The 72,089-nt window shown below is 38.8% G+C and overlaps 1 pseudogene; it reads left to right on the top strand.

The window, feature by feature from the left end:
• The first annotated feature begins 44,682 nt into the window (after positions 1–44,682).
• LOC119004176 (glycogenin-1-like) lies at positions 44,683–51,257 on the top strand (annotated as a pseudogene).
• The last annotated feature ends 20,832 nt before the right edge of the window (positions 51,258–72,089 follow it).

Genomic DNA, 72,089 nt, shown 5'->3' with positions numbered 1-72,089 from the left:
CCAGTATCAGGCTGTTTTGATTACAGTGGCCTTGTAATACACTTTGATATCAGGTATTGTGATCCCTCCTACTTTGTTCTTGTTTCTCAAAATTGCAGCTGTTATTCGGGGTCTTTTATGGTTCCATATAAAATTTTGAAGTGTTTGTTCTGTGAAATATGCCATTGGTACTTTAATAGGTATTGCATTCAATCTGTAAATTGCTTTGGGTAGTATGGACCTATTGATGATGTTAATTTTTCTAATCCATGAACACGGTATATGTTTCCATTTGTTTGTGCCTTCCTTGATTTCTTTCTTCAGTGTTGTGCAGTTTTCTGCATACAGGTCTTTTACCTCCTTGGATAGGTTTATTCCCAGATATTTTATTTCTGTTTTTGCTATATCGAATGGGATTTTTTCTTGATTCCTGCTTCTACAGATTCAGTGTTAGTATATAAAAATGTCTTTGATTTCTGGATATTGACTTTGTTTACTGCTGTTTTGCCAAATTCATTTATTAGTTTGATCAGTTTTTTGGTAGAGGCTATAGGATTTTCCATGTACACTATCATGTCATCTGCAAACAATGATAGTTTTGTTTCATCCTTTCCAACTTGGATGCCTTCTATTTCCTTTTCTTGTCTGATTGCTGTGGCTAAAACTTCCAATACTATATTAAATAGAAGTGGTGAAAGTGGACAACCTTGTATTGTTCCTGATCTTAGTGGAAAAGCTTTTAGTTTTTGCCTATTGAGTATGATGTTGGCTGTAGGTCTTTTGTATATGGCCTTTATTATATTGAGGAATGCTCCCTCTATTCCCATTTTTCTGAGTACCTTTATCATAAATGGGTGTAGTATCTTATCAAAAGTTTTTTGCATTTATTGTTATGATCATGTGGTTTTTGTCTTTGCTTTTGTTTATGTGATGTATTACATTTACTGATTTATGCATATTGAACCATCCTTGCATCCCTGGGATGAATCCCACTTGGTCATGGTGTATGATCTCTTTGATGTATTGTTAAATGCAATTTGCCAATATTTTATTGAGGATTTTAGCATCCATGTTCACCAGTGATACGGCCTGAAGTTTTCTTTCTTTGTTGTGTTTCTATCTGGCTTTGGAATTAGGATGATGCTGGCTTCATAAAAAGAGTTGGGGTGTTTTCCCTCCTCTTGGATTTTTTGGAATAGTCTGTGAAGAATAGGGGTTAGCTCTTCCTTAAAAGCTTTGTAGAATTCTCCTGTGAAACCATCTGGTTCAGGGATTTTGTGTGACGGGAGTTTTTTGATTACTGCTTGAATTTCATGTGCTGTTATTGGCTTGTTCAGGTTTTCTGCTTCTTTTTCATTGGGTTTTGGAAGATTTTATTTTTCTAGAAATTTGTCCATTTCACATAGGTTTTCAAATTTCTTGGCATACAGTTCCGCATAGTAATTTCTTACAATCCTTTCTATTTCTGTGGTATGAGTTGTAATCTCTCCTCTTTCATTTCTGATTGTGTTTGTTTGGGTCCTCTCTCTTCTTTTCTTGATGAGGCTTCTTAAAGGTTTGTCTATTTTGTTTATCTTTTCAAAAAACCAACTCCTCGATTCATTGATCCTTAGAATTGTGGTTTTAGTGTCCATGTCATTTAATTCTGCTCTGATCTTTGTTATTTCTTTCCTTCTACTTGCTCTGGGCTGTCTTTGTTGGTGTTCCTTGAGTTCTTGCAGGTGTCGGGTTAGGTTGTTTGTTTGAAATGTTTCTGTCTTCTTTAGGTAAGCCTATATTGCTATGAGGTTCCCTCTCAGGACTGCCTTCACTCTGTCCCATAAGTTTTGGATTGTCATGAGTTCATTTTCATTTTTTTCCAGAAACCTTTTGATTTCTTCCCTAATTTCATTCTTGATCCATTTGTTGTTTAATAGCATACCATTCAGCCTCCATGATTTTGGGTGTTTTAGGTTTTTTTCCTGTGGGGTTAGTTTCCAATTTCAGTTCCTTGTGATCAGAGAAAATGCTTGGTATGATTTCTATTTTCCTGAATTTGTTGAGGCTCGTTTGTTGTCCTATCGTGTGGTCTATCTTTGAAGATGTTCCATGTGCATTTGTAAGGAATGTGTATTTAGCTTCTTTCGGATGAAGGACTGTATATACATCAATTAGATCCATTTTATCTAGGGTGTCGTTTAATGCTGCTATATCTTTGTTGATATTTTGTTTGGAAGATCTGTCCATTTTAGACAGTGGGGTGTTAAAATCCCCTAATATAATTTTGTTGCTGTCAATATCTTTGTTGAGGTCCTGTAGGATTTTCTTAATATATTTGGGTGCTCTTATGTTGGTTGCATATATATTTACGATGTTAATGTCTTCTTGGTGGATTCTTCTCTTGAGTATTATGAAGTGACCTTCTGGGTCTCTGTTTATGGCCCTTTTTTTGAAGTCTATTTTGTCTGATATGAGAATTGCTGCCCTGGCTTTTTTTTCTTGTCCATTTGCTTGGAAAATTCGTTTCCCTCCTTTCACTTTTAGTCTGTGATGGTCTTTTGACCTGAGGTGGGTCTCTTGTAGGCAGCATATGTATGGGTCCTTCTTTTCCATTCAGCTATTCTATGTCTTTTAATTGGTGCATTTAATCCATTTACATTTAAGGTTATTATTGAAAGGTACTTATTCATTGTCATTTATGTACCTGTGTTCCTCTCTCTTTTCCTTCCTTTCCTTAAAGCAGCCCTTTTAGTAATTCTTGTAGAGCTGGTTTGGGGGAGGCATATTCTTTTAGACTTCTTTTTTCTTGGAAGCTCTTTATTTGGCCTACTACCTTGATTGAGAGCCTGGCTGGGTAAAGTAGCCTCGGTTGTAGGCCTCTGTTTCTCATTACTTGGAATATTTCTTGCCATTCTCTTTTTGCTTGGAATGTTTCTATTGAGAATTCAGTAGCCAAACTTATTGGGACCCCCTTGTGTGTTACTTCCTTTTTCTCCTTTGCTGCTTTTAGGATTTTCTCTTTATCTTGGAGGTTTGCCATTTTAATGATGATGTATCTTGCAGTTGTCCTCTTTGGGTTGTACCTGTTTGGGACTCTCTGTGATTCCTGGATTCATATGACTTTTTCTCTCATCAAATTAGGAAAATTTTCCATCATTACTCTTTCAAATAGGTTTTCTATCCCTTGTTCTTCTTCTTCTCCTGGTATTCCTATTATTTGGACATATTACGTTTTATGTTGTCTTGCATTTCTCTTATACCCTGCTCATTCTTTCTGATTCTCTTTTCTTTCACTTGCTCCATCTGGGAGATTCTTTCTACTCTGTCATCTAGCTCACTTATGCGGTCTTCTGCCTTATCAGTCCTACTATTCTTACCTTCTACTGTGTTCTTCAGTTCAGAATTGTATTCTTTATTTCCTTGTTGCTTTTGCTGATGATTTCTATTTCCTTTTTCCTGTTGATATAGTTTTTGGAGAGTTCATTGTAGCTCCCCAGTTGTTTCTGGTAGCTTGTTGTAAGCTCTTTGAATTTCCTGATAACAAGTGCTTTGAATTCAATATCTGATAGTTGACTTGCCTCTATTTCATGTAACATTCTTTCTGAGACTTCCTCCTTTTCTTTCATTTGGGAATTGTTTCTTTGTCTTCCCATCTTTTTTGATACTGTTCTTGTTGGCCTCAGCTTCTTATATTGATCTGTTCTGGTTCCCTGGGTTTATGGTGCGAACTTCTGTGGCAGGATACCTGTGAAATTCAGTGGTGTAGTCTCCTGCAGGTATCTTATTATTCTCCACTTCCACCTACTCCTCTTGTTGGTTTCTAGCTGGTCAAATGTTTTCTTCTGGTCTCAGTAGCTGCAGCAGCTTAAGGGGCTATTAGTGTGGCCTTTCTCGAGTCTTGACGAACTAAACTGGTCTCACCAGTGCCCTCCCAAGATCCAGTCTAGTGCTCCTCTTCAGCGTCCCACTGAGAGCAGAATTTCCCCCAGGATTTCCTGGCCTGGCGTGAAGGCATGCACTCCCAGCCAGGCTTTCTTTGTCTCACAGGCTTGGGCGTGGACCTTTCCCAGTGCTATGGCAGAATGTACAGGGCAACTCACTATTCTCCCAAGGAGGCAACCATGGCCTGACTCCTCGCTTTTTTTAGTCTGCGCCCAGCTGGGTAGGGAGGGAGCTGATGACTGTCTCTCTTCCAGGGGCCTTGCTAGCAGTCCCAGGCTCCCTGAGACTGTGGCAGACCTGGCTCAGGCCTTGTGCTACAGGGAACTCATGGGTGACTCTTAGTTCTCCCAAGCTGGCAATCACAGCTTGACTCCACAGGTTATCAGAGCTCTCTGGTTTGCTTCCTAATCCCCACTCCTCTCTCTGCCACTACAGGCTAACCAATCTGTCCTGTTGTTTTTCAATCTGTGCCCTGCCAGATAGGGAGGGTGCTGATGACTGGCCCTCTCCCAGGGTCGTTGTTGCCCGCCCTCGGCTCCCAGAAACCAAGGTGGACCAGCTGGGGCCCTTGCGAGTCCTGGCAGAGGGCCTGAAGCTTCGGTGGTCTTCCCTCGTACCTTGTTGACTTTCGGTGGTCTCCTCTCCTCAACCTCTGGTCATTCAGTGTCCGCTACACTTTCTGGAGTCCTACCTTCCTATATGCTGGGTCCCTGTTTGCTACCCGCTGTGCTCCTCCACAGATCAGTCTGGTTTTTCTACGATGCATGGAGGGAAGTGAAATCCTTTGTCCTACTCTGCCACCATCTTCCCAGCAACCCCCCTATCCTAGGCATTTTTTGATGCAAATGTAAATGGAATTGTTTTCTTAGTTCCCCTTTGTGTTAATTTATTATTGGTGTATAAAATGCAATTTATTTCTGGATATTTATATCCTACTACTTCAGTGAGTTCGTGTATTGGTTCTACTAGTTTTCTGGTGGAATCTTTTGGGTTCTCTATACATGGTAATGTCATCTACAAATAATGGCAGTTTGGCTTCTTCCTTTCTAATTTGAATACCTTTTATTTTTCCTTCCTCTTATTGTTGTAGCTAGGACTTTCAGTACTATGTTGAATAAAAGTGGTAAAAATGGACATCCCTGTCTTGTTCCTGATTGTAAGGGAAATATTTAATTTTTGCCCATTGAGTATGATATTGGCTGTGGGTTTCTCACATACAGCTTTTATTATACTGAAGTATTATTCCTCTATTCCCACTTTGCTGAGAGTTTTTATCATAAATGGCTGCTGGATTTCATCAAATGCTTTTTCTGCATCTATTGACATAGCCAGGTTTTTTAATTCTGTTAATGTGCCAGACTACTTTAATTGATTTTCAAATGTTGAATAAACTTCCCATACCTTGGATAAATATCATATGGTTATAGTGTATACTTTGTTTTACATGTTGTTAGATTTAAATTGATAATATTTTGTTTAGGATTTTCACATTTATGTCCTGAGAAATATTGTTCTACAGCTTTCTTTTCTTGTGATGTCTTTGTTTCACGTAAATGAGCTAGGGAATATTCATCTTTTTTCCCCAATTTTTTTATTTAATTATTTTCAAGTACAGTTTCCTGTCTATTACTCCCATCCGATCCCACCCCCGTGCTCCCCCCTTTCTCCCATTTCCACCTTTCTCAGTTGTTGTCCATGTATCCTTTACATATGTTCTTCTAAATCCCTCCCATATTTCCCCTGAAATTCCCTCCCCACTCCTCCCTGGTCACTGTCAACCTGTTCTCCATTTCAGTGTCTTTGGTTATATTTTGCTTGCTTGTTTGTTTTGTTGTTTAGCTTCCTGTTAAAGGTGAGATCATATGGTATTTGTCATTCAACACCTGTCTTATTTCACTCAGCATGATGCTTTCCAGTTCCATCCATGATGTTGCAAAAGGTGGGAGCTCCTGCTTTCTTTCTGCAGCATAGAATTCCATTGTGTATATGCACCATAATTTTTTGATCCATTCATTTAGTGATGGGCACCTAGGTTGCTTCTAACTCTTGGCTATTGTAAATTGTGCTGTTATGAACATTGGGGTGCATAGCTTCTCTGGGATCGGTGTTTTAGGGTTCTTAGGATATGATCCCAGCAGTGGAATTGCTGGGTCAAAAGGGAAGTCCAATTTTAGTTTTCTGAGAAAATTCCATACTGTTTTCCATAATGGTTGTACCAATCTGCAATCCCACCAACAGTGGATCAGAGTCCCCTTTTTCCCACACCCTCTCCAACATTTGGTGTTTATTGCTTTGTTTATGATAGCCATTCTCACGGGTGTAAAGTGGTATCTCATTGTGGTTTTAATTTGCATCTCTCTGATAGCGATATTGAGCATCTCTTCATGTGTCTCTGGATGCTCTCTGTATGTCCTCCTTGCAGAATTGTCTGTTCAAGTCCTTTCCCCATTTTTTAATTCTGTTAGTTGTCGTCTTAGAGTGAAGTCATGTGAGTTCTTTGTATATTTTGGAGATTAAACCTTTGTCTGAGGTATCATTGGCAAATATGTTATCCCATACAGTTGGTTGTCTTTTTATTTTAATGCTGTTTTCTTTAGCTGCTCGGAAACTTTTAATTTTGATGAGATCCCATCTGTTTATTCCTTCCTTTATATTCCTTGCTCTAGGGGACATATCAGTAAAAATGTCGCTGCATGAAATATCTGATATTTTCCTGCCAATGTTCTCCTCTAGGACTTTAATGGTTTCCCAGCTTATATTTAAGTCTTTTATCCACCTTGAATTTATTTCGGTGTATGGTGTAAGTTGGTGCTGGAGTTTCATTTCTTTGCACATAGCTGTCCAGTTCTCCCAACACCATTTGTTGAAGAGGCTATCTTTACCCCATTTTATGTTACTGCCCCATTTGTCGAATACTAATTGCCTGTAGAGAGTTGGGTTTATTTCTGGGTTCTCTGTTCTGTTCCATTGGTCTATGTGCCTGTTTTTATGCCAGTACCAGGCTGTTTTGATTACAGTGGCCTTGTAATACACTTTGATATCAGGTATTGTGATCCCTCCTACTTTGTTCTTGTTTCTCAAAATTGCAGCTGTTATTCGGGGTCTTTTATGGTTCCATATAAAATTTTGAAGTGTTTGTTCTATGTCTGTGAAATATGCCATTGGTACTTTAATAGGTATTGCATTCAATCTGTAAATTGCTTTGGGTAGTATGGACTTATTGATGATGTTAATTCTTCTAATCCATGAACACGGTATATGTTTCCATTTGTTTGTGTCTTCCTTGATTTCTTTCTTCAGTGTTGTGCAGTTTTCTGCATACAGGTCTTTTACCTCCTTGGATACGTTTATTCCCAGATATTTTATTTTTGTTTTTGCTATATTGAATGGGATTTTTTTTCTTGATTTCTGCTTCTGCTGATTCATTGTTGGTATACAAAAATGTCTTTGATTTCTGGATATTGACTTTGTAACCCTCTGTTCTGCCAAATTCATTTATTAGTTTGATCAGTTTTTTGGTAGAGGCTATAGGATTTTCCATGTACACTATCATGTCATCTGCAAACAATGATAGTTTTGTTTCATCCTTTCCAACTTGGATGCCTTCTATTTCCTTTTCTTGTCTGATTGCTGTGGCTAAAACTTCCAATACTATATTAAATAGAAGTGGTGAAAGTGGACAACCTTGTATTGTTCCTGATCTTAGTGGAAAAGCTTTTAGTTTTTGCCTATTGAGTATGATGTTGGCTGTAGGTCTTTTGTATATGGCCTTTATTATATTGAGGAATGCTCCCTCTATTCCCACTTTGCTGAGTACCTTCATCATAAATGGGTGTTGTACCTTATGAAAAGGTTTTTCTGCATCTATTGATATGACCATGTGGTTCTTGTCTTTTCTTTTGTTTATGTTGTGTATTACATTTACTGATTTGCGGATGTTGAACCATCCATGCATCCCTGGTATGAATCCCACTTAGTCATGGTGTATGATCTTTTTGATGTATTGTTAAATGCAATTTGCCAATATTTTGTTGAGGATTTTAGCATTTGTGTTCACCAGTGATATTGGCCTGAAGTTTTCTTTCTTTGTTGTTTTTCTATCTGGCTTTGGAATTAGGATGATGCTGGCTTCATAAAAAGAGTTGGGGTGTTTTCCCTCATTTTGGATTTTTTGGAATAGTCTGTGAAGAATAGGGGTTAGCTCTTCCTTAAAAGCTTTGTGGAATTCTACTGTGAAACCATCTGGTCCAGGGCTTTTGTGTGATGGGAGTTTTTTGATTACTTCTTCAATTTCATGTGCTGTTATTGGTCTGTTCAGGCTTTCTACTTCTTCATTGAGTTTTCGAAGATCATACTTTTCTAGAAATTTGTCCACTTCACCTAGGTTTTCAAATTCATTGGCATACAGTTCTTCATAGTAATTCCTTACAATCCCTTCTATTTCTGTGGTATCAGTTGTCATCTCTCCTCTTTCATTTCTGATTGTGTTTATTTGGTCCTCTCTCTTCCTTTCTTGATGAGGCTTCTTAAAGGTTTGTCTATTTTGTTTATCTTTTCAAAAAACCAACTCCTCGATTCATTGATCCTTAGAATTGCGCTTTTAGTCTCTATGTCATTTAATTCTGCTCTGATCTTGGTTATTTCCTTCCTTGTACTTGCTCTAGGCTGTCTTTGTTGTTGGGAATATTCATCTTGATTCTAACTTCTAAAAAAGCTTATAGAGAATTGGTATAATTCTCTCACTAATTTATCATGGAATTCACCAGTGTACCCAAAGGGACATGCTTCTTTCTGTTTTAAAAGGTTATTAATTATTGTTTCAACTTCTTTAATGAATATAGGTCTATTCAAATTTTCTATTTCTTCACGTGTAAGGTTTCATAAATTATATTTTTCAAGTAATTATTTGGTCATTTCCATCTAGATTATCAGATTTGAGAGCATAGAATTGTACATAATACTTCTTTAGCATATTTTTAAAAATTTTAAATGTGTTTGTTGACTTGAGAGAGAAAAAGAGAGAGAGAGAGAAACATTGATTGGTTGCCTCTCATAGGCCCTAACTCGGGGGGTCTAACCTGCAACACTGACAGGAGAAAACTACTTAAACTTTTGGGGTATGGGCTGATATTTCAACCAACTGAGCCACATGAATGTGGGCTCTTTATTATTTTTAAATGACCTTAGGTTCTGTAGTGATGTTCCATCTTTTATTTCTGAGATTAATAATTTGTGCCTCTTTTTTCAGAGTTGCCCTGGCTAGAGGCTTATCATTTTTAATGATCTTTTCAGAGAACCAGCTTTTGGTTTTGTTGATTTTCTCCACTGACTTATAATGTTTAATTTCACTAATTTCAGTTATAACTTTTATTTCTCTACTTCTACTTTGGAGTTAATTTGCTCTTCCTTTTCCAGTTTTCTTTAAAATTAATTATTGTTCAAGTACAGTTTTCTGTCTTTTAGTTCCATCCAAGCCCAACGCCCAGAGGGAGCCTACCTCCCTCCAATTTCCACCCCCCTTAGTTTTTGTCCAAGTGTCCTTTATACTTGTTCCTGTAAATCCTCCTCCTTTTCCCCTGAAATTGCCTCCCCTCTCCCCTCTGGTCCATGTCAGCCTGTTCTGTATTTCACTGTCTTTGGTTATATTTTGCTTGTTTGTTTGGTTTATTGTTTAGCTTCCTGTTAAAGGTGAGATCATATGGTAGTTGTCTTTCACCGCCTGGCTTATTTCACTCAGCATAATGCTTTCCAGTTCCACCCATGTTATTGCAATGGGTAGCAGCTCCTTCTTTCTTCCTACTGTGTAGAATTCCATTGTGTAAATGTACCATAGTTTTTGGAACCATTTATTTACTGCTGGGCGTGTAGGTTGCTTTCAACTCTTGGCTATTATAAATTGTGGTGCTATGAACATTGGGGTGCATAGGTTCTTTTGGATTGGTGTCTCAGTGTTGTTAGGATATAGTTCTAGCAGTGGAACTGCTGGGTCAAAAGGCAGACCCAGTTTTAGATTTCTTAGAAAATTTCATCCTGTTTTTCATAGTGGTTGTACCAGTGTGCAAACCCACCAACAGTGAACTAGATTTCCCTTTTCCCCACAACCTCTCCAACACTGGTTGTTTGTAGCTTTGTTTATCATGGCCATCCTGACTGCTGCAAAGTGGTATCTCATTGTGATTTTAAGTTGCATCTCTCTGATACCTATTGATATTGTACATGTTTTCATGTGTCTCTTGATCCTCTGTATGTCCTCCTTGGAGAAGTGTCTGTTCAAGTCTTTCACCCACTTCTTAATAGTGTTGCTTGTTTTAGAGTGGAGTCATGTAAGTGCTTTGTGTATTTTGGAGATTAAACCTTTGTCTGAGGTTTCATTGGCAAATATGTTGTCCCATACAGTTGGTTGTATTTTTATTTTAATACTTTTTTCTTTAGCCATGCAGAAGCTTTTTATTTTGATGAGATTACATTTGTTTATTCTTTCTTTTATGTTCCTCGCTCTAGGGGACATATCAGTTAAAATGTTGCTGCATGAAATATCTGATATTTTCTTGCCTATGTTCTCCTCTAGGACTTTAATGATGTCATGGCTTATATTTAAGTCTTTTATCCACCTTGGATTTATTTTGGTGTATGGCGTAAATTGGTGCTAGAATTTCATGTTTTTGCACGTAGCTGTCCAGTTCCCCAGATACCATTTGTTTAAGAGGCTATTTTCAGTCTATTTTATGTTACTGCTCCCTTTATTGAATATTAATTGCCCATAGAGATTTGGGTATATTTTGGGCTCTCTGTTCTGTTCCATTGGGTTATGTGCCTGTTTTTATGCCAGTACAAAGCTGTTTTGATTATAGTAGCCTTGTAATACTGTTTGATATCAGGTATTGTGATCCCTACTACTTTGTTCTTCTTTCTCAAAATTTTAGCTGCTATTCAGGGTCTTTTATGGTTCCATATAAAATTTTGAAGTGTTTGTTCTATGTCTGTGAAATATGCCATTGGTACTTTAATAGGTATTGCATTCAATCTGTAAATGGCTTTGAGTAGTATGGACATTTTGATGATGTTAATTCTTCCAATCCATGAACACGGTATATGTTTCTATTTGTTTTTTCCTCCTTGATTTCTTCAGTGTTGTGCAGTTTTCTGCATACAGGTCTTTTACCTCCTTGGTTAGGTTTATTCCCAGATATTTTATTTTTGTTTTTGCTACATCAAATGGGCTCCCCCCCCGCCCTGATTTCTGCTTCTGCCGTTTCATTGTTGGTATAAAAATTCTTTTGGTTTCTAGATATTGACTTTGTTTACCGCTGTTTTTCCAAATTCATTTATTAGTTTGAGCAGTTTTTGGGTAGAGTCAATAGGATTTTCTACATACACTATCATGTCATCTGCAAACAATGACAATTTTTTCTCCTTTCCAATTTGGATGCCTTTTATTTCCTTTTCTTGTCTGATCTCTGTGGCTAAAACTTCCAATACTATATTGAATAAAAGTGGTGACAGTGGACCACCTTGTCTTGATCCTGGTCTTAGTGAAAAAGCTATTAGTATTTGCCCATTGAGTATGGTGTTGGTGTAGGTCTCTCATATATGGCCTTTATTATACTGAGGAATGCTCCCTCTACTAACACTTTGCTGAATGTTTTTATCATGAATGTTTGTGGTACCTTATCAAAAGCTTTTTCTGCATCTATTGATATGATCATGTGATTTTTGTCTTTGGTTTTGTTTCTGGGATGTATTACATTTACTGATTTGTGAATATTTAACCATCGTTGCATCTCTGGAATGAATCCACTTGGTCATGGTGTAAGATATTTTTAATATATTGTTGGGTGAGATTTGCCAATATTTTGTTGAGGATTTTAGCATCTATGTTCATGAGTGATCTTGGCCTGAAGTTTTATCTCTTTGCTCTGTCTTCATTTGGTTTTAGAATTAGGATGATGCTGGCTTCATAAAAAAGAGTTCGGGAGTCATCCATCACTTGGGATTTTTTTGAATAATCTGTGAAGTATAGGGGTTCACTGTTCCTTAAATGCTTTGTAGAATTCTCCTGTGAAACCATTTGATCCAGGGCTCTTGTGTGTCGGGAGTTTTTTGACTACTGCTTCAATTTCATCTGCTGTTTTTGGTCTATTCAAGCTTTATTCTCCTTCTTCCTTAAGTTTTGTAAGATTATGTTTTTCTAGAAATGTGTCCATTTCGCCTAGGTTTTCAAATTTCTTGACATACAGTTCTTCATAGTAATTTCCTACAATGTTTTGTATTTCTGTGGTGTTGGTTGTAATCTCTCCTCTTTCATTTCTGATTGTGTTTATTTGGGTCCTCTCTCTTCTTTTCTTGATGACCCTCCTTAAAGGCTTGTAGGTTTTGTTCATTTTTTTTTTTAAAAAAAATCACCTCCTGGATTCATCGATCCTTAGAATTGTGCTTTTAGTCTCTCTGTCATTTAATTCTGCTCTGATCTTGGTTACTTCCTTCCTTCTACTTGCTCTGGGCTGTCTTTGTTGTTGTTCCTTGAGTTCTTGCAGGTGTCAGGTTAGGTTGTTTGTTTGAAATGTTTCTGTCTTCTTTAGGTGAGCCTGTATTGCTATGAAGTTCCCTCTCAGGACTGCCTTCACTGTGTCCCATAAGTTTTGATTTGTCATGAGTTCATTTTCATTTTTTTTCAGAAACTTTTTGATTTCTTCTCTAATTTCATTCTTGAACCATTCGTTGTTTAATAGCATGCTATTCAATCTCCATGATTTTGGGTGCTTTGGGTCTTTTCCATTGGGGTTGGTTTCCAGTTTCAGTTCCTTATGGTTGGAGAAAATGCTTGGGATGATTTCAACTTTCTTGAATATGTTGAGGCTTTTTTGTGTCTTATTTTGTGGTCTATGTTTGAAAATGTTTCATGCGCATTTGAAAAGAATCTGTATTTAGCTTCTTTGGGATTAAGAGCTCTATATATATCAGTTAAGTCCATTTTCTCGAGGGCGTTGTTTAATGCCACAATATATTTCTTGATATTTTGTTTGGAAGATCCGTCCATTTTTGACATTGAGGTGTTAAAATCTCCAACTATAATTGTGCTTCTGTCAATATCTTTCTTGAAGTCCTCTAAGATTTTCTTTATATATTTGGGTGCTCTTATGTTGGGTGCACATATATTTATGATGTTAATGTCTTCTTGGTGGATTCTTCCTTTGAGTATTATGAAGTGACCTTCTGGGTCTCTGTTTATGGCTTTTTTTGAAGTAAATTTTGTGTAATATGAGTGTTGGTACCATGGATTTTTTCCCGTTCGTTTGCTTGGAAATTTTTTTTTCAGCCCTTCACTTTTAGTCTGTGTAGGTGTTTTGTCCTGAGGTGGGTCTCTTCTAGGCAGCATATATGTGGGTCATGGTTTCTTATCCATTCATCTATTCTATGTCTTTTGATTGGAGCATTTAACCCATTTGTATTAAAGTTATTATTGATAGGTACCTATTCATTGTCATTTTTGTACCTGTGTTCCTCTCTGTCTCTCTCTTTTCCTTCCTTTCCTTAAAGCAGTCCTTTTTAGCATGTCCTGTAGAGCTTGGTTGGTGGACACATATTCTTTTAGCCTTCTTATGTCTTGGAAGCTCTTTATTTGACCCTCTATCTTGATTGAGTGTTTTCCTGGGTAAAGTATCCTTGGTTGCAGGCGTCTGGTTCTCATTACTTGGAATATTTCTTGCCATGATCTTCTGGCTGGAGCGTTTCCATTAAGAAGTCAGCTGCTAACGTTATCAGATTTCCCTTGTATGTTACTTCCTGTTCCTCCCTTGCTGCTGTAAGATTCTGTCTTTGTCTTGCAATTTTGCCATTTTAATGATGATGTGTCTTGAAATGGGCCTCTTTGGGTTCCTCTTGATTGGGACTCACTGTGTTTCCTGGACTTGTGTGACTTTTTCTCTCATCAAATTAGGAAATGTTTTCATCATTACTTTTTCAAAAAAGGTTTTCTATCCCTTGCTCTTTTTCCTCTCCTTCTGGTATTTGTATTAATTGGATATTATTTGGATATTATTTGTTTCATATTATCTTGTATTTCTCTTAACTTCCCTTCATTCTTTCTGAGCCTCTTTTCCTTTTCTTCCTCTTTCTGGGTGTTTTTTTTCTACTTTCTCCTCCAACTCGCTGATCCAATCTTCTGTTTCATCGATCGTGTGTTTGATTCTTTCCACTGTGTTCTTCATTCAGAAATTGTATTCTTCATTGTCTCCTGGCTTTTCTTGATAGTTTCTATTTCCTTTTTTATGTTGATATAGCTTGCAGTGAGTTCATTGTAGTTCCCCTTCATTTTCTGGTAGCTCATTCTTAGCTCTTTGAACTTCCTGATAACCAGCGCTTTGAATTTAATATTTGTTAACTGACTTGACTTTATTTCATCTAGCATTCTTTCTGAGGCTTCCTCCTCTCCTTTCATGTGGGTATTGTTTCTTTGTCTTCCCACTGTTTGTGAGACTCTTCCTGTTAGCTTCAGCTTCTTATATTCATTTTTTCTGGCTTCTTGGGTTTCTGGTGTGAACCTCCGTGGTATCATATATGTGAGATTCAGTGGTGTAGTCTTCTTGATCTCTCAAGCTCACTGGTCTTGGGCTGTCCTTTTAGTTGGCTCTGTGTTTGTCTTTGTGTTAAGTTGTTTTGGGGTCTTTTTTGTGGGTTCTTCCCACCAGCTGGTTAACTGATTGTCTGTCCACTACCTGTTTTAATTTGTTGTACTGGTGAGGGTAGGTTGTGGTGCAGGTAGTTCTTTTGTGTGTAGAAGGTTTCAAGGATTCTCTTTTGGTCTTGTTCAGTTGTTTGCACTGGGTCATTTCTCCATAGTTTAGTTGTATTTCCAGTTAGGTCTTGGATTGAGGTTTGTGTGGTTCCTATTCTCTCTTTCACCTTCTTCTGTTATCATCTGTTGGTGGTTCATTTGTTGTTGGGTTTCTTCTTGCAGTGGGTATCCTTGTGTTCTCTGCTTTGACCTCCTCCTGTTTTTGTGTGTGATCAGTTGGAGAGGGAGGCAAAATTGTTTATAACAGCAAGAGGGTATTTTATGATATTTGCAGTAGCACCTGGTAGAGTAGAGATAGGAGATCTCTAGGCTATGTATAGTGTTAACCATAATATTCAACCCAATTAGCCACTTTTAAGAAAGGATGGACAGAAAACAAGACTCTTGTTGGGGAGGGTAGGATTGTGAGTTGGATCTAGAAAGCAGTGAGGTTGTGGGAGGTCAGATTCTGAGGTAAGTTGAGAGTAAAGGATAGTATATAGGTGCAGTGTGTGAGCAAATATATTTAAACACTACATTAATAGAGTTCAGGAAACTGTGAAGTGGGCTAAGATCTGGAAAGGTGTTGTGAAGTATTTACAGTTGTATAGAACAGCTATTATTTACAATAATATTAAAGCAACAATCATATGACAGAATCTAAGTGATCTACATAACATGCATTGGGGGTATAGAACTTTGAGTAGTGTGCTAAAGGAATATAAGTGACATGAAGTGTAGAAAATTAGGAATGTACTGTGGAGGAGAGAACAGGATAAACCTCTCATATGATACAATATAGCCAGTCAAGGCAAAAAAGCCTATAGAGAAAAAGGAGTAATACAAAAATACTATTAAAATAGAAAAGATGTGAGAATAATGAAAAATAATACTAATACAAATACGCAGCAACTTTTGGCTTCTCTGCTATAGCAAAGTGAAATTTGACTCTCTGTCTCTACTGTTGGGATGCCCCTCTTTGGGTCCAACTCTGGTCTTTTTGCAGTTCCAAGTGTTTGTCTCACTTGTGGGTGAAAGAAAAAAAAAGACAGGAGAAGGGAGGAAGAAGCAATAAATTTGGAAAGAAAGAAAGAAGGAATAAAACAAGAAAGAAGGAGAGAGACGAAAAAGGTATTGAAAGATAAAACAATAATAAAGTTAAAAAGTAAAAGATTACTTTAAAAAGAAACAGAAAAAAAAACCCCATCTCTTGTTGGTTTCAAATTGGCCAAACCGTTTTTTCTGGTTTTGCTGACCTCAGCAGGCTGAGGGGTGATTGGTGTGGCCTTTCTTTGAGCGCTCTCCCAAGAGCTAACCTGGCGCTTCTCCCCAGTGCCCCACCAAGGGGATCTAGGCCCTCTTCAGAGCACTCTTTCCCTGGGTGTCTTTGCCGTGGGCTGGGGTGTGGGCATGCACCTGTACACATCAGCATGCATCAGTCTCTTTTTTTTGTATCTACGAGTCTGTTTTTATTTTGTTTGTTTATATTGTTCATTAGATTCCACATATAGGTGTAATATATGATATTTGTCTCTCCTCTTGACGGTACAAGTCAGACAGCTACAATTTATCAAAGGATTTCCTCCTCAACAAACAAACATATCTGAGAGTCCTGTGCATTGAGACCTCTGAAGTGGGGCACATATCAGCAACAGCAGAGATCAGAGAGTAGAGGCAGGGAAAGTATAGAGATGGAAGGCATGGAGAGTCTAGCTCTTGTGGCAGGACCGATGGATTCAATAGCAGTGAAGAATAAAGATGTAGCTCCCATTGGGCAAAGCAGGGGCATAGACAGCAATGAGGTGTCTTTGGTAATCACACACTGAGGGTAGGCCTAGGATTAGTGACAGAGAAGAGGTGCAAAAGGTCGCGACATTCCACAGCCCACCATTACTAGACAATAAATTGTGCAGTCGCAGGAAACCACTCACCCCATGCATTGGTAGCAGTAAAATTCTCAGTTGGCAAATTGTGAAAAGACTGAAAAAAACTTTACAACATAATTGGTCTGTATTCATTGCAGCTCAGCATAAGGAGAGAACAGAGATACAGACTTACAAACTTACTTTATCTGGCCCACCCCACCCCTACCCATTGCACTGTAGCCTGGTAGAGGCAGCTGAGTCAATCCAGACCAAGCAACTCTACCTGTGGCTTCTAGCTACAGGAAGGTGGCTCCAGGAAATGAAGGAGACCCATATCCTACCACTTTTAAAGCACAAGACTGAGATTACTGGGCCAAAAAGGGAATTCCCCACACAGGGACTATATGGCATTTTCCATGGTTGAGGGAACAGTTTCACAGACATCCTGAAAGCCCTAGTAGCCCCGGTAAAAGAAAACAAAAACTTGAGCTTCACCACCACCTACTGGAAAGGAAAAGAAAGACCTCTTCTTAACCTGCTAAACAGTTGGAGTCAAATATTGGGGAAAAAAAAGAGAAAAAGTTTTTATTCTTACAAATGCCCAGGCAGAGAAATAATCCATCAAACATGATTAATAACTGAAGTAACAGCAAAATCAGAATTTTTAATTTTATTAAAAATATTTTTGTCTTTTTAAACATATTTTAGAATATATTTTATTGATTATGCCATTACAGTTGTCCCATTTCCCCCCTTCATTCACTTCCACCCTGCACACCCCTCCCCCACCACTCCCCCCTTTAGTTTATGTTCATGGGTCACACGTTCTTTAGATTCTATATTTCCCCCACTATTCTTGCCCTCCCCCCTGTCTATTTTCTACCTACCATCTATGCTACATATTCTCTGTAACTTCTCCCCCCTTCTCCTCCTCCCACTCCCCTGTTGCTAACCCTCCATGTGGTCTCCATTTCTATGGTTCTGCTCCTGATCTAGCTGTCTATTTAGTTTGCTTTTGTTTTAGGTGTGGTTGTTAATAACTGAGTTTACTGTTCTTTCACTGTTCATATTGTTTATCTTCTTTTTCTTAGATAAGTCCCTTTAACATTTTATATAATAAGGGCTTGGTGATGATGAACTCCTTGAACTTGACCTTATCTGAGAAGAACTTTATCTTCCCTTCCATTGTAAATGAAAGCTTTGCTGGATAGAGTAGTCTTGGATGTAGGTCCTTGCCTTTCGTGACTTGGAAAATTTCTTTCTAGCCCCTTCTTTCCTGTAAGGTCTCTTTGGAGAAATCATCTGACAGTCTGATGGGAACTCCTTTGTAGGTGACTGTCCCCTTATCTCTTGCTGCTTTTAGGGTTCTCTCCTTCATTTTAATCTTGGGTAATGTAATTATGATGTGCCTTGGTGTGTTCTTTCTTGGGTCCAACTTCTTTGGCACTCTCTGAGCTTCCTGGATTTCCTGGAAGTCTATTTCTTTTGCCAGACTGGGGAAGTTCTCCTTAATTATTTGTTCAAATAAGTTTTCCACTCGTGGCTGTTCCTCTTCCCCTTCTGGTACCCCTATAATTCAGATGTTGGAATGTTTAAAGATGTTCTGGAGGTTCCTAAGCCCGTCCTCATTTTTTTGAATTCTTGTTTCTTTATTCTTTTCTCTTTGGTCATTTTTTTCTTCCTTCTGGACCACTTTACTGATTTGAGTCCCAGTTTCCTTTTCATCACTATTGGTTTCCTCTGCATTTCCCTTCATTTCATTTAGTTTATTAGCCTTCACTTGTTCCTCTAATTTGTTACCAAAATCAACCAGTTCTGTGAACATCCTGACCACCAGTATTTTGAACTGTGCATCTGATAGGTTGGCTATCTCTTTGTTGCTTAGAAATATTGGCTCTGGGGCTTTGAGCTGTTCTTCTTGAGCCATAATGTTTTGTTCTGTTCAAGCCTGTTAGGTATGAGGGGCGGAGCCTTAGGTGTTTACCAGTGCAGGGCGCCCTCTTTGCTGGGTTTTGATGCTGCATGTTGGGGCTGGGTCAAAAAGGGCAATGGCGTTTGTTGTGCTCTCTCTCAGATTTTGGTCCCCTCTGCTGCTTCCCGAAAGCAAATTGGGCCCTTCTGGTGCTGGTTTCCTGGTGTGTGGGCTTGTGCACCCTGCAGGACCCTTTGGGTCTCTCCAACAATCTCTCTGTGAGCCTGGGAGCTTCTCCCGGTACCTTGACTCCAAAAGTTTTTCCAATTGGTGTTTTTAGGCTTTAATTCCCGGTGCTGGGGCCCTGGGTTGCACTGTCTGTCTCACTGGTCACTCCTCTGCCTGGTTTATCTATGCGCAAATGTGTGACCTGGGTCAGCCAGCCGACCCGTGCCCTCACTGGGTCTGCCCATTGCCACCTCACACCTGGGATCCACCAACCGCCAGCAGCCTGGGTCAGTCTGGCCACTTTTTTCTGTACAACCCTGCTCCACCAGCTGCTGACTCTGCCCCTCTCACTGGTCTGGCTGAATGGTTCCTTGTTGTCAGACTTCCATATAGTTCAATTTTCTGTGTTTTGGTTGCCTTTTTGTTACTAAAACTTTGTTGTCTTTAAATTTGGTTGTGTGAGAAGGCGCAGTAGTTCCACCTACACCTCCATCTTGGCTGGAGGTCTATTTTTAAAAATATTTTTTTATTTATTTTTAGAGAGAAGGGGAGGAAAGGAGAACGAGAGGCTGAAAAATATCAGTATGTGGTTGCCTCTCAAGTGGCCCCCACTGGAGACCTGGCCTCTGACATAGACATGTGCCCTGATTGGAAATTGAACAGGTGACCTTTTGGTTCACAGCCCGTGGTCGAACCATTAAGCTATACTAGCCAAGGGAGAAATAAAATGTTAAATTTCTTTTAAAAAATGTATTTATCTATTTATCTTTAGAGGGGAAGGGAAGGAGAGAGGGAGAGAAATAGCAATGTATGGTTGCCTCTTGTGTGTCCCCTGCTGAGAACTGGCCTGCAACCCAGGCATGTGCCCTGACTGGGATTGAACCACGATCGTGTGGTTCACAGGCCTGTGCTCAGTCCACTGAGCTACACCAGCCAGGGCAAAATTTTTAACTTTTCATAAAATAAATCTAAAGAATCAAAGACAGAAATTTGTAATTCAAATGACAGAAAATTCAAGATGGCAGTTCTAAAAAAACTCAACAAGGTACGAGAAAAATGACAGAAACAGGTCAATGAATTCAGAAATAAAATCAAGGAACAAAAACTTCACCTAAGAGATTAAAATTATAAAATACCCATACGGAAATTCTGGAGTTTAAGGACTCGATAAAAAGGATGAATAATAAACTAGTGAGCTTAGAAAATAAAGCTGGCTCGATGGAGAAGTGAGTGAAATACAGACATTTTTAATATACAGAAATATAGACATGACTCAAGTGGAAGAAGAGACTTTCTCAAGAGTAAAAAAATATATAAAAATAAAAAAATACTCAGGGAGAATTATCTGAAAAATAAATAGAAGAATAATGGGCATACCTGAAAGGGAAAAATGGGAGAAGGAAAGAATAAATCCATTCAAACAAATAATTAATGAGAATTTCCAAAAATTATGGAAAGAAATAGATCTTGATATTCCAAAATCTAATTATTTGAATCCAAAGAGGACTTCTCCAAGGTTGAGTATGTTAAAATTTCCAAAAATTACTAAGAAAAAAAATTTCAAGGCAGCTATGGAAAAGAAGACAGTAACCTATAAAGGAAACACCATTAGATTATTGTTGTATTTTTCAGCAGATAGCACAAACCTGGAGAGAGTGGAGTCAAATATTCAAAGTACTGAAAGAGAGAAATGAGCAGCAAATAATAATATACCCAGAAATGTTATGCTTCTAGATATGAAAGAAAAATAAAGGCTTTTCCAGACATACAGAAGTTGAAGGAATTTACTACCACAAGATCTACATTGCAATAAATGTAGAAAGGCACTCCTCTAACTAAAATAGAGATATAAGGATAAAAACTATGAGTAAGATAATTAATAGACAAAAATTGCAACCCTTGTTCAGGATAGGGTTTTATTTTTTATTTTATTGAATATACTATTAAAGTTGCTCTATTTTTCCTCCTTTGCCCCTCTCCACCAAGCATCCCCACTCCCTCTGGTGATCCCCTCTCCTCTGTTCATGGCCATGGGCCATGCATATAAGTTCTTTGGTAACTCCATTTTCTATACTTGCTCTTAACATTCCCCTACCTATTCTTTTGTACTTCTTAACTCCTTCACCTTTTTCCCTGTTCCACAGATCCCTCACCCAACTGACCACCATCAAAATGTTCTCCATATCTATAATTCTGTTTCTGTTCTTCTTGTTTGCTTAGTTTGTTTTTTGGATTCATTTGTTAATAGTTAGGTATTTATTGCCATTTTAATGTTCATATTACTGGTCTTCTTTTAAAAAATAATTTCTTTTAACATTTCATGCAATGTGATTTGGTGATGATAAACTCCTGTAGTTTTTTCTTATCTTGGAAGCACTTTACCTACCCTTCAATTCTAAATGATAGCTTTACTGGATAGAGTAATACAGGTTGTATGTCTTTGCCAGTCTATGCTGGCTTGCAAAGTTTCCTTTGAGAAATCAGCTGACAGACTTAAGGGAGCTCCTTTGTAGGTAATTATCTATTTTTCTCTTGTTGCTTTTAATATTCTCTGTCATTAACCTTTGGCACTTTAGTTATGATGTGTCTTGGTGATGTCCTCCTTGCATCCATCTTGTTTGGGACTCTGTGCTTCCTGGATTTGTATGTCTATTTCCTTCACCAAATTAAGAAAGTTTTATTTTATTATTTTTCAAAGAAGTTTCCAATTTATTGTTTTTCCTTCTCTCCTTCTGGCACAACTATAATGAGAGTGTTGGAATGCTTGAAATTGTGCCAGAGGCTCCTTACACTGTTCTCAATGTTTGATTTTTTTTTCTTCTTGCTGTACTGATTGGATGTCTTTTTCTTCCTTATGTTCTGAGTCATTGATTTGATTTTTGGTGTCATTCACTCTGCTGTTGATGCCCTGTAAATTGTTCTTTATTTCTATTAGTGTCTACTTTATTTATTTTTTATTTTATTTTTTAAATTATATTTTATTGATTATGCTATCACAGTTGTCCCACATTTTCCCTTTCTGTCCCCCTCCACACAGTAAAGCCCACTCCCCCAGGCAATTCCCACACCTTTGTTCATGTCCACTGTTTATACACATAAGTTCTTTAGCTACTCCATTTCCAATACTGTACTTTATATCCCCATAGCTATTCTGGAACTAACAATTTGTACTTCTTAATTCCCTCATTTCTTCACACATTCCCTCATTTCTTGGTTTCATCCATTCTACTGTTGTTTTCTTGTATATTGTTCTTTATTTCAATAAGTGTACCCTTCATTTCTTACTAGATCTTTTGTATGCCATTGAGTTCCTCACTAAGTTCCTTGAGAATCTTTATAACCAGTGTTTTGAACTCTGCTTCTGACAGATGGCTTCTTCCCATTTTGTTTAGTTCTTTTTCTGGAGTATTGATCTGTTATTTTACTTGGGACATGTTTCTTTGTCTCTTCATTTTGGCAGCCTCCCTGTGTTTGTTTATGCACATTAGATAGAGCTTCTGTGACTCCCTGTTTTGGTAGCATGGCCTAATGTAGTAGATGTACTATAGGGTCCAGTGACACAACCTCTCCTATCACTCAAGATGTGTGTTCAAGGTGCACCCTCAGGGTGGGCTGAGAACCCCCTCCTCTTCTAGTTGATCCTTGATTGTTGTTGGTAGGACAATAGGAGTGATTTACCCAGGCCAGTCAGCAGCTAGGTCCACTGACCACTACCTTTATCCCCTATGGAGGATCAGCTCTGCAAGGGGAAGGGTGATTATGCTCTGAAGTGATCTATAGTTGCCCACTGGGTATATAGGCTCTGGGGTTATCGGGTGGTGTAGGCCACAGTCAGCCCCCACCTGTGTTCTGCAGAGCCACCCTGCATGTGCTACAAAGTAATCTACAGATGGATGCTATTTGTGCTGGACTGGAGGTTCCCAGGTAAAGCCAAGCTGTGAACCTAGGCTGGCTGTTGCTACTGTTGGGCCTGGGGCCACTTAGACAGAGGTATGGGGTTGGGAGCTGGGAGCTATTTGTTTGAGAGAATTTAGGAATTTGTGAAGCATGAACCAAGACTAGCTATTGATGGAAACGCCACTGTTAACAGCTTGAGTGGGCCCAAACATTGGGTGGGGCAGAGACTCAGTGGATCTCCAGGGTGGGACAAACAGTGTTAGGCAGGTTGATAGAGTCTCAGATATGGTGTCTGCCATGCTCTTTGTCTCTGTGGGCAGAGGATTAGAAAAGGGATTATGGCTTCTGCCCACTTTCCTGCTGGGAGATAGTTGCCCACCAGCTCTCACTTTGATGCCAGACACTTCAGTTCCTCCCCATAAGCCACTGGTGCTTTTCAAGCTGCTACTCTCATGTTGGAACTCAGATGGAGTCAGTTTGAATAAGTCTGTGTGCAGGTTCTTTAAGAGGAAGTGGCTGAGGTTCCAGAATTTTCTTCTGCTGTCTAAATCCTGCTAGGCTTTGCAGCCAGAAGTTATGGGGACTTATCTTCCTAACACTAGAACCATGGGCTGGTGGGCGTGGTATGGGGCTGGGACTTCTCACTTCCAATATATTTCTCCTGAATTTTTAACCACCTCATGTGGGTGTGGGACCAGCCCATTCAATGTCTCCACCCTGCTAACAGTCTGGATGGATGTGGTTTCTTTCATTCTGTTGTTTACAGACTTCCACTCAACTCACTTTCTGATGTTTCTGAGTGATGTTTTTTCTATAGTTTAGTTGAAATTTTGACATGGTTGTGTGAGGAGGTGAGCCATGTTTATTTATGCCTCATTTTGACCAGAGCTGTGATTCTTCTTCATTTCTGATTGGATCATTTTATGCTGTTGAAGTACTGACTGAGTTCCTTGAGCATCCTTATAACCAATATTTTGAACTCTGCATCTGATAGATTGTTTCCCTCTATTTTTTTAAGTTACTTTTTTTCTGGAGTTTTGTTCTGTTCTTTCATTTGAGCTGTATTTATTTGTCTTCTCATTTTGGTAGTCTCCCTGTATTTGCTTCCATGTATTAGGTAGAGCTGCTTTGACTCCGTGACTGGGTAATATGGCCTAATGTAGTAAATGTTCTATAGGTTCTAGTGACACAGTCTCTTCTATCCACCAAGCTGGGTACTTGAGGTGAATCCTTTATGTGGGGTAAGTACTCCCTCCTCTTGTAGTTAGCAGGTCAATGGGAGAGATTTATCCAGGCCAGACAGCTAGTAGGACCGGCTGTGACCTCAGGCCAGCCACCACCTCTCTTTGTGGCTTGCGGAGATGGTTGGGTGGTGGTACTCTGATGTAGTCTATAATTGTCCATTGGGTGCAGAGGCTCTGAGGTTTCCCAGGTGATGCAGGCCAACATCAGCCACCATCTTTGTTCTGTCTTGGGCCCCTTGGTGGGAGCTATAAAGCAAACTGCAGATGGTTCCTTCTAGTACCAGGCCCAGGGCCAGTCATTGAGAGGTACAAGAGATATGGGGATTGGCTCAGCTCTTGCTTGTTTGAATGGATTTAGAAAGTCGGAAGCCTGAGCCTAGCCCAGCCATTCATATAGAAAAGCCACTGTCACCAGGTGGGGTGGACCCATAATTTGGATGGGGCAGAGCCTTAGGTAATCATCAGGGCAGGGCTAACCATGTGAGTCAGTTTGTTGGAGACTCAAGATATGGTGCCACTGCACTGTACTGTGGCTGTATGTGGGAGAAGGGTAAGAAAAGGTACAATGGCCACTGTGTGCAGCTCTTCTTGGGAGGAAGCTGTCCCCCAGCTCTCACGCTGATGTCAGACACTTCAATTACTCCCCATATGCCACTGGTATTCTTCAAGGTGCTGTCCTAGTGGTAGGGCCCAGAAGGAGTGAGTCTAAGGAAGTCCACATACAGGGCCCTCCAAGAAGAGAGGCCTGAGAATTCAACAATTTCTTCTGCTGACCCATGCCCACTTGTTTTTACAGCCTAATGATATGGAGACTTTTCTTCCTGGCACGGGAACACTGGGCTGGGTGGTCTGGTGTGACGCTGGGATCCCTCACTCCCAAGATATTCTTCCATTTTATATTCACCACTTATGGGTTTGGGACAAGCTGGTTCCATGTCTCCCGTCTCTACTCTTCTGCCCCTCCTACTAATTTGGATGAATGTGATCTCTAATTCCTTAGTGGTTGGACTTCCATACGGCTCAATTTTTGGATGATTTTGATGACAGTTGTTCTGTAATTTAGTTGTAGTCTTGCTGTGGTTGTGCAAGGAGGTAAGCCACACTTACCTGTTCCTCCATCTTGACCAGAATCCAGGATAGGGTGTTAAACAGTCAAATACAATCTAAGGTTAAAGGAGGTAAAAACATTTAAAAAAAAGACAATAGTTACTGCAATTGGAAATGAAAGCATAGCATAAAAAGGGATTTTTTTTCATTGAAAAAGGTGGAGAGGGTACTCTCCTTCAGAGGTACTATTTGATGGAGTACTGATACAATTTACCTACACCAACCCAGGGGGACCACAAAAAGGGATAACTTGTGACAATAAAAGGAGTCAGGGGAAAGAAGTAAATTTGTGAAGTGAGTGGAGATAAGGTGTAATGAGAAGAAAAAGAACTACTGTATATATAAACTTTCTCTTATATGAACCTAATGGTAACAAAAAAAATAAATCTAGAAATGAGACAGACAACAATAACAACAACAACAAAGAAAATGGAAGAAAATCATGGAATACCACCAAATTAAAGTAACAGACAGAAAGATAAGGGAAAAAAACAATGGGGACACAGAGTTACCAGAAAACAGAAGAAAAAATGGCTACAGGAAATTCTCATATATCGGTAAACATTTTAAATATAGACACACTGAACTCACCAATTAAAACATACAAAGTAGCAATGTATCAAAAACCAAAACCAATTTTATTCTGCATTTAGGAGACACATCTTAGCTGCAAAGACAAACATAGACACAAAGTGAAGGGGTAAAAAGTGACACTTCAAGCAAGTGACATTCAAAGAAAAGTGAATGTAGCTGTACTTATATCAGACAAAATAGATTTTAAGACAAAAATTGTAACAAGAAACAAAGATAAACATTTTATAATGATAATGGGGACAATCAAGAAGACATAATACATTAGTATATATGCACTTGACTTTGGAGTACCAAAATATGTAAAGCAACTACTAATAGAACTAAAGGGAGAAATTGACAAAAACACAATTACAGTAGGGGACATAAGTACTCCACTGACAGCAGTGGATAAATAATACTAACAAAAAATCAATAAGGACATATCAGCCTTAAATTACATATCAGATCAACCGGACATGGTTGATACTTACAGATATTTCCCCCTTGATCCCCAGAATATATATTCTTCTCTGGTGCACATGGGACAATTTCAAGGAGCATAAAATTAGCCTCAACAAACTTAAGAAGAGTAACATCATATAAAACATATTCTCTGACCACAATGCTTTGAAATTAGTAATCAAGTGCGAAATGAAAGTGGGAAAAACCACAAATACATGGAGGTTAAACAACATGCTACTGAAAAATGACTGGGTCAAAAAAGAAATGAGAGAAAAGATTTAAAAATATGCATGGACAAATGAGAATGACAATTCAATAAATTTTTTCAGGCTATAGCCAAAATGATAATAAGAGGAAAGTTTATACCATTACAGTCCTACCTCAGGAAACATGAAAATCTCCAATAAACAACCTGACATTTCACCTCAAAGAATTAAAAAAGAATAATCAAAGCCCAAATTCATTAGAAGGAAAGAAATGATGAAAATTAGAGCACAGTTAAATAAAATAGAAAACAAAAGGGGAATACAAAAATTAATGCAACAAAGTTACTTCTTTGAGAAGAATAATAAAATTGACAGATCTTTGGCTAGACTCACTAAGGAAAAAAGACATAAGACTTCAGTAAATAAAATTGGAAATGAAAGACGAAAAGCTACAATGGGCACCACAGTTATTACTACAAAAGACTATACAAGATTATAAAAGAATACTAAGAAAGGCTATATTTTTTAATTTAATTCTTATTCAAGTACAGTTTTCTGTTTTATATTCCCTGCCCTGCCCCACCAGTGCTCCCCACCTCCTTCCCATTTCCGCCCTCCACCTTAATTATTGTCCATGTGTCCTTTATACTTATTCATGTGAGTCCCTCCCCTTTTCCTCTATGATTCTCTCCCCTCTCCTCTCTGGACCCTGTCAGCCTGCTCCGTATTTGAGTGTCATTGGTAATATTTTGCTTGCTTATTTGTTTTGTTGTTTAGATTCCTGTTAAAGGTGAGATCATATGGTATTTGTCTTTCACCACCTGGCTTATTTCGCTCAACATAATGTTCTCCAGCTCCATCCATGATGTTGCAAAAAGTAGGAGCTCCTTCTTCCTTTCTGCAGCATAGAATTCCATTGTGTAAATGTACCATAGCTTTTTGATCCAGTCATTTACTGATGGGCATCTAGGTTGCCTCCAACTCTTGGCTATCGTGAATTGTGCTGCTATGAACATCGGGGTGCATAGGTTCTTTTGGATTAGAGTTTCAGGGTTCGTAGGATATACTCCTAACAGTGGAATTGCTGGGTCAAAAGGCACGTTCATTTTTAGTTCTCTTAGAAAATTCCATACTGTTTTCCATAGTGGTTGTACCAGTCTGCAATCCCACCAACAGTGAACTAGGGTCCCCTTTTCCCTACAACCTCTCCAGCACTTGTCGTTTGTTTCTTTGTTTATGATAGCCATTCTGACTGGTGTTAAGTGGTATCTCATTGTGGTTTTGATTTGCATCTCTCTGATAGCTAGTGATATAGAGCATCTTTTCATGTGTCTCTGGATCCTCTGTATGTCCTCCTTGGAGAAATGTCTGTTCAAGTCCTTTGCCCATTTTTTAATCAGGTTGCTTGTCTTCTTTGAGTGGAGTCAAGTGAGTTCTTTGTATATTTTGGAGATTAAACCTTTGTCTGAAGTATCATTGGCGAATATGTTTTCCCAAACAGTTGCTTCTCTTTTAATCTTGATACTGTTTTCCTTAGTTATGCAGAAGCTTTTAATTTTGATGAGATCCCATTTGTTTATTCTTTCTTTTATGTCTCTTGCTCTAGGGGATGTATCAGTAAAAATCTTGCTGTGTGGAATATCTGAGATTTTCCTGCCAATCTTCTCCTCTAGGGCTTTAATGGTTTCACGGCTTATATTTAAGTCTTTTATCCACCTTGAATTAATTTTGGTGTATGGTGTAAGTTGGTGCTCGAGTTTCACTTTTTTGCAGATAGCTGTCCAGTTCTCCCAACACCATTTGTTGAAGAGGCTATCTTTACTCCAATTTATGTTATTGCCCCCTTTGTCGAATATTAATCTCTACAGATTTGGGTTTATTTCTGGGCTCTCTGTTCTATTCCATTGGTCTATGTGCCTATTTTTGTGCCAGTACCAGGCTGTTTTGATTACAGTGGCCTTGTAATACAGTTTGATATGAGGTATTGTGATCCCTCCTACTTCGTTCTTCTTTCTCAAAATTCCAGCTGCTATTCATGGTCTTTTATGGTTGCATATAAATTTTTGAAGTGTTCTATGTCTGTGAAATATGCCATTGGAACTTTAATAGGTATTGCATTGAATCTATAAATTGCTTTGGGTAGTATGGACATTTTGATGATGTTAATTCTTCCAATCCATGAGCATGGTATATGTTTCCATTTGTTCGTGTCTTCCTTAATTTCTAAGAAAGGTTATATTCACCAAATTGGATAACTGAGAAGCTATGGACAAGTTCTTATACATATATAACTTTCCTAGTCTAAGTCATGAAGAATTGGAAAATGTAAATAGACTAATTAACAATAAGAAAATTGAAACAACCATCAAGAACTTCCCCCAAAAGTGGAAGTTCAGTATCAGATGCCTTCACTAGTGAATTCTACTACACATCCAAAGAGTTAATACCTATCTTCTCAAATTCTACCATAAAATTTAAAAAGAGGCAATACTTCTAACTCATTTTATGAGGCCAACAATACTTTGATACTGAAACCAGGTTAAAAAAAACACAGGCAAAATGAAAAGTACAGGTCAATATCTTTGGTGAATATAGATACAAAAGTCCTAAACAAAATACTAGCAAAGTGAACATAAAAATACATTAAAAAGATAAAAACATCACAACCAAGTAGAGGGTTTAGTCCGGGGCATGAAGATGTTTTAACATGTGCAAATTGATAAATGCTCTACAGCACATTAACAAAATAAAAAATTCAAGTCATATGATTATATCAATGGATGCAGAAAAGAAATTTGGCACTATTCATTGTATACATAATCTATTTATGACCAATAAAACACTTGGTAAAATTGGTATAACAAAAAGTACTTCGAGAGAATAAAGTCCATATATAATAAAGCCTTAGCTAATATCAAATTCAGTGGTGAAGAATGAAAGCTTTTCCTCTAAGATCAGGAACACAACAAGGATATCCACTCTCACCACTCTTATTCAACATAGTATTGAAAGTCCTAGCCAGGGAACAAATAAAAGTATTCAAATTGGCTATGAAGTAAAATTTCACTTTTTGCAGATGAGATGACTCTTTATATAGGAAACTAAAGATCCCACCAAAAAACTATTAAAAACAATGAACAAGTTCAGTAAAGTTGCAGGATGCAGAATCAATGTACAAAAATCCATTGCATTCCTACACAAGGTAGGGCAAAAGTAGGTTTACAGTTGTTTGTATGAAAAATGATACAATAATAAATAAATAATAATATAAGAATAAACTCTGTGCTTCACCTACTCACAACTGTAAAACTACTTTTGGCCACCCTGTATCCTAACAAAAACATTTTAGAAAAAGAAATAAGGAAGGCAGTCTCATTTGCAATTTCAACAAAGAGAATAAAACACCTAGGAATAAGCTCTAGCTATAACCAAATCAAAACTGCAATGATGTAGTATACACCTCTTAGAATAGTTATTATCAATAAAATAAGAAGTACGTGTTGCAGAGGATGTGGAAGAAAAAGTACCCTCATACATTGTTAATAGGAATGTAAAATGGTACAGCCACAATGGAAAACAATGTGGAGTTTCCTAAAAAAAAATTAAGAATAGAGCTACCAATTTGACCCAAACATTCCTTTTCTGAGTATCTACCCACAAGATTTGAAACATTTATCTGTAATTACACCTACAGATAATTATATATCTATCTATCTCTATCTATCTATCTATCTATCTATCATCTATCTATCGAAATCTCTATGTTCATTGCAACATTATAGATGTTAGCCAAAGGCATGGCTAACCTAAATATCCTTTGATATGTGAATGGATAAAGACAATGTGATTCATACTTATAATAAATTACTACTGAGCCATGAGAAAGGATGGAATACTGCCATTTGTGACAACATAAATGATCCTGAGATTCAAGCAAACCAACTCATAGACATAGGCAACAGAATACTGGTTACCACAAGGGAAGGGCATCGAGGAGAGGTTGAAGGGCAAATAGGGTCAAATACATGGTAATGGAAAGAAACTAGACTTTGGGTGTTGAGCATGCAATGCAATAGATAATGTGTTATAGAGTTGTACCCTTGAAACTTATGTAATACTATAAGCCAATAAATTTAATAAAAAATAAGACCATAGTATGAACTACAGCCTTACACATTTTGGCTTGCCAAGTTCTACAATTATGTGAACTAATGTCTTCAAATAAATCCTACTGTTTCTATTATCTATCTGTCATCTATCTATCTATCTATCTATCATCTATCTAATTTATCATCTATCATCTGTCACTGCTATTGATTAATTCTGCATCTCTACAGAATCTTGTCTATACAGATTTTGGTACTGAAAAGTAGGGTTATACTGTAGAAAATATCTAAAAATTTGGAAGTGGCTTTTGCATTGTGTAGTGGTTAGAGGCTGGAAGAATTCTGAGATTTATGTTAGAAAAAGCCCAGATTGCTTTAAAGAGCATGCTGATAGAAATATGGACATTAAAGGTGATTCTGATGGGGTCTCAGAAGGAAGTGAATAGGATGATAGAGGTATTACCTATTCTCTTAGAGAACACAATTTTGTCATAACCAGAATGTTGCTAGAGATGTAAATATTAAAGGTGCTTCTGCTGAGACCATATAAGGAAATGAGAAAAAGTTATGGTCTCTGGAGGAAAGGGGATGTTTGTTACAAAATGGCAGAAAATTTTGCCAAATTATGTTCTACCATTGGTTGGGAAATAGAGCTTTGAAAGTGATGAACTTAGATATTTAGCTAGTAGATTTTCAAGTAAAGTTTGAAAGTTGTGGTCTTTTTTGTTTGTTTATAGTAAAATGTAGAAGGAAAGAGATAAGCTGAGGAAAGAACTGGTAAACAAAATAGAACCAGCATTTGATAATTTAGAAAACTTTCATCCTGCCTATATCACTAAAAATGCCAAGATATGCTCTGGAGAAAGTGCCAAGGGTGAGGCTGGATAATTTTGATTGAAGAGATTAAGTATATGACTTATGGATCCACCAACCATTTCAACAGAAGATAGGAATAAGGATCAAGTTATCTAGGAAGATCTATGGAGGATCCTCAAGTATAATGGCATGAATATCTGTGATATCTATGGAAGACCAAAAAGGGTTTTGAGCATGTCATACCAGCAGAAAGACAGCGAGCTTGAACTGGAGAAGACAAAAAAGAGCTTGGACTGGAGGAGACAAAGACAGGATAAAATTAAGGAAGGCTGTCAGGCTTCTCAGATGCCATTAACAGGAAACAGACAACCCAGAGATCAGGGATGACTGGATATTTCCTAGGGCCACCATGGCCTGGAAGACAGAGCATGGAGACACCAAGGATTATTCCCAGGCCTTGAAACCTAATGAAATTAGCTCCGTTGGTTTTCAAACTTGCTTGGGAAAAGTCATCCCTTTATTTCTTCCATTTCTTGCATTTGGGAATGGGAATGATTATTCTATGCCTGTCCCACCTTGCATTTTAGAAGCAACTAACCTATTTTCTAGTTTCACAAATTCACAAATGGATAGGTATTTTGTCTTGGAATAGCTCATACACAACATCTAATCTATATCTGATTTGATAATTCAAGTAATAATATTTGGAACTTTTTAAGTTGATAATATATTTTTGAGACTGGACTTTTGAGGAAGTTGGGGAAAGGTGAATGTATTTTGTTTATGTGATAGATGTGTATTTTGGGGTGGGCAACAAGTAGACTCTACAGAGTTGAGTAGTGTCCACCCCAAATCACATTCTGAGATTCTGGAATCACATCTCTTTAAGATGTGGTCATACTTAAATAGGTGAGCCCTACATACAAAATGACTTGTGTCAGAAGAATACAGAGAGAAGAGGCAGACATGATCACAGAGGAAGAAATTTGAGTGATATATCTACAAGACCAGAAACACCAAGGATTGCTAGCAAACACCAGACACTAGAAGAGGCAAGGAAGGATCTTTCCTTGGAGCCTTTAGAGGGACCACAACCCTGCTTACACCATGATTTCAGGCATTTAGCTTTCAGAATTGTGAAAGAATAAATTGCTGTTGCCTTAAGTTACCCATTTTGTAGTAGTTTATTATGGCTGCTCTAATACAGAGTGGTTAGTTATGTGTTTTATTAAGTCCATATGTTGATGAACAGAGAGGAAGCAGCAAGAAGAAGAAAAAAAGCTCAATTTGCTTTCTCTAGCCTGGATGGCCTATTTCCCCTCATATACATAACCTCTACATGTTAGATAGCTTCTTCTTCAGTCACTGCAGTGCCAATTCAAAGTGAAATAAAATATTAAGAAAGTCTTGTTAGTATGTGGTAGCCTCATGCTGTATGGACTCATGCTCTGAACCTGAGAACTCTCTAGATTTTGAGACACACATCTTCTCCAATAGTTTATACTTTTTGACCCAGAAGAAAAAGTTTTTGGTGGTATTTAAGCCTCTAATTTTCTTTTTATTCCTTTCTAATTCAAATTGCATTGACCAAATTTTTACTCTTATGTATTGTTATATGTGAGCTACAAGGTAGCACACTTGGGCACTCATAGAACCCAGTCATTCCTCACTCTGGTCAGAGTGTGTTTACTTTTGGCAAAATGCTGCATCCTCTTTTAGAGAAAAAGTATTTAAAAAAGAATTTTAAGCAAGATCCCCAGGCTACTTGAGTAGCAAATAGCTTTTCAAACACAGCACTTTAATGGACTATGACTAACTATTTCAAAAACAAAAGCATTGAAGATCCCTTTAAATGTATTTGGGTTTAAAAAACAAGAAAAGAATAGAGTTAACAAAGTTTCTTCTGGATTTTACAGAATTGAAAATGCTTGAACAATTTCTACATTTGTGCCCATACACAATGGCAAGAAAATTGCAAATGACCTGGAAGGATAACAAAAATGATAGGTGGAAATCCAAACAGTATGCAGATTGTGCAAGACTGCACCTGATGGAAATGGTTCTCCTTTATAAGCTTCTCTCTGAAAAAGGAAAACAGAACAATGGGCATATAGTGTAAGGAGAGAAAGAAGGCTGAAGAGAACCATATATCTGCTCTAAATACAGGAACTATTTGCTATGCACTTTGAATTGCTAACATTTGAGAGAATACTGGACAATAGAGATTCATGTAAACTATAAATTTTATAACAGTGAGTTAGCATGTGCATTTAAGAGAAAATAAAGAAAACAGTGCAAACTGATTTAGTGTATAACCTCACTCTTCTACTGCTTAATGCAGTGATGGTGATAGAGCCAAAAAAGTAGATTTATGCTTTTTAAAGCATAAGAAAATACTTCTGTGTTTAATTGCTGTGTGGTTCCTACCTAGACCACAGGTTTCTAAGTTTGTAGCAACTACTCCTTAGCAACTTGGGTGCTGAACTAAACATCACTACACTGGCTTTAGAACAAAGAAGAAAAACAATAATTGCAATTAGTTCTGACTAACCCCCAACATTTGCCAAGCATCTACTGTGTATCAGGTATGAGCTTATGCCACAGTGATAATTAGATGGAGGCACTTGAATTGTCCAGAACCCTGGGGAGTGTGGGAAAATATAGGGTGTGGTTATCTTGGTTTGGGTTTCCCCAGAAATAAACACTGAGACAAGGATTCGAGGACTACTATTTTATTTAGGAGTGATCCCAGGAACCATGAATAGGAAAGTAAAAGAAGTGAGACTGGAAAGGGAAGGAAGACAACTGAAGTAAGAAACTGATAATTCTACTAAGAAATCAGAACACAACCCAACATTAGCATACTTAAAAGTCAGAGGTGAGTAGGTCTCTAATTCCAACCCATCATTGACATGACATAAGCAGGTGATTCCTGGGAGCATTTACTTCCCAGTACTTCTGGCTTTTTGTTTGAAGATCAAGAGAAAGCCTCCAGAAAAGATTGGGCATGTCCAGGATGGTATGGCCAGACTAAACATTAACGTATGTGAGAGATACATTGATCAGTTGCCTGGCACATGCCCCCAGCTGGGGACCTGGACCACAACCCAGGCATGTGCCCTAGCCAGGAATTGTACTGGTGACCTGTCAGTTCACCACAATAGTGAATCTCACAAGAGAGTCTGTTGGAGGTGCCCACGGAGACATACAACGTACACAAGCCCACCCACCCAGGACTCAGCACCAGGGAAGCACCTCAAAGGCCACAATTCATTTGTGGGTAGCAGGGGCAGCGACTAAAAGTGGGGTGAGAGCTGAGAAAACAGCACTGTTCTCTCTCTGACCCCTCTCCAACATATAGCACCAGAGTGCAGCAAAATGGGTTGCTCCACTCTGGTGAACACCTAGGCTTCTACCTCTTACACTATAACAGGTGCACTATGACAAAGAAATATGGCAGAAATAAAAAAAAACAGATCAAAACTCCAGAAAAGAACTAAGTGACAAGGAGATAGACAACCTATCAGATGCAGAGTTTAAAACACTGGTAATCAGGATGCTCAGAGAAATGACTGAGTATGGCCACAAATAAAGGAAGAAGCGAATGCTATACAAAGTGAAATAAAACAAAGTATACTGGCAACCAATGGTGAAGAGAAGGAAACTGGAACTCAAAATCAATGATTTGGAACAAAAGGAAGAAATAAACATCCAACTGGAACATAATGAAGAAACAAGAGTTAAAAAAATGAGGAGAAGCTTAGGAACCTCTGGAGCAACTTGAAATATTCCAACATCCAGATCATAGGGATTTCAGAAGGAGAAAAAGAAGAGCAAGAAATTGAAAACTTATTTGAAAAAGTAATGAAAGAGAACTTCTCCCATCTGGCAAAGGAAATAGACATACAAGTCCAAGTCCAGGAAGCTCCAAACAAGTTGGAGCCCAAAGAGGAACACACCAAGACACATCATAATTAAAGTGCCAAAGATTAAAGATAAGGAGAGAATCTTAAAAGCAGCAAGAAAGGAGAGAGTTACCTACAAAGGAGTTCCCATCAGACTGTCAGCTGATTTCTCAAAAAAGAAAACAAAAACCCAAAAAACCCCTGCAGGCAAGAAGTGACTGAAAAGAAGTATTCCAAGTCATGAAAGGCAAGGACCTACATCCAAAATTAGTCTACTGAGCAAAGCTATCATTTAGAGTGGAAGGGCAGATAACATGCTTCCCAGTTAAAGTCAAGTTAAAGGAGCTCATCATCACCAAGATCTTATTATATGAAATGTAAAAGGGATTTATCTAAGAAAAAGAAGATCAAAAGTATGAATAGTAAAATGACAACAAACTCACAACTATCAACAACTGAACCTAAAAAACAAAAAAAAAAAATACAAAAAGAAACTAAGTAAACAACTAGACCAGGAACAGAATCAGAGAAATGGAGATCACATGGAGGGTTACCTGCAGGAAGGTGTGAGGAGAGAATGGGGGAAAAAGTACAGGGAATAAGAAGCATAATTGGTGGGTACAAAATAGACAGGGGAGGTTAAGAAGAGTGTAGGAAATGGAGAAGCCAAAGAACTTACATGTTACTCCCCATGGACATGAACTAAGGGAGGGGGGAGTGCTGGGGGGCATGGGGGTACTGGGTGGAAAGGGATAAAGGGGAGAAAAATAGGATAACTGTAATAGCATAACCAATAAAATATACTAAACAGAAAGAGAAAGGCTTTAGTTGGATAGTTACAGTTTCTTATAGTGGGATGGCCTCGGCAGGTACCAGGATGAGACATCCAAAGCATCTGCTATAATATATCAGTAGGTAAAGAATGAGAGACCTGACAACAAATGCAAAATGAGTTTAGAGGAGGAAGAGAGTATTATGGGATGTAGCAAGAAGGGAGAAATTTATGGAAAGGTTTGGGAGCTGATCCAGGCACTGAAAGATGGAAGGGGGCAAAGTGAGCCAGGATGGTAGTGAGCCTAATTTCAAGGGCTTTCTGACAGCCTCAGCTGGTAATAAAAGACTGATGAAGTAGTATCTGCTCAGGAATCCCCTGAAATGCAGGCTGAATAGTCCATAATGTACTATATGTATAGGAATATAGATTTTTGAGATTTTGAGCAGAGAAATATGAAGAAGTATTTTGATATGCCAGAGCCTGTCACTTGTCCAACAATATCCATTGTTTAATCTTTTATAGCAGTGAAATTTCCAGTTGGGTATAGCTGGCCGAACAAAATGCAGATTTCATTCCCAGCCTCTTTGGGAGGTATGTGAGGCCATGTAGGTAAGTTCTGGCTAGGGAGCATTAACAGAAATTGCATAAACAACATCCATGCTTTGGTCTTACTGGACATGCTCTCCCTTTCCACTTCCTGTCTTTCTAGTGCCTGAAATGTGAACTCAGTGGAGAGGGTCGTGTAGATGAAGGCAGCACTTTGGGGAGAGCAGAAGATCAAGGCAGATAAAGCCAGAACCCCTAGAAACTTTATGCAGTAGAAGCACAAACCATTATTTAGGGTGTTTGTCAACAAGGATAACCCTATATTTAGCCTTGTATAAGGCTAAACTAAAGATTAGAGAAATTACTAAAAATGAACTTTGGAGGGAAGGACAGATTACACCTGTTTTACATTTGCTATAACTCTGTGGTTGGTGTTCTCTGTTACGTTGAGCTTTTTCATGGTTCTGATGCTTAATTCTCAAATTGTTACTCCTTTTAAACCTCAACTTTTGTATTTACAAACTAATATTATGATGATAAGATTTTCTGTGATACTGGAAGGAGCATAAGGACTGACAGACTAACAAAGTGGAGGCAATATTAACAGAGGGTCTCGGGCAGATTTGTCTTGATCAAGCAAAAGACATTTGATATAACATCCTGAGCAAATATTGAAAGAGAAATTTCAATTGGGTAGGACTCTAAGTTAATACATTTCTAGATATGTGTGATTATATCACATGTCAGTGTCAGTGTCTAATAAGGGAGAGACGTCTGTTTGCTGAGGAAATGAATTGGGTTGGAGTGTTTTCGTAGGAGTTGCAGAAGCCATCATCTTATACCAGTAAAGCTTATATTTGGTAATTAGTAAACTTCAATATCATTTGTTTATAATCTAGTCAGATAGAACAATCCGGATCTGTGTAATATACTCAGAGATTAGAATGTGTACATTTACTCTGGTTGCTTTGTGATGCTTGTGCTAATGCAAATTTAGAATTGAAGAGTAGGGATACCCACTGTGCTTAAAGCTCACTTCTTGGCCAGAGGCAACAAAACGGCATCAACTGCCTGGATCCTAAGAATAGTCCCAGGGCAGCAAACTGAAGGAAGTGCCCCACAAAGAATCAAAGCTCCTCCATCAGGGTGTGCATATGAATGTAGGAACCCTTGGGCACACTTTCCCAGAGCTTTCAGAGAAGGGGAATCCATGCTGTGAATTGAGTAGCATTTTAGCAAGGCTTGGGCCTTTTAGGAACTTTGTGCCTAGACACAAAAGAGTTTCCTGGGAATTACGATGTCTGGCACAGGGTAAGTACTCAGATAACATGTGTATAATAAATGAACAAATAATTGACCATAGATTGGGTTGACATTGATAGGGGACTCAAGACTTGGAAAATTTTAGCTTAAGGTAAAAAGTTATAAATCAAGCAAGTAACGTGTATATTAAAGCTTTTGTTTCAAAAACTACAGATAAGGCCTGTCCTGGATCCTGGGAAAACAGCCAATCTCCTGGGGCACCGCTAGAGATTACCGCCTGGGGACAACTGGAAGTATCCAGACCTTTGTGTTCCAGGGAGAGACAGATGACCACTGCCCCTGGGAACAGCTAACTGCCCAGGACAGGAATGTTGCAGCTTCTATCACCTAATCCTTCCTGAATCTAAAAGCCGTCACCATACCTTGTTTATTCCCTGGTATAAAAAGTTTGTCCTAGAAAGAGAAGGCAAGATGGTCTGTTAGGATATGAACCCACCATCCTCTCAGATTGCTGAGCATCTGAGTAAAGCACCCATAAAGATTCAATCACTGTTATTGTTTATTGGGTTTGGTAGTGACAGGCAGCTTGAATGCCGGTGTCTTTTCCGGTTACAGCACTAACCTTCAATACCTGTGTGATCAATTGTTGAGTATCTAGGGACTTTAGTAACCATATGCTCATTAGAAACTTGATCCCCCCCAGAGGGATGTCAGTCCCTAACTTTTGTTCAAGTTTTCTTTTTTCTTTTTCTGAAGGTTCAGAAAGATTCTATGCCCTACTCTTGCCCTAATCAGCCTCTTTCTGTAGATCAATATGTACACACATATCTTTAGCTTTTATTGGGTAGTAATTTTGCAACCCATATGTAATTCATTAGTATGTAAAATTCTCTGCTATTTGAGCCAAAATAATATGTAGTCTGTCTGAAAAGTCTGGCAAATGAGGATAAACTTATTTTAAATAGTTTATTAGTTAAATTTTCAAGTAATATACTTAATGCATTTTCCCTCCATCTCCAGACAACTTTTTAGGTTAAGTAACTCTAAATTTAGAGCAATATGTCCAATCTTTAGTCTGAAAAAGTACAATAAATATACTCTTTCTTCCATGTTTCAAGAATATTTATACACTGTAGTGTACTTGTAATCTTGTTTCAGGTTAGCAATTGGGTCATTGCTGTAGGTTTAGAGGTGTTTCATCTGAAAGCCTCTGGAGGCTTTCTGGAGGAGGTTGAAGAAAAATGTCTCAAATGTATTTTTTTAAATAGTGTAAATAACATGCTGTTTAAAAGTAAGATCTTCTTGTGTTTGCAGAATTTTTGTACATCCTGTAAATTGATAAATGCCTTGGAAAATTTATTAAAATTTTTGTGTTATGGATTGCTTAAAAGAGAACAAATGCTTCACCATTTATTTTCAGCATCTACTTACAATATGTTCGAAAAGAAAACATAAAGGTTGAGGTTTTGGCTTGATTCAAACCTTACTCTCTGTAAAAATATTTTAAAAGGAGAAAATAATGAATTTCAAGTAGGAAATAGGGAAAAGTGCATAATATTCTCCATCAACAAATCTGTCTTTTCAATATCCCCCAAAGCCAGCAAGTTCCATATGCTCCATAAACCCACTTTACAGGGAACTTAATGGGTTGGATTTGCAGCAAGTTAAATGAGATTAAAAAAAAAAACTGATGTAGTTTTCACGGGCTGACGCCCTTCACTGTTTAAGCAAAACCATCCTGGGTTTGAATACTTAGGCCCATTTCACCATCAGCCTTGTGTCAAATCACCCTAAATTTGAAATGAAAGCACCCTTCATCTTTGGTTTGGAAAAGTGTCATAGGAAAATCTGACTTTTGTTCTTATGGCTTATCATGATCTCTTTCAAATTTTTGATGTATTCACGTCCAAATTCAAGTATTATATGAGAATCTCTGAACATTTACCTCTTCATTCCAGTACAAACAGGCTTGAGGCAGACTTTCTGCCTCTAGCTACTATGCTATCTGTTTTAATGATGATGGTTTAGGTCTCGAATCTTTGTCTGGGAGCCCCGTTGGATAAAGACTTTTGTCTTTATGTTCACAAACCTATCATAGGTACCCAAGAAAGCCATTAGACCCTTGGTCCCTCCAGGGACTATATTGAGATTTCATGGTTATTAGCCGTTATTCCCTAAAAGTATCAAGGTTGGCATATTTAAGGTCTCAGCAAAAAGTGGAGGCTAGAGAAAATCAATAGAAATAGTGATAATCCAGTCAAAATGTCTTGAAGAAATTTGCTTCCCAAACAATGTAGGTTTTTTAATGTAAAAACCTGCTTACAGAATGAATTTTTCTCCTGAACCACCTTCTTACAATTTTCAGGGAGCATAGCTGGACACTCTTCTCTTGAGACAGACTTTCTTACAAGTTTTAGATGTGCAGCCAGCACCTCTTTAAAAGTTTTTGAACCAGCTCTTACTGGTTTAGAATGTAATATATTTTATACTTGCATTTTCCTCTAGTTTTGTCTACATATGCCTCAGGGGAAAATGCTTATATATCCCCCAATCTTTTAATAAGTTATTGCTGGGCTTAGAGACAGATTTTTCTCTGCACTTAGTTTTTCTTCCCTTTGTATTAAGATGTTGGGCTGTGAGTAAATTTTCTTTGTGGCCATAATCATAGACACCTGACATGTGGGGTGGTGGGACTGTGGTAACATGGTGTTTTTTATTTAAGGGACTAATCTATATAGATGAAGAAATGTCAGACTACAAATACAAAACCTGCTTATCTCCACATGTGTGAGAATTACTTCCTCATATTGATGTAGATCTTTATACTTGACAAACCAGTATCATATACAGTGTAATGTTTGACATGACTGACCTCAACTCTTCCTTAGTAGTTGGTAGTTAGGATGGTGTACCATTCTGGCCACTAACATCCCTTCCTCCCCTCCTTTCTTCCTCATCATACAAATATGCTTATATTACAAATGCAAAGTACATGTAAATATATAACTTATATCTTCAGTTGCCTTTGAAATTGTTTAGGATGACAATAACAGTGTCTGATGAGGCTTGGAAAAGTCATAAGGACCATGTACTGTTAAGTCCATAAGCATGCAAGATGGCAAGACCACTTCCACTGGTGAGGAGGGAGAGCCATGTTGAGAAGGCAAGATTTGTACTAGGCCTGCAAAATGAGTTTATGTTTTTAACAAATGAAATATGAGACTATGTTAAAGGTAAGTAATGTCTATTAGTTTGACTAGCATCGGGCTGGGAGAAGGAGACCAGTGGGAAAGCATGACAAGCCACTGGCCTTTCCAACGCATGTGTGAAGTGAGACAGAAAGGTCCTGGGGAAGTACTGGTATGCCCTATTACCTGCCCTGATGGTGGCTCTATGCTTCTATTAATGAATCTTAAGCCCATCTCTATTTTACTATTTAAAGCAGTTCTAACTCATCATCAAGACATCTATTCTCTCAAAGATCACTTCTGAGCTAGATGTTATCTACATGAAACTAGGTAATTACTTGAAGAAATCTGAGCTGAGAATTTCAGTTTTTTTAATAAATTCTATTTGGTTTTGGTTCTCTATTCTAAGCCTGGAAATAATTTTTGGATGTAGATCCTGTCACACAGATTATCAGCTGTCCCAACCAGCTTGGTCTGTTGAGACTTTCCTCCAGGCTAACATTGATTACTTTGTCAACACCCTCTGGGTTACTGTTTGTTTCATCAACTACAAACGTATCTAACAATGCTTTCATTCAGGCCTCACTTCTCTATCAAGTCAAATACCTTGCAGGAGCCATACTGCTTATGTTCTTCTGATCTACTTGCCTAGTTACTCCACCAAAAATTAAATAAATTTATTGGGTTGGATGCATCGTTTATTCCTTTTTATGTGTAATCAAGCTATCAATAAATTGACTATTCACTTACAGATGCTCCTGAACTTACAATGGTGTTCTATCTAGATAAACCCATTATAAGTACAAAATATTGGAAGTACATTTATTACATATACCATACCAAACACTGTAGCTTAGCCTAGTTTGCCTTAAATGTGCTCAGAACATTTACATTAGCTGACACGGGCAAAATCATCTCACTGCTGCTGCCCAGCTTAACCAGAGAGTATCATATCACACATCACTAAAAATGGTCAATTCAGCACTTCCAAAAGGGGAATTATATCCAATGGCCCAACAAAATGTCCTCAGGTAAAGGATTTTCAGGTATCCAAAAACATGAAAGAAGGAGGTAGTGCCCTGAAGCTCCAGCTCCCCATGCTTACTGTTCCTGTAGGTCATTTTCCATGGCACAGGCAAGAGCCAAGGCATTCTGAGTGTTCTATTCCTGCTCATTCCCCCAGTTTGTCACTCAGGAGACCAGAGGAGTGGAGGAATCACACTCTGGTAGGAATTTTTTAATAAGTTCAGCAACTGTTTCCACAATGGTTTAAAAGAAGAGGAACCTGGAATCAATTTGTAACTCTTTTCCATGCCTTTCCCTGCCCTCAATTTACTTTTGTGACAGGTGGAGTTATGGTAACAGCTAATGGAAGATTTGCCCTGGTCAGGCAGCTCTGCTGTAGATCACTGCTCCCTGGGGAGCATGCACCTGAGGAGAAATCAGTCAATTAATGTCTCTGGGTTTCAGGTTTACTAACTATATAATCAGGACCACTCCGGCACTAGCAACTATAACATTCAGTAAGTAGATATGCCATATTTGTAGGAAGAATAGCGTGTGGTAATTTGTTTCATGATTAAATCACCTGGAAAAGATCCAGGGCCATGTTAGTTCTCCCCATTCCTTTCCAGCTCATTGTGAACTTCTTGTGTCAATTTCCGAAGGTTTGTAAAAGTTCTCTGGGACTTTTGTCCTCTGTGTACTTTATCTCCAAGTTAAGTTCCAGTTAAATTTTTGAGGAAGTTTAGATCTTATAGCATTATTCCATTACTGGAAGAAGCCCAAGAAATTTATAAAAAATACTTATGTTACAATTCTACTACCTACCTAAATAATGACAATTTTTCTATTTTTTCTGATTAAATGCTTGTAGTCTTTTGTCCAGCTATTTTGCATGTACTTAAAGTGGCTTTTCTTGCTGTGTGTCCTCTTTGTTTCACCACCCGGAAATTGAAGTGCTTCAGGCATTTTTCATTCTTGCATGAAAGCTTGGCCGCTTTTTCTTCCCAATATTTGGAAAAGTCAAGGTATCTTGTGAGCTGCCAAACAGACTGGGTGGGAACTGGAAAAGATCCAGGGCCATATTAGTTCTCCCCATTCCATTTCAGTTCATTGCAAACTTCTTGTGTCAATCTCCTAAGGTTTGTAAAAGTTCTCTGGGACTTTCATCCTTTGCAAACTTTCCCTCTTAACCTCAAAAAGTCTAATTTCAAAATTACTCACAATAATTGATTCAGGTTAGCCATCACCTATGTATACCAAGTGGCAGGGAAGCGTTTAGAAATAAAACACTTCCTGGTAGAAGATTGGACACAGAAAAACTTGTCCAGACTTCAAACTGATGGGCTGTTAGGTGAATGGCTGAGATCTAGTTCCCCTTTTTGATTTAATAGGAACAGGTCAAAGGGCCACTGAAAAGTACACAACACTGCTAGTTTAAAATAGATCTTGGAAGAAATTGAAAGAAGAAGGAAGAATGTGGGAATTCAAGGAGACAGGATTCTTTGATCATAGACCCAGTGAGAATTTTAATTAGCTGTGCATGTAAAACCAAAAAGAAGAGCCTCCCCTAGCCAGTCTTCCACAAGTGAAAAGGAAGTTCTAAGAAATGACTGAGGTTTCTTATTTCCAACAGAATCCATTATGAATTTCTGGGAGAGTCTGAATGAGGAATCTTCCTTGTCACCATATATTTTGAATAAGTGAAAGTGTTGGTAATTCAGAATGTGGTTTTACAGCAGAGAGAGGATTATTAGCTATGAATTATATGCTACACGTTATAGATATACACATATATACATACATTATATGTATGCATATTTATATTTTAGGAAGATCCGTCCTCTTTCACCTTCTCTCCCCAATTCTCCCATCAGAACTATGGATAAGATCACTAGTGAAGGTTATGAGGATGAAGAGCAGCTTCAGGAAAGTATCCAGGGACCTTCCAACATTTGGAGGTTGAACTGAAAGGACAAACTGGAAAAGAAACAGAAAAGCTGCAGGCATGAAGGTAGAAGGAAGCAGAGCAGGATATATGACCTAAGCCAAGAGTTGAAAGCATCTCAAGCTGTAATCTGTTGAGAAGTTGAATAAGCTGAAGTTATAAAAGTAACCACTGTATAGGACCTTGCTGAACTTGACAAGAGTAATTTCTGTGAAATACAGGAAAGAAACCTTCGTTTGACAGGCTTTACATAAGAATTCAGTTATTCAAGAAACAGGCATGTTCATTGTTTGCAATAGTGAGCAATTTAGAGAAAAATCTAATGTGGCCTCCAAATTCACTCCAGACTGTGGAACAAGATCTCTGGCCCCCGTTTCCACCTACGTTCCACTGTGGAACTTAGCCATCAGAGATGATCACCAAAGCCCAGGTCAAAATTCTGAGATGTCTTAGAGACTAGGTGATATAGATTAAGGTAATTAGGGCAGAAAGTACTTTCTGGGGAGTGAGATTCTGTTTCACACACATTAAGCTAAGGTTTATAGGAAGGTATGGGAGGGAATAATCATAAAGACACTACATTACAATTCCTTTTTGTGATTTGTTCCACCTCTTTCTTTCATTCCTTTCTTTATTCAAAAACCATTTTGGAGCACCCATTACTGACCACTATCCGAGATGCTGGGGAGTAAAGTAATACCTAAACCTGCCAATGTTTCTGCTTAATCAGTCATATTCAATTAAAAATATGTGTATATATCCATATATTGATCAAAGTAAGACATGGGATGATAATAAAAAGGGAAGGCTGGTTTGAGCACTGGGGTGGCAGTTTTCAATCTGGGAGGAACATTAGAATCACTGGAATGCTCAGTCCTCTCTCTAATGGATTGAATTATTACATTTGGGGGTGAGATACAGCAATAATCTCCCCCAATGAGTTCAATGTGCAGCATAAGTTGGGGATGGCTGCAGTGGCTCTTGAAGTATGCTCCCTGAGTCAGCAGCATCAGAGTCAGCCAGGAATTGATGGAGATGCAGACTTGCCCATCTCACACAGACCTGCTCAGTTAGGATCTTCGGGCCCAGCAGTCTGTGTCATCAAACTCTTCTAGTGAATTCTATGAGCACTAATGTTTGAGAATGACTGCATCAGAGAAATCAACTTTCAAAAGTCAAAAGGAGGAGAGGCTAGGTACAGAGGTGTCATATTTACAGCCAATGAACACATTGTGAAGTATTTCTATGACCCAGTTCTATGAAGAGCAAGAGAGAAATATCCTTGCTTTCAATATACTTATATTCCATTCTGGAAAGCATACAGAACAAGTAGAAATCATATAGAGTCATGTGTAAATAATCACACATTTATGTTACACATTTATGGATTGTTTTTTGGTGACAGAGGTGACATCACAGAGACTATTTTTAAAACTTTGAAACAGCTCTCAAACTTCAATTACAAGTTGACTACATATAATATTCTATAGCTACACTTTCTTTCTTACAGAGTTTCATAGACATTCTTCCATTTCTTCTGGCATTGCTTGTCAGGAAACTCAAACTAAAAGAAATTTTCCCCTTTGTAGGGGACTTCCCTTTTTCACTTGGGTATTGGGAGAAAATGTTCATGGTCCTCATGAACATTTGGACACCCATTAATGTTCAATAACCTAACATGGATGTGTCTCAATGACTGAGGTACATTTTCTTTTTTGAGTAAAGGTGTGCTATTTTCTCTGAAGATATTGTATTGTATTGTATTGTATTCTATCTCTGATTTTCAAAAACAGAACTTGATAATTCTTAAGTGGGCTAGTCCTAGTCCTCCAGAGCTATTAAAAGTTGCTAGAGGTATTTAGGGTAGAATATTTACATAGGATGGAATTATTTTCTTTCTTAGATACGATGCCAAAAGCATTAGCAGCAAAAGACTAAACTGATAAATTAGACTTTATTGAAGTTAAACATTAAAACATTTGTGCATCAAAGGACACTCTTATGAAAGTGAAAAGACAACCCACAGAAGGGAAGAAATATTTGTAAATTACATATATGATAAGGATCTGATATTCAGGTAATAATCTGATATGCATAAAAAACTCTTGAAATTTAACAGTAAAAAGATAGCCCAAATGAAAGTAGGCAAACGATTAGAGTAAACATTTTTTCAAGAGGGCATACAAAGAAGGCATATATAAAAACATATTCAACATAATCATATATAATAGAGAGATCTGATTAGATCATGGGGAGATCTGATTAGTTCACTGGGGAGGAGTAGAGAGGGGCTATAGGAAGAGGTTGCCAGAGGCAATGGTAAACAGTATAGGACAGAACTGGCTATATGCTGAACACCTCCAGAGTGCACAGAATTATGGGCCAGAAAATTTAAAATGAAAAGAGGGCAGAGTCTGGCTCTTCAGTTTTCTTCCTCGGGGATGCCTGGATGATCTTGCTGCAGCTATCTGCGTTTCCCAAAGGACGGTATTTTGGATGGATACTGAATGGGAGAAGAAACTCCAGGCTGGCCTAGCAGAGGGAGGAAGTGTTGTTCTCTCTGGGTGTTCTAGAGGGGATGATGAGCTCTGAGGCAGAAGCCTGCTGTTCTTCCAAAATTGTATAGCTTTTGTATCATATATTGTTTTAATTTGTAAACGAATCCTATACAGATAAAATAATTAAAAACAGGGGGAATGACAGGAGAACTCAGGTGTTAAAGAGTTTGGCCTTAATTGATACGCTTAAGTCAGGGGTTCCCAACTGTGGGCCCCAGACAGGTAGTGGTCCTTGGCCTATTAGGAACCAGAAAGAGAAAAACAGTCCAACTCCTGTCCTGCCTGCACCCTTCCCCTACCAGTCTTCCAGAAAACTGGTCTCCAGTGTCAAAAATGTTGGGGACTGCTGGTGTAAGTGATTACAACTGTAACTAAAGAGTTAAAGATTTTAGCCTTAATTCATAGGCTTAAGTTATTAATGCACGTGGAAAGCTGTTATTTCAAGACTGTGTAGCTTTTCAATAAAGACTCCTTTCCTTTATCACCAAATCTTTGCCTCCAGAATTTTGCCTAGAGGGTAGTGGTGGGCAGCAGGACTCCACTTGCTGTTTGGCAAATGCAAAAATGCAAAATTAGGCAAATACAAATCAAAGCCACAGTGAAATAACATTTCATAACTACTGGGATGGTTACAATGAAAGGATGGTCAGTTAACAAGTGTTGCAGGAGACTGTAGATATTGAAACCCTCATGCTGTTGGTGGGATGCAAAATAGTGCATTTACTTTTTTATTTTTTTAAATTTTTAGTTAATTTTTAAAATTATATTTTATTGATTATGCTGTTGAGTTGTCCTGATTTTTCCCCTTTGCCCCTCTCCACCCAGCATTTCTCACTTCCTCAGACAATCCCCCCCATCATTGATCATGTCTGTAGGTCACACAGTATAAGTTCTTTGGCTACTCCATTTCCTATACTGTACTTTACATTCCCATGGCTATTCTGTAGCTACCTATTTGTACTACTTAATCCCCTCTTCACCCATTCTCTCCCTCCCCCACCCCATCTGGCAAACTTCAAACAACTAACTGCTTTTCTTTTTTATTTTTAAAATATTTTATTTATTTATTTTTAGAGAGAGGGGAAAGGAGGGAGACAGAGAGAGAGAGAGAAACATCAATGTGTGCTTGCCTCTCACATGGCCTCCACTGAGGACCTGGCCTGCAACCCAGGCATTGTGCCCTGACTGGGAATTGAACTGACTACCCTTTGGTTTGCAGCCAGTCTCAATTCACTGAGCCACATAAGCCAGGACAAACTTTTGGCTTTTTAATAATGATGTGTCTTGGAGTGGGCCTCTTGGTGCACCCACTTTTGAAAACAGTCTGGCAGTTACTCAAATTTAAACACAGTTTTCCTATGACCCACCAATTTCACTCCTATGTATATGCCCAACAAAATTGAAAACATGTACACAAAAACTCCTACATAAATCTTCATAACAACATTATACACAATAGGAAAAAATTGGGAAATCCCTAAATGTCTATTGACTTGTGATTAGATAAACAAGATGTGGTATAGCTATACAATGTGGTATAGACATAAAATGAAATGTTGTTTAGCCATAAAAAGAATGATATTTAAAAAGCAATGTTACAACATGGGTGAAACTTGAAAACATTGTTACATGAATGGAGCCAGAAACAGAAGACCACATATTGTATGATTCTGTGCATATAACATTTCCAAAAGAGGCAAATCCATAGAGCCAATTGGGAGGAAATGGTAATTACCAATGGTTACTACGTTTCCTTCTGGGATAAATAAAATGTCCAAAAGAAATTGTGGTGATGGTTGTACAACTCTGAATATTCTCAGAGGCATCAAATTGTACACAGCTAAAGAGGTGAATTTTATAGTGTGTGAATTATACCTCTGGCCCAGTGAAGCCATGACCCTGAGTCTTGTCCCAGCTGCAGTGGCCACTTTTCACCCAGCTGGAGGAGAGGCAGCACCCAGGGGAGGCAGAAGTTGTGCCAGACCAGCAGAGCCCCGCCCCTCAAAATAGCTCCATGTTCCTGATATCATCTGAGTGTCTTTGGGTCTCCACCACCAGAGTCTGTTTGGTCCATGCCCTGCACCACCAGAGCCCCCAGGAATGCCTCTTGGGTCCAGAGGCCTTGGTTGTTCATCGGATGGGGCAACAAGTTGCCTCCTCCAGGTTGGTCTTCATTTTGCTTCACTATCCTTGGGTGGAGCTCCTGGTGGCTGGAGGTTGGGACCTAGGTATGGGGCAGGACAAGGGTCACAAAGTCCTAAGCATGCAAGAAGTCGCCAACCCCCTTGGCTTCCACCTTAAAAACCTAATGGATTTCTGACCTAAATGCTTTTAGTCAGTTCCATATCCCATTAATCACACCCAAAGACTGTTTCAAGAATAATTCTAAAGTAGCTTACTTTTTTTTTGCTTTCTTGTTCTCTTGCCTCTTTTTGTTCCCCACAGCTCCCTCATTTTCACTCTGTCTCTTTCTCTCTCTCTCTCTCTGTTTCATCCCTGATGCTCCTGGCAATAATCGTGGAGGGCACACCTTCCTGAGTTCTTTATCCTGAGTCATTTTACCAAATTGAAAGGTATTCTGCACCTTTGCTTTCAAAGGTAGCTCTTTTGTCCCCTCTGTTAATGCTTTTGATCTGGAAGCACTTTTGATTTCTGCAAGCCTGCCTCCTGTGTCACAGGCAACAGCTTTCCCAATGTTCTGTTGTCTGTTGAAGAACTCAGCTTTTCCTGCCTTCAGTATCAGTTTCCTTGTCACTTGCTATCCAAAGCCCCCTGTTTTAGAAGTATTTCAGGGCAGCTCTTCTCGGCCTATAATGAAGGACCAGTGGACCAGCCTATAATGAAGGACCAGAATACATTTCTGTATTCAGAAAAAAAGATCAGAATACAGGCTTGCTGTTATTTAACGATGGGTAAAGAAGCACTGGATAGATTCAAGGGAAGCAGATTCAGGTTGCTTCCATTACTACATTCTATTAGTCTGAACAAATATTTTCATGAGGTTGACTGTGAAAACGAGAGAGCACAACAGACACTTGTCAGTTTAGAAGGGTCATGGGTGCTGAATGTCTGTTGGGGATTGGTCCAGATTTCTATTTCTATCCTTTGCCTCTTGTCACGGCATGTGGCATTTAAATGGTTTTATTTTTTCATTTATTTAATTATTGTTCAAGTACAGTTTTCTGTCTTTTACTCCTATCCAAGCCCTCCCCCCCCAGTGCTCCTCACCTCCCTCCCATTTCCACCCCCCTTAGCTTTTGTCCATGTGTCCTTTATACTTGTTCCTGTGAATCCTTCCATCTTTCCCCTGAAATTCCCTTCCCTCTCCCATCTGGTCCCTGTCAGCCTGTTCTCTATTTCAGTGACTTTGGTTATATTTCACTTGCTTATTTGTTTTGTTGTTTAGGTTCCTGCTAAAGGTGAGATCATATGGTATTTGTCTTTAACTGCCTGGCTTATTTCACTCAGCATAATGCTTTCCAGTTCTATCCATGCTGTTGCAAAGGGTAGGAACTCTTTCTTTCTGCTGCATAGAATTCCATTGTGTAAATGTACCATAGTTTTTGATCCATTCATTTACTGATGGGCACCTAGGCTGCTTCCACCTCTTGGCTATTGTAAATTGTGCTGCTATGAACATTGGGGTTCATAGGTTCTTTTGGATTGGTGTTTCAGGGTTCTTAGGATATAATCCTAGCAGTGGAATTGCTGGGTCAAAAGGCATATTCATTTTTAGTTTTCTTAGAAAATCCCATATTGTTTTCTATAGTGGCTGTACCAGTCTGCAATCCCACCAGCAGTGAACTAGGGTCCCCTTCTTAAGCAACCAATGAGGAGCAACAAGGAAGCAACTTAGCTGGACAAAATGTGAAGACATGTGACTGTTGGCCTTTTCTTATTGGAAGAAAATAATTCTGGGATCTCAGGAGATAAACATGAAAAAAAAGTGTAAGTGTAAAATTTCTTTATGCTGTTTTGATCTGACAATGAGAGACTAAAGAAGCAGAAAGGACCACATAGATGTTTTCAAGTGGAAGGACATAGAGATTTTGGTTCAATAAAAGTGATAAAATGTTTCTCCCTTTAAAGCAATGTTTCCTACACAGAGCCTGGGCCTCGGCCTCCGCCTGGGCCCAGTTTCCCTTTTCCGTGTCCTTGCCCTTCCTCCTGCTCTCACCGTGAAGGCCGGGCGGGTGGAGTACCTGCATCTGGCCAAGTGAGAGTGGGGAGCTGGTGCCCCAGGGCTCCAGTCCCGAGCTGGGGGTGCGGCGGCATCGAGGAGCCCCCCCGCCCGCCGCCTGCCGGCTGGAACTCCGAGGGGCGGTTCAGCTCTTCCGCAGCCTGCCGGGCAGAGTGGTCACGCCGAGACTATTTTTAGGCCTTTGGGGCCGGTTTCAGGGAGCCAGAGCCAGGCAGTGAGAGGGTGCTGGCCCACTTGTTGCCAGGTGTCCGGGCCGATAGGCGGATCTGCCCAGAACTGAGGCTCCGAGATCAGGCCTTTGTGACACTGACCACAAATGATTCCTACGCCAAAGGAGCCCTGGTCCTAGGCTCATCTCTGAAACAACACAAGACCACCAGGAGGCTGGTGGTGCTCACTACCCCATAGGTCTCAGACTCCTTGAGAAAAGTTTTAGAGACAGTCTTTGATGAAGTCATCATGGTTAGACGTTTTGGACAGTGGTGATTCCGCTCATCTAAGCTTAATGAAGAGGCCTGAGTTGGGAGTTACATTAACTAAACTCCACTGCTGGTCACTCTCACAGTATTCAAAATGTGTGTTCATGGATGCAGAAACGCTGGTCCTAACAAATATTGATGATCTCTTTGAGAGAGAAGAATTGTCAGCAGCCCCAGACCCAGGGTGGCCTGACTGCTTCAATTCCGGAGTCTTTGTTTATCAGCCTTCGGTGGCAACATACACACAGCTGTTGCATATGGTTTCTGAGCAGGGTAGTTTTGATGGACAGTGTCTGAAATAATAAATGGTAAGCTATTTTTTAATAGCAAAAGCATACACAGCAAGACAAAGTAGCAGTTAAAATGCAAAAGTAGACTTCCAGCCAAGACGGAGGCATAGGTAGCAACACTGTACCTCCTTGCACAACCAAGTTTAAAGATAACAAAGTTTTAGTAACAAAAACACAACCAAAACACCAAAAATTGAACTGTACAGAAGTCCGACAACAACGAACCTTTCAGCCAGACTGGTAAGAGGGGCAGAGTCAGCAGCTGGCAGAGTGGGGTTGTGCAGGAAAACTCAGCCAGACCAACCCAGCACACAGGCGGCTGTTGGCAGATCCCAGGTGCAGGGTGGCAACAAGAGGACAAAATGAGGGTGCAAGGCGTCAGGCTGACTGCACACACAGATAAACCAGGCGAAGGAGCGCGCACTGAGACAGACCGTGAAGGCCCCAGCAGCTTGCAAGAAGCAGCAGAGGGGACTGCCACTGTCCCTCTTTGACCCTACCCCTACGTGCAGCGTCACAACCCAGTGACTGAGTTGCCCCACCCTGGTGAACAGCTAGGGCTCCGCCCTTGATATGTAACAGGTGAGAACAGACCAAAACATTATGGCTCAAGAACTCAAAGCCCAAGAGCTGATAACTCTAAGAGACCAAGAAATAGCCAACCTATCAGATGCACAGTTCAAAAACACTCATGATCAGAATACTCACAGAACTGGTTGATTTTAGTCACAAATTAGAGGAACAAATGAAGGCTAAACTAATTGAAATGAAGGGAAATGCACAGGAAACCAATAGTGATGGAAAGGAAACTGGGACTCATATCAAAGGAGTGGATCGGAAGGAAGAAAGAAACAACCAAACAGAAAAGAATGAAGAAACAAGAATTCAAAAAAATGAGGAGAGGCTTAGGAACCTCCAGGACATCTTTAAGCATTCCAACATCTGAATGATAGGGGTATCAGAAGGGGGAAAGAAACAGCCACGAGTGGAAAACTTATCTGAACAAATAATAAAGGAGAACTTCCCCAATCTGGCAAAGGAAATAGACTTCCAGGAAATCTAGGAAGCTTAGAGAGTCCCAAAGAAGTTGGACCCAAGAAGGAACAGACCAAGGCACATCATCATTACATTAGCCAAGATTAAAATGAGAGAATCCTAGAAGCAGCAAGAGATAGGGGACAGTCACCTACAAAGGAGTGCCCATCAGGCTGTCAGCTAATTTCTCAAAAGAGACCTTCGAGGCAAGAAGGGGCTGGAAAGAAGTATTCCAAGTCATGAAAGGCAAGGACCTACATCCAAGATTGCTTTATCTAGCAAAGCTTTCATTTAGAATGTAAGGGCAGATAAAGTACTTCTCAGATAAGGTCTAATTCAAGGAGTTCATCATCACCAAGCCCTTATATGAAGTGTTAAAGGGACTTATCTAAGAAAAAGAAGATAAAAAATATGAACAGTGAAAGGACAGCTAACTCACAGTTATTAACAACCACACCTAAAACAAAAACAAACTAAGAGGACAGCTAGATCAGGAGCAGAACCATAGAAATGAACATCACATGGAGGGTTAGCAACAGGGGAGTGGGAGGAGGAGAAAGGGGGAGAAGGTACAGAGAATAAGTAGCATAGACGGTAGGTAGAAAATAGACAGGGGGGAGGGCAGGAATAGTAGGGGAAATATAGAATCTAAAGAACTTGGGACACATGGATATAAACTAAAGGGGGGAGTGGTGGGGGAGGGGTATGCAGGGTGGAAGGGAATGAAGGGGAGGAAATAGGACAACTGTAATGGCATAATCAATAAAATTTATTTTTTTAAAAATGCAAAAAAATAAAGCAATGTTTCCTGAATATTTCTTTATGTTATAGGTTATGCAGTGCTTTTCAACATGACTTTGCATTATGGCCATTGTATGACTGCCCTACATTGATTTAACCAAACACCTATTGTTAGAAACTCTAATTTCTGTCAACTTTTAAAGTGAATATTTTTGTCTCTCAAACTTTTTATTTTGAATTAATGCAGGAATAGTATGATAAGCCCCCACAATTCTAAAACTAAGGCTTACCATTTCTGAATAGTTTGCTCTACTTGTTTTATTATTATAAATTGTGGAATACAGAAAGAAAAAGTCACAGTAATTTGTACATTGGGTAGCCCCACTGACACTATCAGTCTATAAACCATCAAGTAGCCAATGAATAGTATTCCTTTTTATTGAGTGTATTGGGATGACACTGGTTCATAAAATTATATGGTTTTAGGTGCAAAATTCTGCAACATATCATCGGTTCACTGTTTTGGGTGTTTGCCACCCCCAAGTCAATTATCTGTCCATCACCATTTATCTCTCCTCTACTTTCCTCCTGCTCCTCCTTCCCACCTCTGGCAATCCCCACACTGTTGTCTGTGTCTGTGAGTTGTTTCTCTTTTTTGCTCAATACACTTGCCCTTCCCCCAATAAATAGTTAACTCTAACTTTGTGCTCAATATTCTGAGGATACAAAAGGAAAATGAAGTGTAGTATCTATTCCCCAGCAGTTTATGGTCTAGGTGGAGAGGCATACTCCCTCACACAAAACCAAGGTTAAACAGGAAGAGACTATTAAAGTTCATAGAAGGCTAAAATAATTAAAAAAATTATAGTTACAAGGAAACTTAGAAATTATTTTCTCCAGCCCCCCTCTTTCATAAATGAATCCTCTCTACATCATTTCTTACTAGCTATACTGCAGTCTTTGCCAAGATACGTCCAGTGATAAAACCCCCTTCTTAGCAGTGCAGCCCATTCTATGTCAGCTCTGTATGCCAGAGTGTTTTTTTCTTACACTCAGCTAAAAAGGGGTTTGCTCTAACCTTCATATCTTTTTCCCAATCTAACCTCAGTAAATGGTACCTGCCTAATACCATCAGATATTCTTAGTCAGAGTTTAAGTGCAAAAGGCAGAGCAAAGTTAGCTTGATGGCACCAGGAGCAATCTGAGATGTTACCCCTCATACTCAGCCAGCTGGAGATTCTATTACTCCCTAGACGGTTTTAGTATGAGGACTGTGAACACTAGAGGAGCAAGCCAAGTTTCTCCTGGAGAAAGTTCTGGAGGTTGCTATAGGTACCCATGCCATAACTTTCTGGATTGGATAGAACCTGATTTACTAAGCTAGCCCAAATAACACATTGTATGCCATGTTGCTTGTTGATCTTCAACCACCATAGAAAGCACCAAGAGCTGTGTGCAGGGTAAGACTATTCTCCTCCTTTGTCTCCCTTGGCAGGAGTTAAGGTGAAGCCATAAGGATCAGTGTTTCAGAGTCTAGAATAGAGCACTAACAACCTGTTGCTAACATCTTTCCTCTTTTGGTCCCTATATCACCACTGTGGGATGAAGAGGTGGCCCTGACTCTAGGCCTTAACCACCCCTTCTGTTTACCCCCTTTCCCCATAGCCAAATTCTGTCATTTCTGGCTCAGACCACCAGGTGCTGCGCTTCATCCCACTCACATCCATCTCTGCAAACAACCTGGGCCTCTGGAGTCACCACCCCTTATGGGAGAGCTTCATCCAGCAAAGCTCCCTTGGCCATTGTGGATAAGAATAAGTCTACCAAGACAGAATCTGCTTGGGGAGGAAAAGTGGCCAATCTCTCAAAGGAGAAGGGCCTTGAGCCTGTTCCTCAATGATCTTTTATTTGGTTTAATTTGCATAAGAATACAGGGTATAAAGCTCATCAATTATTGTTAGGCAGTAATGATCAAACAATAGGTAACATTCAAAGAACTCTGAGGGCTTATTCTGAGTCAGGTTCAGATAGATATAGTGAAGTCAAAGGGCCATAAACCTTTGGGAAACAAACTCATTTTATGCTCAGACCCTTATTATTTAAATTCAGGGTATTCTTAGCAAAGCATGTCTCACAGGATTTTATGCATTCTTTCTTAGGCCTGACTGCCTTTGGAAACTTCCAGTTCCAGCACAGGGCCACACCTGCCTCCAGATTTGTTTCAGGCTTACATCAGGCAGGGGAAGTAAGAGGACCAAGAGATTAGGAGACTTCTTACAGATAGAATGAAGACTCAGGCTATGAAAAAGCCAAGGGGTGAGGGTCCATCACTCCTTTCTATGGCCCCCTAAGACCTTCCCCAATGGCCCTTTTGCCCTCTCACATCAATGTTTTTCTCCCTCTCTTTTTCTCTTCCTTCTCCTCTAAATAAATACATTAAGTAATTAAATCTTTAAAAATTATGAATATTGCAAGAAAAACATTTCAATAATAAAAAACCAAACAATAATAAACCTCCAAAATTTCCATCACCCATGCTTGAGTAAAGGCAGAATTATTTTGCTGTTTCCTCTATAGAAAATATTAGAAAATCACTGTTGTATGGAAAGATAATGAAAGAATATTTAGGCAAATAACAGGCAAATAATGTAGAAACAAGGGTTTGTAGAGGTATCAGGCAGTTCATTAACATTACTAATAGTATTTTTCTTGAGTTTTATGGTGTTTACTTGAAATTTTAAATTTGTTTTTTTAAAAGGGATCTCTCCAAAGATACAGGGCTTTATCCTGAAATAACTTGAATGTATCCCAGAGTATTTCTTGAATATTTCAGCTTTTGCCTTTGTATTTTCTTGAACTCTACTCCTTAATTCTGATTTTAATATTTATTTATATGATTTTTCAAATATCCCAGTCTCTCACTTCCTTGCCATCCTCTTTTTTGAACACTGTTTCCTCCACTCACCATCAGTCACACATCCCATTGAGGACCACTTCTGACTTTGTTCTTACTGATAGGGGCCACCCCCCTTAATTTCAGTTCAAACATTCTTCACTCAGAACATGATCTCTCATATTTGTGGTGCACTTGCTTTATGTCCAAAGTCCTAGAAAGCTTGGACCTTACCCAGATCCCATTGACTCATTCTTCCACTGCTTCTCACCACTTCTTCTACCTTATCATTTTTTACCCAGTGTGGAGCCTTTTCCCCACTATTATAATTAATCTCTTACACACACCTTCAGCTCCCTGATTTTTTTCATCAAAACCATCTAGTTAAAGCCAACTCCAGCTTGACACACACCACCCTGTTAGCTGGAGAATATTCAACCACGTTGATGGTTCTCATTTAAATTAATGACTGTTGGTCTCCAGAGGGCCATTATATTGCTGAATTATTAATCTCCATTCACCTGGTCTCCTCACTCACTCACTTTTCCCAACTCTTCTGCACTTGCCTCAGGTTCCAATTTGTCTTAGCTGATTTTCATTTCTCAAAGAACATAAGAACACACAGGAAATATCACCTACACATTTCTACCAGAAAGGTTAGCTACTTGCCTGCATATGCTCCTTTCTTACTTCCTTCTTTTGGTGGCCATAGTGACATTTTCCCTTCACAAATAGAATGCACAGAATTCTGTCCTCTCTCATTTAGTAGCTACTATATCTCCTGCAATCTCTCCTCTCTCTATCTTTGATCTCCTCTCTGTCATTGATCATTCTTGGGAGTGCACAGACATGCATTTTTCTCTTTTCACCTAAAAGTCACTCCTCCAGACTCTGCATCTCACCGCAACTACCACTTCACATCTGTATTCTTCTCTACAGATATCCTCAATGACTATGTGTATTTGTTCTGTCTAATTCTTCTCCTCTGATTTTCTCTTGAATCCATTTAAGTCAAATGAATTTGTCCTTATCAAACCAAAGATCAGTGTTGCTAATAAAATGGTCTAAGCCTTTAGCATACTTTTGTGGTCAGTGACATTTGACACAACCATTCCTTCTTCAGTGAAATATTTGCTTTGCTAATTTCTAGAAGATGATATTGCCTTCATTTCCTCCAACTTCACGTGCTTGTCCTTCTCAGTCTCTTGTTCTGGTTTTTCTTAGGTCTCTGATCTCTTAATTCACCTTGCTCCTGAGCTAAATGCTTGCACATTTCTTCTTTAAATATATTCACACATTGGGGATCTTATCCAGTACTTTCGCTTTAAGTATCATTTGATATCCTAAAAGCTCTCCAAATTTCTCTCTCTAAAACAGATATTTCTCTTGAAATCAGAATTCAGATATCTTGCCATCTCTTTGACATCTCCACTTCGATGTCTAATAAGCATTTAAAATATACCGCCCTTAAAAACAAATGCCTAGTCATGTCAATAAATTGCAACTTTATCCTTGTTTTTCACAGCAGTATATTTAGAGTAATTTTCTTATTCTTCCCTTTATTTCATACTCTACATAAAATCCATGAGCAAATCATATTGGCTTTCCCTAAAAAATATATATATATCCTGCATCAGAGCTCTCTTCTTTCTACCATGCTCTTTCATTTGGGGATTTAGAGTAGCTTCCTAGTTTACTCACATCTGTTCTTCCAATTCCTGTTCTTCCACCTAATACTTCTTATCACAGTGTTTTCTCCACAGAGCAGCCAGAGTGATTTTTTTGCAATACGTAAAACTGATCATGTTTTCCTTTGACTCAAAACCTTCCAAGGTCTCCTATCTTTCAAAACGAATATCCAAATGTCTGATAATGCCCTACATAGGTTGCATCTCATTGCCTCTCTGACCTTGAACAATTTTGCCATTCATTGACTTGGCTCCAACCCGGTCCTTGTTCTTCCAATGTTCCAGGTACAACCCTGTCTTGGGGTTTTTGCACTTGCGTTCCTCCTGCCTGGAACTCTCTTCCTTCAGATAGCTTGGTCTCACTTATTTTGTTTTAAATTATATTTTATTGATTATGCTATTGCAGTTGTCTCATTTTTTACCCTTTGACTCTCCATCCCACATTCCCCATTCCCTCAGGCAATCTCCACACTAATGTTCATGTCCATGGGTCATGCACATAAATTCTTTGACTACTTCATTTTCTGTACTGTACTTTACACCCCCAGGGCTATTCTGTAACTACCTATTTGTATATCTGAATCCTCTTATGTCTTCACCAATTACCCTAAAACCCCCAGCTATCTGGCAACCATCAAAATGCTCTGTATCCATAATCCTGTCTCTGTTCTTGCTTGTTTAGTTTGTTTTTAGATTCAATTGCTGATAGATATGTGCTTATGTATTGATCTTCTTTCTCTTAAATAAGTCCCTTTAACATTTCATATAATAATGTTTTGGTGATGATGAACTCCTTTATATTTTCCTTCTCTGGAAGCTACTTATCTGCCCTTTGCTTCTAAATGATAGCCTATCTGCGTACAGCAATCTTGGCTGTAGATCCCTGCTTTTCATGACTTTGAATATTTCTTGCCAATTCCTTCTAGTCTGAAGAGTTTCTTTTGAGAAATCAGCTGACAGCCTTATGGAAAGTCCCCTACAGGTAATTAATTAATTTTTCTCTTGCTGCTTTTAGGATTCTCTCTTTGTCTCTAACCTTTGGCATTTTAATTATTATGTGCCTTGGAGTGGGCCTCTTTGCTCCCATCTTCTTTGGGACTTTCTGTGCTTTCTGGACTTGCATTTCTATTTCATTCACCAGATTAGGGAAGTTTTCTTTCATTATTTTTCAAATAGATTTCCAATTTCTTGTGCTTTCTCTTCTTCTGGCACTGCTATGATGCAAATGTTGGAACACTGCTTGAAGTTACCCCAGAGGCTGCTTATACTCTCCTAGAGTTTTTGGATTCTTTTTTCTTCTCATTGTTCTGATTAGTTATTTTTTGCTTTCTTATATTTCAAATCATTTATTTGATTCTCAGCTTAATTCACTCTACTGTTGTTTTTCTGTAAATTGTTCTTTATTTCAATTAATGTATCTTTCATTTTTGACTGAATTTTTATGTTGAAGTCCTCACTGAATTCCTTGAGCATCTTCATAACCAGTGTTTTGGACTCTACATCTGATAGATTGCTTATATTTCTTTAGTTTAGTAATTTTCTGGAGTTTTGATCTATTCTTTCCTTTGGGCCCTGTTTCTTTGCTTCTTCATTTTGGCAGCCTCCCTGAATTGGCTTCTATATATTAGGTAGAGTTATTATGACTCCCTGTCTTGGTAGCATGGCTCAATACAGTAGGTATCCTGCAGAGTCCAGGACATAGCTTCTCCTATTCCACATCTGAGTATTTGGGGTGCACCTTATTGTGGGCTGAATATATTCTCCTCTTGTAGTTGTGACTTGATTGCTGTTGGCAGGTCAGTGGAAAGGGTTTACCCAGGCCATTCAATTGCAAGAATTGGTTGTGACCAGTGACCACTGACCACCACCTTCACCCTTCATGGTAAATCAGCTGTGTAGGAGCAGGGTGGTTGTGCTCTGATATGGTCTGTAGCTGTACACTGGATATGTGCTCACTTCTTATTTTCACCAAATCTTTGCTCACATGTCATTTGCCTGACCATACTTTCTAGTATTGCAGTCTTCCTACTTTAGAACTTCCTATCTCCCTTACTGACTTTCTTTTGTCCCATCATAACTGACATCTCTTACTATTTTTTGTACTCATCCATTCTGTTTATTACCCTCACTTGAATGTAAACTATAGTTTTGTTAGTACTCTATTTTCAGGGCCTATAAGAGTGCCCATTACATATTAGGGGCTTAAAAATCATGTTCAAATAAATGGATTGGTGGTAGATGTGTATTCAAATAAAGGGATCAGCAGAAATGAGATGGTAAGCAAAAGCTTTATTGTAGTCGAGGCAGCAGATTTCATCACTGGGAGCAAAAGTGGTGATAAATGGAGAAGAGTTGGTTGTGGTAGGAGCAGAAATGCAGTCATGAAGCATCTGAGCCACCTGAATGGAAAATGATTACAGGACAACAAGTCCTTATATATCGGTGAGGGACACGTCTAGACACACTGGAGAGTCGAGAAAACTGCTGTTAGACCACGGAGCAATGCTCTATTTCAAATGACATTGCAATGTCTGTGACTCAGAGATTTTTTTCTTATCTCTTTTACTTTTTAAAAATATATTTTATTGATTATACTATTATAGTTGTCCCATTTACCCCCTTCATTTCCCTCCACCCTGCACACCCCCTTCCACCCGCATTCCCCCTCTTTACTTCATGTCCATGTGTCATAAGTTCTTTAGCTTCTACATTTCCCATACTATTCTTGCCCTCTCCCTGTCTATTTTATGTCTACCATCTATGCTACTTATTCTCTGTACCTTTCCCCCCTGTCTCCTCCTCCCACTCTCCTGTTGCTAACCCTCCATATGGTCTCCATTTCTATGGTTCCATTCCTGATCTAGCTGTCTGCTTAGTTTGCTTTTGTTTTAGGTGTGGTTGTTGATAACTGTGAGTTTGCTGTCCTTTCACTGTTCATATTTTTTAACTTCTTTTTCTTAGCTAAGTCTCTTTAACATTTCATACAGTAAGGGCTTGGTGATGATGAACTTGAATTTGACCTTATCTGAGAAGCACTTTATTTGCCCTTCCATTCTACATGAAAGCTTTGCTGAATAGAGCAATCTTGGCCGTGGGTCTTTGGATTTCATGACTTGCAATACTTCTTTCCAGCCCCTTCTTGCTTGTAAGGTCTCTTTTGAGAAATCAGCTGACAGTCTGATGGGAACTCCTTTGTAGGTGACTGTTTCCTTATCTCTTGCTGCTTCTAGGATTCTCTCCTTCATTTTAATCTTGGCTAATGTAATTCTGATGTGCCTTGGTCTGTTCCTTCTTGGGTCCACCTTCTTTGGGACTCTCTGAGCTTCCTGGACTTCTTGGAAGTCTATTTTCTTTACCATATTGGGGAAGGTCTCCTTTATTGTTTGTTCAAATCACTGTTCTACTTGTTGCTCTTCCTCTTCCCCTTCTGATACCCCTATAATTAGGATGTTGGAATGTTTAAAGATGTCCTGCAGGTTCCTAAACCTCTCCTCATTTTTTTTTGAATTCTTGCTTCTTCGTTCTTTTCTGTTTGGTTGTTTCTTTCTTCCTTCTGGTCCGCTTGATTGATTTGAGTCCCAGTTTCCTTTTCATCACTTATTGGTTCTCTTCACATTTTTCTTAATTTCACTTAGCATAGCCTTCATTTTTTCATCTAATTTGCGACCAAATTTAACCAATTCTGTGAGCATCTTGATCATCAGTGCTTTGAACTGTGCATTTGATAGGTTGGCTATTTCTTGGTCACTTAGTTGTATCTGCTGTGGGGCTTTGATCTGTTCTTCCATTTGGGCCATTTTTTTTTGTCTTGTTGCCTCTGTTACATATGAGAGGTGGAGCCTTAGGTGTTCTCCAGGGCATGGCAACCCAGTCGCTAGGTTGTGAGGCTGTGTGCGGGGTCAGGGTCCAAGAGGGAACAATGGTGCTTGCTCTGCTCTCTGTTAGATCTCAGTACCCTCCTCCACTTCCCCTAAGCAAACTGGGACTTTCTGGTGCTGATTCTTGTGTGGGTGGTTTTGTGTACATTCTAGAACCCTGTGGGTCTCTCCAAAGAACTCTCCTGCAAGGCTCAGAATTTCTCCCTGTGTCTCAACCCTGAAAGGTGTTTTCAATCAGTGTTTTGAAGCTTTATTTCCCGGAGCTGAGATCCTGGGTTGCGTGGTCTGTCTTGCTCCCCAGTTGGTGGTTTATCTGTATGCAAATGTGTGATTGCTTGGTCAGCCAGCTGCCTTACTTCACAGTCACCGCATTGCTGGGTCTTCCTATTGCCACCCTGCACCCAGGGTCCACCCGCTGCCTTTTTGCGCACCTGGGGTGCCTTGCACGCCCAGTACCACTGCTTTTTTTGTGGAGATCCCTCTCCACCTGGTTGCCAAACTCCGCATTTTCTACTTGTCTAGATGAATGTGTCTATCTTTTAACTCCTTGGTTGTCCGACTTCTGTACAGTTCAATTTTGTCAGTTCTGGTTGTTGTTTTGTTTCTGAATTGGTGTTTTCCTTATTTTGGTTGTTCGAGGAGGCACAGTGTGTCTACCTATGCCTCCATCTTGGCCAGAAGTCTCTTTTACTTTTTTATATATACTGTACTTGATAATATAAAAGACACATTATTTTCTCTTCAAAGAACTGTAATAGAAAATGACCCTGTATACAGTGTTTATGTTGTGAATGGAATGTTGAAAACTGAAGACATAAAAGAACAAATTGACTTAAAGGAAGAAGAAAGTTTATATTACCCCACTGTTACTACTTAACAGTATATACAACTAACATCAATATAATTTCTAAAATTATTTAATTACTCTGTTAACTCTAAGAAACACTATGCACAATATAAATGAAGGATGCACCTAGAAAAGGTAAGAAAATGTTGATAGAAAACCCAGTCCATAAGTCTACCATGTGCAAAATGAACTGCAGGACAGTGGCCATGCTGTGGCCTTCTAGTGGTGGGGGAATGTTACAGAGTAACTGAAGTTTCCCATCCATTGCTGGCTTATTTTAAAAAACAGCAAACTACTTGTTCATAGGTAGAATTTTGGTAATTCCCTTTACATTTTAGTTTTATATTATTGGTACCCTAAACCATGGCTCAAAAATAATGGAAGCCTTACTTACCTATTTATGATTTAGTAAAATAAATTAGGAACAAGGTTGATGAGTGGCATTTTGCCCACTAAAACCTGGATAAATACTAAGGATTCTATAAATAAAGAACAGAAGTAAGAAGCTGGTAGATATAACAGCACAAGAAAAAACAAAAAAATCTCCAAGGTTGCCAAAACCAAATGTTGAATAAGGTTAGATATTAGATAAAAGAAACACAGAGAATTTAGTGGCCATTAAAATAAAAACGTGTGAACCGCAATTGGCAAAAACAGAGGGATGGATCAACTCTGTTTGCTACAGGTTAATAAGGAGAATTCAGTTTAATACAGAATCTACTAAATGCACATTAAATTAAAATGATCAACTTCAACAATTATGGTGCTAAAAAATAGGCTAATTTTTGCCTTTTATAAATGGTAAATATGACCAAAGTTTTTTTCTTTTTTAAAAATTTTTGATTGTTGTTCAAGTAGTTTTCTGTCTTTTACTCCCATCACAACCCACCCACCGAGTCCTCCCCCCTCCCTCCCATTTCAACCCCCCTAGTTTTTGTCCATGTGTCTTTGTTCATGTTTACTTGTTCCTGTAAACCCTTCATCTTTCCCCCCTGAAATTTCCTTCCCTCTCCCTCTGGACACTGTCAGCCTGTTCTCTATTTCAGTGTCTTTGGTTATATTTTTCTCGTTTGATGGTTTTGTTGTTTAGGTTTCTGCTAAAGGTGAGATCATGTGGTATTTGTCTTTCACCACCTGGTTTATTTCGCTCAGCATAATGCTTTCCAGTTCCATCCATGCTATTGCAAAGGGTAGGAGCTCCTTTATTTCTGCTGCATAGAATTCCATTGTGTAAATTACCATAATTTTTGGATCCATTCATTCACTGATGGGCACCTAGGTTTCCTCCAGCACTTGGTTATTGTAAATTGTGCTGCTATGAACATTGGGGTGCATAGATTTCTTTTGGATTGGTGTTTCAGGGTTCTTAGGATATAATCCTAGCAGTGGAATTGCTGGGTCAAAAGGCAGATGTATTTTTAGTTTTCTTAGAAAATTCCATACTGTTTTCTATAGTGGTTGTACCAGTCTGCAATCCCACCCAAAGTGGACTGGGGCCCCCTTTTCTCCATGACCTCTCCAACACTTGTTTGTTGCTTTGTTTATGATGGACATTCTGACCATTGTGAAGTGGTATCTCATTGTGGTTTTAATTTGCATCTCTGTGATAGCTAGTGACATTGAGAATCTTTTCATTTGTCTCTGGATCCTCTGTATGTCCTCCTTGGAGAAATGTCTGTTCAAGTTCTTTGCCCATTTTTTAAATGGGTTGCTTGTCATTTTAGAGTGAAGTCATGTAAGTCCTTTATATGTTTTGGAGAGTAAACCCTTGTCTGAGGTCTCACTGGCAAATATGTTTTCCCATACAGTTGGTTCTTGTTTTATTTTAATACTATTTTTTTTTAGCCATGCAGAAGGTTTTTAATTCGATGAGATCCCATTTGTTTATTCTTTCCTTTATATTCCTTGCTCTAAGGGACATATCTGTAAAAATGTTGCTGCATGAAATATCTGAGATTTTCCTGCCTATATTCTTTTCTAGGACTTTAACGGTGTTATGGCTTCTATTTAAGTCTTTTATCCACCTTAGTTTATTTTGGTGTATGGTGTAAGTTGGTGCTCGAGTTTCATTTTTTTTTTGTATGTAGCTGTCTCATTCTCCCAACATCATTTGTTGAAGAGGCTATCCTTAATCCATCTCATGTTGCTGAATATTAATTGACTGTGGAGTCATGGGTTTATTTCTGGGCTCTGTGTTCTGTTCCACTGGTCCATGTGCCAGTTTTTATGCCAGTAGCAGACTGTTTTGGTTACAGTGGCTTTTTAATACAGTTTGGTATCAGGTATTGTGATCCATCCTACTTTGTTCTTCTTTCTCAGCATTGCAGCAGCTATTCAGGGTCATTTATGGTTCCATATAAATTTTTGAAGTGTTTGTTCTATGTCTGTAAAATATGCCAGTTGTACTTTGATAGGTACTGCATTCAATCTGTAAATTGGTTTGGGTAGTATGGACATTTTGATGATGTTAATTCTTCCAATCCATGAACATGGTATATGTTTCCATTTGTCTGTGTCTTCCTTGATTTCTTTCTTCAGTGTTGTGTAGTTTTCTGCATACAGGTCTTTTACCTCCTCGGCTAGGTTTATTCCCAGATATTTTATTTTTCTTTTTGCTGTATCAAATGGGATATTTTTCTTGATTCCTGCTTCTGTTGTTTCATTGTTGGTATACAAAAACACCTTTGATCTCTGGATGTTGACTTTGAATCTCACTGTTTTGCTTAATTCATTTATTAACTTGAGCAGTTTTTGGGTAGAGTCTATAGGATTTTCTATGTACACTATCATGCCATCTGCAAACAATGACAGTTTTGTTTCTTCCCTTTTCAGTTGGATGCCTTTTATTTCCTTTTCTTGTCTGATTGCTGTGGCTAAAACTTCCAATACTATATTAAATACAAGTGGTAAGAATGGACAACCTTCTCTTGTTCCTGATCTTAGTGGAAAAGCTTTTAGTTTTTGCCCATTGTGTATAATGTTGGCTGCAGGTCTCTAATATATGGCCTTTATTATGTTGAGGAATGCTCCATATATTTCCACTTTGGTGAGTGTCTATCATAAATGGGTGTTGTACCTTATGAAATGCATTTTGCACATCTATGTGTTTTTTATGTTTGCTTTTGTTTATGTGGTGTATTACTTTTACTGATTTGCAAATGTTGAACCATCTTTCCATCCCTGGGATGAATCCCACTTGATCATGGTGGATGATCTTTTTAATGTATTGTTGGATGCGGTTTGCCAATATTTTGTTGAAGATTTTAGCATCTATGTTCATCAGTGATATTGGCCTGAAGTTTTCTTTCTCTTTTGTGTCTTTATCTGGTTTTGGGATTAGGATGATGCTGGCTTCATAAAAAGAGTTTGGGAGTCTTCCATCAATTTCGATTTTGGGGAATAGTCTGTGAAGGACAGGGGTAACTTGTCTTTGCAGAATTCTCCTGTGAAATCATCCAGTCCAGATGGCATGGCATATCAGAAAATGTAGGAAAATGGTGGCAGAGTAGGAGGGAGGGACTCCAGTTCTCATACCCCTGGGAGAAAATCCTGGCAGATCTGCTGAGGAACAGCATAATCAATTCCCCAACCAACAATTCCCCAGCATTTGTGAAAACAAGAGACCAGAGATAGTGACTGACTAGAGAGCTACACGTTGGTGGGGTCTCAGGGACGTGAGTAAAGACGGAGGCCGCCAGGCCAGCAGCAGCCCTGGGCCAGCGTATAACAGCCCTGAACCATGGATGCTGCAGTGGTCGGGGCCCAGAGGCTTCTGTCTGTGCCCAGCCACAGGGACGTCTGCCATGGAGGACTCATCGGGAGCCAGGCAACTGTGAGTAAAGACAAAAGTGGCAGCGGCAGGGCCGGCTGCCCTCGGCCAGCCTGTAATGCCTCAGAGCCGCCGGTGCCACTGCGTTAGGGGTGTAGAGGTTTCCGTTGTGGCCAGAGCCACAGAGGACTCATCAGGAGCCTGGCACCTAGTGGAGCCTTGGCCCAGCTGTGGGGTTCTAGGAAGAGAGTTGGCTCTGTCCCTCCCCATCTAGGCGGGGCTGGGTGGCAGAGACCTGTCTGCCTAGGTTTGCAGGGAGGGTGGCAAGAACAGGGGGCCGTGTTCAGTTTCGATCTCTGTGGTCACCAGCCCACCAGCCCAGGAAATTTGAGAGGAGCATTGTCCTAACTGGTCAGATTGGGGATTGGGCTAGGCTGAGAGGCAAGCTTGCTGGAGAAGTTTTTATTGGAAAGTGGACTGATGTGTTCTCCTGTGAAGGCAGCTTGACTTGCTTCTCACCCAGCCACAGGACGGGGAAGGACCAGTACCAGATCCTATGGGACCCACACAGCCTGTCAGGTGGGTGAGGCCTGCACCTCAGTCTGGTAGACTGGCTGGGGTGTGGGAGTGTGCCTGGACCTACAACCCAGCCCACAGAGAAGTCCTGCTGAAACCAGAAAAACTAGATTGGACAGTTTGAAACCAACAAGAGAGATTTTTTTTAAAACTATTTTTTATTTTTTATTTTTTACTTTTTTTGTACCTTAAAAATTTTTTTTTCCGTAATCGTATATTTTTTCAAAGACTTTATTTATTTATTTTCAGAGGGGAAGGGAAAGAGAGAGGGAGAGAAATATCAATCTATGTTTGCCTCTCATGCATCCCCTGCTGGGAACTGGCCTGCAACCCAGGCATGTGCCCTGACTGGGAATTAAACCATGATACTATGGTTCCCAGGCCTGAACTCAATCCACTGAGCTACACCAGCCAGTGCCCTAATCATATATTTTTTTAATTTTATTCTTGCTGTATCTTTCAGTACTTTGTTCCTCTCCTTTCTTTTAGTTTTAGTCCTTCTTCCTTTTATTCCAAACTTATTGCTTTTCCTCACTTCTCCTGCCCTCTTTTGTGTGTTTGTTTGTTTGTGTGTTGCATTCTATACCACTGTAAATACTTCACAACACATCTCTTGGGTCTTAGACCACTTTACAGCTTCCTGAATTCTATTACTGTAGTGATTAACTCTACTTGCTCACATGCTACATCTATTTACTATTCTTTACTCTCACATTACCTCAAAATCTGACCACCCACTTCCTCACTGCTTTCTAGATACAACTCACAAGGCTTCCCTCCCCAACAAGAGACTTATCTTTGGTCTATCCTTTCCTAAAAGTGGCAAATTTTGTTGAAGATTACAGTTAACACTGCTTAGAGCCTAAAGATCTTCTAACTCTTCTCTAACGGCTGTGACTGTAAATATCATAAAGTACTCTCCTGCTGTCATAAACCATTTTGCCTCCCCCTCCAAGTGATCACACACACATAAAGAAAGAAGTAGGTGAAAGTGGAGAAAATCAAAATACCGGCAGGAGACTGTACCACTGAATTTCACAGGTATTCTACCACAGAAGTTCACACTATAAACCCAGGGAGTCAGAACAGATCAATTTAAGAAGCTGAGGCTACCAAAAGAGTCTCATAAACAATGGGAAGACAAATAAACAATGCCCAAATGAAAGAAAAGGTGGAAGTCTCAGAAAGAATGTTAGATGAAAGAGAGGAAAGTCAGCAATCATATACTGAATTCAATGGACTAGTTATCAGGAAATTCAAAGAGCTCACAATGAGCTACCAGAAACTAGAGGGGAGCTATCAGAAACTAGAGGGGAGCTACAGTGAGCTCTCCACAAGCTATATCAAGATGAAAAAGGAAATAGAAACTATCAGCAAAGGCCAAGAGGAAATGAAGAATACAATTTTGGAACTGAAGAACACAGTAGAAGGAATGAAAAGCAGGATTGATGAGGCAGACGATTGGATCAGTGAGTTGGAGGACACAGTAGAAAGAATATCCCAAAAAGAGCAAGAAAAAGAAAAGAAGCTCAAAAAGAATGGAGAGGGATTAGGAGAAATGCAAGACAATGTGAAACGTAATAATATGTGAATAATAGGAATACCAGAAGGAGAAGAAGAACAAGGGATAGAAAATGTATTTGAAAGCGTAGTGATGGAAAACTTTCCTAATTTGATGAGAGAAAAAGTTACACGGATACAGGAATCACAGAGAGTCCCATTCAAGAGGAACCCAAAGAGGCCCACTTCAAGACACATCATCATTAAAATGGCAAAATTCCAAGACACAGAGAGAATTTTAGGGGAAGCAAGGGAAAAAAGGAAGTAACATACAAGGGAGCCCCAATAAGGTAAGCTACTGACTTCTCAACGGAAACACTCCAAGCAAGAAGAGAATGGCAAGAAACATTCCAAGTAATGAGAACCAGAGACCTACAACTGAGGCTACTTTACCCAGCAAGGCTCTCAATCAAGATAGAAGGCCAAAAAAAGAGCTTCCAAGACAAAATAAATCTAAAAAAATATGCCTCCACCAAACCAGCTCTACAGGAAATACTAAAAGAACTGCTTTAAGGAAAGAAAGGAAAAGAGAGAGACAGAGAGGAACCTGGTACAAAAATGGCAATGACTAAGTACGTATCAATAATAACCTTAAATGTAAAAGGATTAAATGCTCCAATAAAAAGACATAGAATAGCTGAATAGATATGAAAGCATGACCCACACTTATACTGCCTACAGGAGACCCACCTCAGGACAACAGACCATCACAGATTAGAAGTGAAAGACTGGAAAATTTTCCAAGCAAATTGTCAGGAAAAAAAAGCTGGGGTAGCAATTCTAATATCAAACAAAATAGATTTCAAAGAAAGGGCCATAAAGAGAGACCCAGAAGGTCACTTCATAATACTCAAGGGAAGAATCCACCAAGAAGACATTAACATCATAAATATATATGCACCCCATATAGGAGCATGCAAATATATAAGAAAAATCCTAGAGAACTTCAAGAAAGATAATGACAGCAACACAATTATAGTAGGGGATTTTAACACCCCAATGTCAAAAATGGACAAATCTTCCAAACAAAATATCAACAAAGATATAGCTGCACTAAACAACACCCTAGATGAAATGGACTTGATTGATATATAGAGAGCCCTTCATCCCAAAGAAGCTAAATACACATTCTTTTCAAATGCACATGGAACATTTTCAAAGATAGACCACATGATAGGACACAAAACGAGCCTCAACAAATTCAAGAAAATTTAAATCATATCAAGCATTTTCTATGACCACAAGGGAATGAAATTAGAAACCAATCCCAAAGAAAAAAATCCCAAACCCCCAAATCATGGAGACTTAATGGTATGCTATTAAACTATGAATGGGTCAAGATTGAAATTAGGGAAGAAATTAAAAAGTTTCTGGAAACAAATGAAAATGAACTCACAACAACCCCAAACTTATGGGACACGACCAAGGCAGTCCTGAGAGGGAAGTTCATAGCAATACAGGCTTACTTAAAGAAGATAGAAACATTTCAAACAAACAACCTAACCCTATGCCTGCAAGAACTCAAAGAACAACAACAAAGACAGCCCAGAGCAAGTAGAAGGAAGGACATAACCAAGATCAGTGCAGAATTAAATGACATAGAGACTAAAAGCACAATTCTAAGGATCAATGAATCCAAGAGTTGGTTTTTCAAAAAGATAAACAAAATAGACAAACCTTTAAGTAGAGTCATTAAGAAAAGAAGAGAGAGGACCCAAATAAACACAATCAGAAATGAAAGAGGAGAGATTACAATTTATACCACAGAAATAGAAGGATTGTAAGAAATTACTATGAAGAACTGTATGCCAAGAAATTTGAAAACCTATGTGAAATGGACAAATTTCTAGAAAAATATAATCTTCCAAAACCCAATAAACTCAAGAAGTAGAAAGTCTGAACAGATCAATAACAGCAGATGAAATTGCAGCAGTAATAAAAAACTCCCATCACACAAAAGCCCTTGACCAGATGGTTTCACAGGAGAATTCTACAAAGCTTTTAAGGAAGAGCTAACCCCTATTCTTCACAGAGTATTCCAAAAAATCCAAAATGATGGGAAACTCTCAAACTCTTTTTGTGAAGCCAGCATCATCCTAATTCCAGAACCAGATAGAGACACAACAAAGAAAAAAAACTACAGGCCAATATCGCTGATGAACATGGATGCTAAAATCCTCAACAAAATATTGGCAAATCGCATCCAACAATACATCAAAATGATGTATTGAATCTTTTTGATTCCACCAAGACCAAGTGGGATTCATTGCAGGGATGCAAGGATGGTTCAATATGCACAAATCAGTAAATATAATACACCACATAAACAAAAGCAAAGACAAAAACCACATGGTCATATCAATAGATGCAGAAAAACCTTTTGATAAGGTACAACACACGTTTATGATGAAGGTATTCAGCAAAGGGGGAATAGCAGGAGCATTCCTCAATATAATAAAGGCCATATATGAGAGACATACAACCAACATCATACTCAATGGGCAAAAAGTAAAAGCTTTTCCACTAAGATCAGGAACAAGACAAGGTTGCCCACTTTCACCACTTCTATTTAATGTAGTATTGGAAGTTTTAGCCTCAGTGATCAGGCAAGAAAAGGAAATAAAAGGCATTCAAAATTGAAAGGAGGAAACAAAACTGGCATTGTGTGCAGATGACATGATAGTGTACATGGAAAAGCCTATAGCCTCTACCAAAAAATGCTCGAACTAATAAATGAATTTTGCAAAACTGCAGGTTACAAAGTCAATATCCAGAAATCAAAGGCATTTTTGTATACTAACAATGAACCAGCAGAAGCAGAAATCAAGAAAAAAATCCCATTTGATATAGGAAAAACAAAAATAAAATACCTAGGAATAAATCTAACCAAGGAGGTAAAAGACCTGTATGCAGAAAACTACATTTTTTTCTTTGGGGTTCAGTTTCTAGTTTCAGTCCCTTGTGATCAGAGAAAATGCTTGGTGCAATTTCAATTTTCTTGAATTATTTGAGGTTTGGTTTTTGTTCTATGTTGTGTTCTGTGTTTGAAAGTGTTCCATGTGCATTTGAAAGAATGTGTATTTAGCTTCTTTGGGATGAAGGGCTTTATATATATCAGTTAAGTCCATTTCATTTAGGGCATTTTTCAATGCCACAATATCTTTGTTGATATTTTGCTTGAATGATCTATCCACTTTTAACAGTGGGGTGTCAGAATCCCCTACTCTAATTGTGTTATTGTCAGTATTTTTCTTGAACTCCTCTAAGATTTTCTGTATGTATTTGGGTGCACATATATTTACAATGTTTATGTCTACTTGGTGGATTCTTCCCTTGAGTATTATGAAGTGACCTTCTGCCTCTCTCTTTATGGCCTTTTTTTTGAAGTCTATTTTGTCTAATATGAGTATTGCTACCCCAGCTATTTTTCCTTTCCATTTGCTTGGAAAATTTGTTACCAGCCCTTTACTTTCAGTCTCTTAGGTTTTTTGTTTTCTGAGGTGGGTCTCTTGTTGGCAGCATATGTGTGGGTCATGCTTTTCTATCCATTTTATCTTTTAATTGGTGCATTTAATCTATTTATGTTTGAGGTTATTATTCATAGGTACTTATTCCTTGTCATTTTTATATCTGTGTTCCTCTCTCTTTCTCTTTTTCATCTTTCCTTGAAGCAGTCCCTTTAGTATCTCTTGAAGAGCTGCTTTGGTGGAGGTATATTCTGTTAGACATTTTTTTTTTTGTCTGAAAAGCTCCTTATTTGGTCTCCTATCTTGACTGAGAGCCTTGCTGGGTAAAGTAGCCTTGATTGTAGTCCTCTGGTTCTCATTACTTGCCATATTGCTTGTCATTCTTTTCTG

This window comes from Sturnira hondurensis, unplaced genomic scaffold (assembly GCF_014824575.4).
Source record: "Sturnira hondurensis isolate 20B ecotype Veracruz unplaced genomic scaffold, ASM1482457v3 Scaffold0001304, whole genome shotgun sequence".
In the NCBI taxonomy this organism is placed as follows: Eukaryota; Metazoa; Chordata; class Mammalia; order Chiroptera; family Phyllostomidae; genus Sturnira; species Sturnira hondurensis.
This window is presented reverse-complemented; position numbering and strand designations above follow the sequence as displayed.